At 29.7% G+C, this 72089-nt stretch overlaps 6 protein-coding genes across 9 annotated transcripts in view; 3 read left to right on the top strand and 3 right to left on the bottom strand.

Moving 5' to 3' along the window:
• The window catches only part of LOC137823084 (nucleobase-ascorbate transporter 6), a 7324-nt gene extending 401 nt beyond the window's left edge, over nucleotides 1–6923 (top strand). The window contains exons 1-15 of one of the 2 annotated variants that reach the window (XM_068628198.1): nucleotides 1–794; nucleotides 1089–1220; nucleotides 1902–1999; nucleotides 2139–2315; nucleotides 2586–2686; nucleotides 2978–3053; nucleotides 3140–3199; nucleotides 3611–3795; nucleotides 4562–4658; nucleotides 5336–5422; nucleotides 5502–5560; nucleotides 5655–5746; nucleotides 5851–5928; nucleotides 6043–6203; nucleotides 6469–6923. The exon at nucleotides 1–794 is cut by the window's left edge and continues 401 nt beyond it. In XM_068628198.1, the coding sequence (XP_068484299.1) occupies nucleotides 1115–1220; nucleotides 1902–1999; nucleotides 2139–2315; nucleotides 2586–2686; nucleotides 2978–3053; nucleotides 3140–3199; nucleotides 3611–3795; nucleotides 4562–4658; nucleotides 5336–5422; nucleotides 5502–5560; nucleotides 5655–5746; nucleotides 5851–5928; nucleotides 6043–6203; nucleotides 6469–6687 (1596 nt within the window). In that variant the 5' untranslated portion in view covers nucleotides 1–794; nucleotides 1089–1114 and the 3' untranslated portion in view covers nucleotides 6688–6923. Of the gene's footprint in view, nucleotides 939–1088; nucleotides 1221–1901; nucleotides 2000–2138; nucleotides 2316–2585; nucleotides 2687–2977; nucleotides 3054–3139; nucleotides 3200–3610; nucleotides 3796–4561; nucleotides 4659–5335; nucleotides 5423–5501; nucleotides 5561–5654; nucleotides 5747–5850; nucleotides 5929–6042; nucleotides 6204–6468 lie in introns of both variants that reach the window. The other variant, XM_068628199.1, reaches the window with a different exon arrangement.
• A 10773-nt stretch (nucleotides 6924–17696) lies between these two features.
• LOC137822690 (uncharacterized) lies at nucleotides 17697–19262 on the top strand. The gene is made up of 3 exons (XM_068627635.1): nucleotides 17697–18172; nucleotides 18273–18397; nucleotides 18887–19262. The coding sequence occupies exons 1-3, from the start codon at nucleotides 17875–17877 to the stop codon at nucleotides 19010–19012; spliced, it is 549 nt and encodes a 182-aa protein (XP_068483736.1). The 5' UTR covers nucleotides 17697–17874; the 3' UTR covers nucleotides 19013–19262.
• Nucleotides 19263–31738: 12476 nt separating this feature from the next.
• On the bottom strand, nucleotides 31739–35656 carry LOC137820939 (LIM domain-containing protein WLIM1-like). 2 transcript variants are annotated; one of them, XM_068625285.1, is made up of 5 exons: nucleotides 35119–35656; nucleotides 33838–33934; nucleotides 33678–33718; nucleotides 33456–33545; nucleotides 31739–32197 (listed from the first exon to the last, which is right to left on the bottom strand). In XM_068625285.1, the coding sequence occupies exons 1-5, from the start codon at nucleotides 35254–35256 to the stop codon at nucleotides 31988–31990; spliced, it is 576 nt and encodes a 191-aa protein (XP_068481386.1). In that variant the 5' UTR covers nucleotides 35257–35656; the 3' UTR covers nucleotides 31739–31987. The 2 variants fall into 2 exon arrangements, with proteins under 2 accessions (XP_068481386.1, XP_068481387.1); XM_068625286.1 differs by having other exon boundaries at nucleotides 31739–32156; nucleotides 35119–35573.
• A 5357-nt stretch (nucleotides 35657–41013) lies between these two features.
• Nucleotides 41014–43814, bottom strand: LOC137820941 (succinate dehydrogenase subunit 7B, mitochondrial-like). 2 transcript variants are annotated; one of them, XM_068625287.1, is made up of 4 exons: nucleotides 43664–43814; nucleotides 43486–43554; nucleotides 42904–43006; nucleotides 41014–41456 (listed from the first exon to the last, which is right to left on the bottom strand). In XM_068625287.1, exons 1-4 carry the CDS (start codon nucleotides 43718–43720, stop codon nucleotides 41398–41400), a joined length of 288 nt encoding a protein of 95 aa, XP_068481388.1. In that variant the 5' UTR covers nucleotides 43721–43814; the 3' UTR covers nucleotides 41014–41397. The 2 variants fall into 2 exon arrangements, with proteins under 2 accessions (XP_068481388.1, XP_068481389.1); XM_068625288.1 differs by having other exon boundaries at nucleotides 43486–43551; nucleotides 43664–43808.
• A 2873-nt stretch (nucleotides 43815–46687) lies between these two features.
• LOC137821959 (uncharacterized protein At5g50100, chloroplastic) lies at nucleotides 46688–50088 on the top strand. Its single transcript, XM_068626783.1, has 7 exons — nucleotides 46688–47051; nucleotides 47153–47260; nucleotides 47660–47716; nucleotides 48202–48267; nucleotides 48410–48470; nucleotides 49089–49132; nucleotides 49682–50088. The coding sequence occupies exons 1-7, from the start codon at nucleotides 46761–46763 to the stop codon at nucleotides 49718–49720; spliced, it is 666 nt and encodes a 221-aa protein (XP_068482884.1). The 5' UTR covers nucleotides 46688–46760; the 3' UTR covers nucleotides 49721–50088.
• A 1914-nt stretch (nucleotides 50089–52002) lies between these two features.
• LOC137822490 (snakin-2-like) lies at nucleotides 52003–53200 on the bottom strand. The gene is made up of 4 exons (XM_068627387.1): nucleotides 53044–53200; nucleotides 52821–52886; nucleotides 52556–52598; nucleotides 52003–52420 (listed from the first exon to the last, which is right to left on the bottom strand). The coding sequence occupies exons 1-4, from the start codon at nucleotides 53098–53100 to the stop codon at nucleotides 52236–52238; spliced, it is 351 nt and encodes a 116-aa protein (XP_068483488.1). The 5' UTR covers nucleotides 53101–53200; the 3' UTR covers nucleotides 52003–52235.
• Between the last annotated feature and the right edge of the window lie 18889 nt (nucleotides 53201–72089).

The raw sequence follows: 72089 nt of genomic DNA on the forward strand, positions 1-72089 counted from the left end.
ATTATATTAGAGAAGATCAAGAAAAAAAAACTATAGAAACTATCTGTGTTTTATTTCAAAAACTTGTAGTTTTACACAATTTTATCATGATATTTTCCAATATGGTAGGAGAGTTTATAGTTTATCTTGATAAATTACTTATTTTAATAGATTAATCTGCTTTTGACACACATATATGATAAATAAATAGTAGGGAAAGTCTCATCCCACTTAAATTTTAGAATGCTCTTAAATATGAATTAAATAACTTCAGCTCTCACTTCTTATAGTTGTGTGATGAACCTAACATATTTCTTTATATATATAAAAACCATACACAAGATTTTAGAATTTTTATGTATTAAAATATACGTTCATACTCGAGTTGCTACGTGTGCATGACACGAGAATGCTACCTAAACATTCTTCCATAGCAAATTGATAACAGGAAACAAAACAATAAATGTGAGCAATATTTGTTGGAAAGTAGTAAATTAGGGTGTGTAAGATAGCTACAATATAACTTAACACAAGCCTACTAGGGAGTGAGAGAAAGACAGAGAAACATTACTTTTTGGTAGTAGCAATTAGCTAAGAGAAGAAAGAGAATCTTCATTCATTTTTTTCTGCTCATTTTCTGTGTACCCTTTATCGTTTCTCTCCCAGCATTGGAGTCTGCTTTACTCCACACTCCACAACAAAGATCGTCTGCATTCCCTTTCTCTTCTCTTTTCATCCCTTTTTCTCCTTTTTTTTTGGTGGGGGCACCTCATTTTGTTTTTGACTTCATAATACTACTCCTTCACTTGAAAAAGGTGCTTTCTTTTTACTCTCTACTCTAACTTCCTTCTTAAATTGTGCAATTATTGTGGCCATTAGTTTCACTTCTTAACAAAAGAGAGCTCCCAGCTCAGCTCAACTCTACTTGTTGCATTTTACTTTTTCTAGGCTTAGTCATTGTAAGAAAGCTCCCTTTTTTCTTTTTGTTTCGTTTTTTCTTCTTCTGGGTTTTTTTCTTTGTGGCATTGAGGGATCTGGGCTGGTGTTAGATTTGGACTTGTTGTAGATTTATTAATTTGTTAATTGTTGTTGTTTGTTCGTTTGTTCAGAGTTAGGAAGAGAAGGAAAAAAGGTTATGGCAGGAGGAGGAGCTCCAGCTAAATCAGATGAGCCACAGCCTCACCCTCCAAAGGATCAGCTTCCCAATATTTCTTACTGCATTACTAGTCCCCCTCCATGGCGTGAGTGGTTCACCTAGTTTAGATTCCAAAGTGCAGAAAAATAATAATGATGATATTGAAAATAAGAAAATTGCTTCTTTTCAGTTCCCAGGTTTGGGATTTTGTTTTTTGAGAGAAAATTAGTCAATCTCAAGGCGGTTGAGAAAACACAGGAAAAATAACCGCCTTTTCTGCTGTGGGGGTTTGAGTCTGGTTTTGTACTTTTATATGCCTGTGGCAACTCAGGCTTCTTTTTACTCTTAATATGAATGGAAACAATTTGAAGTGCTGTTTCCAATTTAGTTGAAATCCTTTTAATTATATATATAGATAATAAACCAACGGCCTTTTTCTGTTATTTTCCAGATCCAGATTTGGTGCTCTGGAAACAATTTTATTGCTACTTCCAAATTTGCCCCACTGGTTTAATACTTTTTAAATGTTTTAGTACCTTTAAAAAAACTATGTTATTCATATTATTGGATTTTGGTGCATTCCACACAGCCAGTATTGAACAATGTGGTTAATGGATTTTAAGTATGTGAAATATTTGGCCGACTTTAATGGCATATTCTTTTTGATCATTTGTAGTTTGTGTATGATATTTTAAGAATCTTCCTGACTCCCCTTTTAGTTGAGGTTTACTTTGCTATTGTATTTCTTCTTTAATTTGACTAGAAATTTTGGGTCATTGTGATGCAGCTGAGGCTATACTTCTTGGTTTTCAACATTTTCTTGTGATGCTCGGCACAACTGTGCTGATTCCCACTGCTCTTGTTCCCCAGATGGGAGGTGGCAATGTAAGCAGCTCCAGATTAAATATATTTAAAGCAGTTGTGAATAACTTGTAGGGAATGTTATGAGTATCTAACCATGTGATTGTTAATGCTTTCTCCTCCTAGCCAAAATTATAAGAAAATAGCAATTCAATTTTTTCAGGATGAGAAGGCAAAAGTTATTGCAACTCTACTTTTTGTTGCTGGGATTAACACATTGTTGCAAACAATGTTTGGAACTAGACTCCCTGCAGTTATCGGAGGGTCTTACACCTTTGTTCCAACCACAATCTCTATTATCCTCGCTGGCCGATTCAGTGGTGAACCAGATCCTGCAGAGGTCTTGTTATCAGCACAAATCTAACTTTGTACTAAATGATGCATGACTGATATTCTTGCTATATATTTTACATTGCAATCAGTTATATTTAACCTAAATGGAGACTATCATATATGTAATCATATTGTATATCCACTTTTTATGCACTTAATTGTGTTGAAAATAGAAGAGTATGAATTTGATTCAAGAGCTACCATTAAGCATTATATTTTGTGCTTATTTGATTGGAATTTTTTCATAACCATTTTCCCTGTTTTTGTTATCTATCAGAAATTCAATAGGATAATGAGATCAATCCAGGGTGCTCTTATTGTTGCTTCAACTCTTCAAATAGTACTGGGCTTCAGTGGTCTTTGGCGGAATGTTGCAAGGTTGGCCAAAGTTCTTACTTAGTCAGTGCGTCATGTTTTTTCTGTCTTTGCTTGTCTTGACAATGTCTAAACTAAACTGTTAGCCGTATTTAAGAATGTGTTTGCTATGTAAGCTTTGCCACTTTTCCATCAAGTTAAATTGATCTTTGAAGTGGGTTATATAGCTCATGTGATTTGTTTAATTGGATTTGGATTAACTAGCACAAAAGCCAAAAGAAATGAAATAATTGGTTGATATCTTGTGATTGGCTATAATATTCTCATCTTATGCAAATTCAATTGTTTCTTCAGGTTCTTAAGTCCACTTTCGTCAGTTCCTTTGGTATCTCTTGTTGGCTTTGGGTTGTATGAGCTAGGTTTCCCTGGGGTAAGTCTTCTGCTACAAATTTACAATGATCAATGTATAACATTAATTTAATAAAGTTTCAATATTAATTCTTATTATGGCTGTAGGTTGCTAAATGTGTAGAGATCGGACTGCCTCAGCTTATATTGCTCGTATTTGTTTCACAGGTAGAGAAAGAGTTGCATATGCATATTGTCTTCTAAGTTTGTAAATCTCTAAATTAGGATCTTAGAAATGGAGGTCCTACATATACTAGAGATAGGGTCAAATTATAATGTATAAGTAGATGCAAACCTTATCTTACAAACTGGTTCTGTGTGGTTGAGTTAACTTTTTAAGATACCATTACAAATATCTAATCATACATTGAGTAGAGATATGACCAAATTAAATATATAATAATATAATTGAGCGCAAACCTAATCTTACAAGCCGGTTTTGTGAAGGTGACTTGGAGTTAAAGTTTGCTTTCTACAACTTAGTTATTATGTTGTCCTGGTTTCTTCACATTTCTATTTTCTTACATAATGGTTTCTATAAATTTGAGTTTGTAACTGGTTATTGCTTGTCACATGCAGTATGTGCCTCACGTGCTACATTCGGGGAAAAATATCTTCGATCGATTTGCTGTGATATTCACAGTTGTAATTGTGTGGATATATGCTCATCTACTTACTGTTGGAGGGGCCTATAACGATGCTCCACCTAAAACTCAGATTTCCTGCCGCACTGACCGTGCTGGACTTATAGATGCAGCTCCTTGGTTAGTTGTGTGATTTCATTGAATTTTAACTGTGAATGGCATTTTTTTTCTGTGAAATTTGTGTTGACCTATAATTTTACCATGTTCTAAAATTAATCGTATAATTGAAAAACTTCCAATTGGTTCCCTACCATGAATCTAAACTATCTGGCATTTTCCCAGTTGCAGTTGCTATTCCTGATGTGATAACTAATGTTGCATTTGTGAACTAGAGGGTGGCAACTTAATCCATTTCTTGTTTAAGAAACACAGTCATGTCAGTGTGTTGCGGGGATTGTTGTAGATGTAGTAGGGATGGATTGTTTTGGACACTATCGAGTCCACTGTGGCAAGATGGACTCAACATTATATTATTGGCCACTGGTTGTGATAGGGTCGCAATTAAAAACTTTATTTAGGGACTAAGTTAAAGCTTGGTAAATTATATCGAGTGTGTTCATTACAAGATGAGGCTAAATTATTTTCATTATTTAATATGTTTCTCCTATCTCATATTTTTACTATTTCGATTTCAGTTTACTATTTTGACTGACTTAGGGGATACCTTTTAGATGATAAACTGAACTGCATACATGTTGCATGCATCAGTCTTAATGTCTTATAATATTTATCACTATTACGGATCATGTATCATAAGCATTTTGATATTTCTGAAGTCATCCTTGAAACATTGTATTTTTTATTTGGTAAATTGGTGTGAATCTACTAGGCTTAACCTTGTGAGTTGAAACTTATTGAGAATTTGGCATGGATTTTGAGTTTGCAGGATAAGAATTCCGTATCCCTTTCAATGGGGAGCACCTTCCTTTGATGCAGGTGAAGCCTTTGCCATGATGATGGCAGCTTTTGTTTCTCTTGTAGAGGTAATTTCTTTCATTAGGTCTTTCTCATCAAAGCATACCTTTTTTTTATTAATTGATTTTCTTTCTTAGACAACAACATCTATTCGGTTATATTCCAGATTCATTAAGCCTTTGGATCTTGTGGCATTACTGTTGGACACATACAAAACAGCATATAATTCTTACATCTTACATCACTCTCTGCCACTTGACCTATAAGGAAATTATCCTTTTAAAATCACTGATAACTATTATATAGTAATATCATTTGTGAGTTTTAAAAACTTCTGGTAATGGAATTAGGGTTTTTATCATGAATAAGATTTTACTAGTTTTCCATTTGTCATAAATGGTTTATTTGTTTTGCTGAAGGGCAATGGAATCAGCTGAATGATGTCTAGTCTATATAAATGAGTTTCATGATAAATTGAACAATGTGAAACTGGTTTAGTGCTTTAATGGATATAGTTGGCAAGGGGAGGGGAAGCTTTGTCCAAACTACATTTTCAAGTGATATGTAGCCATTGATTATGCTAGAGTTCAACAAGAACATAATAGTGCCATACCTGCGTGATGACATTCTTTGATTATCTGGCTTGTATACTTACGTGTTGGCTTAGTATCAGTGTTATGCAGTTACCAAATTACATACATGGATTAAATTATTTGCTAATACTTGTTTCATTTATCACAAACAGTCCAGTGGAGCTTTCATTGCTGTTTATAGGTATGCTAGTGCAACACCATTACCACCATCTATTCTCAGCAGGGGTATTGGTTGGCAGGTACAAATATGGCTTTTACTTAAAACATTTAAATACAATCTGGTGTATAATTCCTCATGCATCTTATTTATGCTCTCAGGGAGTTGGCATTCTGTTATCAGGATTGTTTGGAACAGTCACTGGATCCTCTGTGTCCGTGTAAGATTGAAATTGTGCTGTTTGTATCCTCTTTACCTTACTAGGAAAGAAAACTTTCTTGTTGATCAAAAGAGTTTTGTTGGTTTCTCTACAGAGAAAATGCAGGTCTTCTGGCTTTGACACGGGTTGGAAGTAGAAGAGTAGTGCAAATATCTGCTGGATTTATGATTTTCTTTTCAATTCTCGGTGAGTTGATGAAACATGATTTTTGTGATTCAAATACCTACTTTACCTTATCTTACTACATTTTCTTCCCTTTCAACACTGACTCATTTTCTTCTACTTTGTAGGAAAATTTGGAGCAGTTTTTGCCTCCATCCCACCTTCCATTATTGCTGCCCTCTACTGCTTGTTCTTTGCTTATGTTGGTATGTTTGATTCCTCAAAACATACTCGTACATTTATTTATACTTTGATTTATCATGACCCTACAAGAAACATCACATGTAATGTCATGTTCCACTTTTGCTCATCATTTGTAGGTGCTGGTGGCCTCAGTTTTCTTCAGTTCTGCAACCTCAACAGTTTTAGAACAAAATTCATTTTAGGCTTCTCAATCTTCTTGGGCTTGTCTGTGCCACAATACTTCAATGAGTACACAGCCATTAATGGTTTTGGTCCAGTCAACACAGGCGCAAGATGGGTATGGATAAGATGTATATAATATAATAGAATAAACCAATTGGTCACCCAAGTTTATATATTTTAATAACATTTAGGGGGTAATTTGAAGAGCTTTTCAATATTGGGGGACAACACAACATGATTTTTAACACTTAAGGGGTTGTTTATATAATTATTTAGACTTTAGGAACCATTAAGAGAGAGAGAAAGAGAGTAATGTTTGAAAGATTTGTTATTAGTTTTTGTTGAGTTTGCTTACAATCACCTTTTTATGCACATGACAGTTCAATGATATTATCAACGTGCCATTCCAATCAAAACCATTTGTTGCGGGTGTTGTGGCATATTTTCTAGACAACACTTTATTTAAGAGAGAATCAAGCATTAGGAAGGACAGAGGGAAACATTGGTGGGACAAGTACAAGTCCTTCAAGGGTGACACAAGAAGTGAGGAGTTCTATTCACTGCCTTTCAATCTAAACAAGTACTTCCCTTCTGTTTAATTCTGCACAAGACAAGACCTCAAATATAAGGTGGCTTCATCTTCACCACGCTCCACTTCTAATATTCAATTAAATCTTGTTACACGCCATAGCTCTATGAATAGTCCACCCTCTTATATTATATTTATAGCATTTTGTAATACATTTATTTTATGGCTCTTGCTTTTGTAAATCTGATCAAGAAAGTTGGATTGACGTAGCAAATGGGCATGGCTAAATTATCTTGTCTTCTTCAACTCAGAATCACTTCTACCACCTCCATGCAATGCATTTTGTACTCTATTTTCTATTCAACTATATTGTGCTGTATTAATCTAGGTAGATAAAGAAGTGGTTGAAGAGTTAATGTGTGTTTCAAGATACATAAAAGCATGAATTTTTTGTTGTTGATAACATTGTCTTAACCACACGTTGTTGGACTATAAAAGGTAGTTGGCAAAATATGTTAGAAACTGAAATAATAGTTTTTGGCTATTATTATGCTTATTAGTTAACATCATATATAGCTTCACTCTTATCACATTGGTGTCACATCACAGGCTCTAAGCCACTCAGTGCTAAGGGTGAGTTAGGAAGACAATCTTATCAATAGGTATACACGTGTCAAGGCTTCAGAGTTTCACTTCCGTTCAAAACTATACTACTGGCACCTCTGTAATTTTTTCATGAACAGGTGGCATTTTGATATCTATAATTTTGTCTTGAGAACTCACATTGTTGTATTGTATTTAATATGATAGTTTATATTATTTGAAAATAGCCCTTACCACCACTCCATAGATTTCTGTAAGATATTGATTGGAAAATTCATAAAAGTTTTATTGCATTGTGATAGTACATGATAATAGGAAACAATCACCTTAATATCTAAATCATTTGACTGATAGTTCCAGTTTTTTAATGACAATGTTATTGATTTCATACTGAGTGGTTTTGTTAATGATTATGTTGGTCCTGGAATCTGGCTGGTCACCTTTAGTTAAGTTTTTCTATCTAATGGTTTTATATATCTATGAAGTTTAAATTCCAACAAATTGATAAATTTCAACAAATTGTTAAGTTGATAAATTGTTTAGTTTATTGAGTGATTTTGAATTTCAACAAAAAAGTTCACCCCAAATCCATCCAAATTATCACCTACATTTTCCCTTATCTAGCATATCAAATTAAAATTGAGAATATTTTTATCGTACGGTGATACTCAAGATTATAAGAGTTTTAGTTTTATAAAATAATTCTATTGAAACATGCTAATATAATAACAATACAGAGAAATATATTATAGTTATAAAAATATTATTTTTACTTGGAATTAATTTTTCAAATAAATACAGAGAACAATCTTATTACAGTGAGATCTAATAAAACTCTTACAGAAAATAATCATAAGATTTTAAGAATGATATGGTATAAACAAAAAGATAAATTAAGATTTGTTACAAAGATGAATTCGGTTTGTCCATGGTTGTCATGTATAAGTTGTAATATGAAATACATTCTGAATTCTATAATTTGAAGTTTTTCTGGATCACAAAGATATTTTTAGTATTTTAAGAAATATGAGAGTATAACAAGAAAGTATTGAAGTGCAGGAATAAACAACCTTGACTTGACTGAACTATGCTTTAAATTGAATAACTCCTTTTCACCACTGCATATTGTCGTGTTTCTTCACCTTGTTTTCTAGTGCTCAGATTTGTTTTTTACATTTTTGGCTATGAAACACAGTGTGAACATTAACGTGATCCATAGCAGGAAACCATTCCCTGCAACTTCCCTTTTTTTGGACTATTATTTTCAACACCAACTCCTTAAATTCATATACTACATGTTTTAGGCCATGCCTCAACATTACTTTTGAAGTTATCTTAATCGGTTGGGTACAGCAGCTATGAAGAATCTATTAATGGCAATTGCTTCCTGCACTCAATCATTTTGAATATGCACTTGATCAATTTTTGAAATTACAAAATTGCTCTTCATTCTGGAATTAAAAAATACAGTATAAAAAATTAAATTCGAAATAGATTTTTTATTCTGAAAATGAAATTTTGAAATAAAATTGAAAAACCGAAATCTTATTTTGAAAAAATAAGTACAGAATACAAAAAAAAAATACATTCTAAGAAAAGGAATTTTGAAATCTAGAAAGTATTTTAAAAATCCAAATCAAAAAATATATTCTGAAATAGCAAATCCAGAATACGTTTTGATATCATTTCTGTTTAGAAACTACAAAGAAAATTTTAATCATTTTGCGTCAGTGCAGGTTCAAATTTGTTGGGTTCAGTTGCCTTAGACAGTTTTTTTCTGCACCCCTACATTTTTCTTCCTGCACCCACACAATTTTTTAAATTCCGAAACTGACCTTCACCTGTTATTTGAATTCGGAATCTGGGAGTGTGCTATTGGTTCATCAATCCGAAAGTGAATCATGTTGCTTTTTGGATGAGGGGGTGTTCCAGAAGCAAAGTTTGCATAAATTGATGATTTATGGATTGCTGAATCCAGAAGTCTAATTTCTATTACGGATTGATGGATCTGGAATGATTTTTTTCAATTATGGATTTCTGAATCCGGAATGCATATTTTGAATTATGGATTGGCGGATCCGGAATGGTTTTTTCAATTATGAATGTTTTACATTTTTTTATTTTGGATTAACATTGTCATTCATGTACTACCGGAAGCACCAATATGGGAGATTACTGCACGCGCCAACCCGAAATTTTACCGGAAGCGCCAATCCAAAAATTTACCGGATTTCATAATCCAAAATGGAAAAAAATAAATGTACCGTTTTATATAGAGACAATTTTTTCTTTGCACAACCTTGCGGGGGTGCAGGAAGACAAATATAGGGATGCAGAAAGAAACTGCCTAATTGTTATCCAGATCAGCATGTAACATGGCCCATGCTTCAGCCCAAATTGGGATCTCACTTTTATTTTTCTTCTAAATAACTTTTCTGCCTTTACTAAGTTAGGGCACAGTTTATTAACTTTACAAAATAACTTTCCACTTGGAGTGTTTTATGAGTAATTGACACCCTTATCAATTTATACACATACTGTATACACACATATATTATTATTTCTCATTCTAAAATTTTGTTTATACTTATTATTATTATTATTATTATTATTATTATTATTATTTTCATATGATATTTTATAATTGAAAGGTGTTGTTTGAAAAAAAAAGTGGTTGTCAACAAATCATTTTCAATGTTTTTTTATATTTTTGTAGTTGTTAGGAAATTAAATTCCTTGTAACTTTTGGGTTGTTAGAGAAATTTTAGTAGGAAGTTAAGTACTATATGAAATTTTAAGGGTTGATCTTGAAATTTCAAGGATTAGGGTGAAACAACATATAAAACTTTCTTAAACACTAGTATTCTAAATTGTAAGCATATTATTTAAAAAAAAATAGATCTTTGATATTTGACATTTTACAGCATCTAAAAGCAATGGTGTTATGAAAGATTATAAAGTGATAGAATTTAGTTTTGTAGCAGTAAAAAATGTGGAAGAATGAGAAATGGTGGAAGGTAGGTAACCCAAAAGAAAGTGTGAATTGAAAAGAGAATGTTGGACCACAATAGCATGCTGTTTTTTTGCAATAGAAATACAGTTAAAAGCCCAACAATGTGACCGACCACTTATTATTATGTGTCGGTGACGACAGTGATGCCATCACACAACACAAAAACATAACTTTGAATGAATGATAAAAGGTAGAATCACCACTCACCACGCCACCACCATGCATGCATATGCATCTTTCTTTCATTCCCCACGCACGCCTCTCATTTCACTCCACAACTTCTTTGCTCTTTTATATTCCATCAAATTATTACATTCAACACAAAATCTAACTAATTTTATTCTATTTATTATTTATTTTTTAAAATACTATAATATCTCATTAATTATTCAGCTTATCTAGGTATTGAATTAATGAATCATTATTTCAACCTTCTAGAATATTATTTAAATTCTGACTTAATCCATTTATATTAGTTAGTAAGATGATTCACATCTTTAAAAATTATATGAATTTTTTAAATTAGAGAACTGAATATTTTAAATATGAAATAGTTTATTCAATAGGGACATATTTTGCCTCATAAATCTTACCATAGGTTTATACGATATTAGAATACTTGTTAATCTTCTAAAATCAGTTTGTAAGGTAACATTTATAATTATTTTTATACTTTATTTTAATTATATTTCTAAATGACGTGACATCTTCAATCCTATAAATAAATTAATAATTAAATTACATTAATTAATTTATATATTCGCTTATATAATATTAAATAGTTCATATTATTTTGGTGGTTGAAAGAATGTTCATAACTCAAGGAGTTGGTTTAAGATTTACTTTGACCAGTTTAATATCAAGTCGATGTTTATGATGTCTTAGTTACATTTTTGTTTGGATAACATGATCAAACTAATTAAAGGTTTAGTTCCTAGTTCAACTTATCAAACTAGCTGGTTTGATTTTAGTTTTATAATTATTGGAACGAGATTTACATCCTTTTCTCCATCAAACTTCATTCTTCATTATGAAATGAGATGACATATTTGTAAAGACGCTTATGTTCAACACTTCTATTCTACACATATTTAGATGTCCAAAATTCACTTTGAAAAATATAAAAGTGTTTGTCTCTTAGAAAATGTGATATATCTTCAAGGTTTCTTAATTGTTTAATTTTCAACATTCTAATTTTCAAGTTGCATATTATTATTTGTTATCCCATTGTCTTTTATCAAAACAAGCTAACATATTATTCCAAAGTCAAACTATCATAAAAACGATACCCATAAATGCTATAAACATCATCTTCATAAAAAATAAAAGCACAAAAGAGGAATTTTTTTTTTTTTTTTTGCAAAGAACTTAGTCCAAAATTCTAAAAAGTTGTTCTACATTGACAAAAAGCACCTTGAAGCAAAACAATTTAATTTATATAAAACAAATTTTGAACATCTCATAATAGATACAACTATCAATATTGTACATAAAGTGGGCCTCTTGAGGAAAGAAAAATAAATAAGTTTTGTGTAAAAAAGTAATACAAATAATCTAAAATCTAACAAACTCTTAATATTTTGAGTGTCCAAAGCTAAGAACATAAGTATTCAAGCTTGTCATCATCCTTTGCAAAACAAACTTAACTTGATAGTATACATTATTATTCTTTTACTCTGTGATTTGTAATATTTATCAATAAGCTTTCTATGTCTAAAGCTAGGAGGGACGTAGGGTTAAATAATACCTGGTTATTTCATTCTTAAATTGAGATTGAAAGAGTTTTGGCAAAAAGCAACATAGAGAATGCTTGTAAGTGAGGAGTGACATAGAGAATACTTGTTTGTAATCATCTATTTAATTAGTGTAATCCTTTAAAGTTGAAGGAGAATTTGGCATAACTCTAGTTGAGTAAACCGTATAAATAAGTTACTCATCTCATGCTTCCAACTTACAATTCCACAAAGCTTTGGACGTATTCAAGCTTACAAACTTATATTTATGTGAACAAGGGTCTTAACATATTATTAATTACACATTTAAACGATATTTCTTTTACACTACTAGAAAATCATTAAATAGAAACTAATGTTAGAGAAAAAAAATAATTAGTTAGTATATTGACTAAATTAGATATTATTTTAGAGACTAAAAAAATTATTGGTATCAAAAGTAGTTTCTATTATTGAAAAATAATTTCTAAATTGGTATCTAACTAACTATCAATGTTTTAGCTACCAACTTTAGAATATGAATAATTGGTAGCTTATTAAATACTAATTTAGAAACTATTTAACAATAATAGAAACTAATTTAGATACCAATAATTTTTTTAGTCTCTAAAATAGTATATAATTTAGTCAATTTAGCAACTAGTTATTTTTTGTGTCTAAAATTAGTTTCTATTTAATGATTTTCTTGTAATGTTAATTGTAGAATCATGTGCTAAAATATGCATCCACATAACCTTTCCATCTATCCTTACTATTAACAATAACCTAAAAATATTTCAATTTTTTAGGGAGAGAAAATATTATGGGAGATGTATTTAATATATTTGAAATTTAAGGGGTTGCAACACAACTACTCTTAACTAAAACTGGTTTTTTTAAACACAATCACTCATAGTTAAAGACAATTGTTTACAAAGAAGGTGATCTAAAATATTAGAATTTATTCATAAAAAAAGTGCTTATCTTAGGACATATACAAGATTAGGTTTGTTCTTCTAGATAACTAAAGAATACAAATAATATTTTTTTTATAAATCTTTTTATGTTAGGTATCGCTATACAACTTGACATCTCAGGTAGACTAACATTTAAGTAACAACAATAATTTGTTATCACATGAAAAAAATATTATTAAAAAAAGAAGAAGAAAGAAAATACAAAAAAGGGAGAATTAGACCACAACCAAATACAAATAATAGTTTACTAATGAACTAAGTTTTGCTCAATTGAAATTTCAAACTCTAGACACAAATTTATTTTTTAATTTATTATTTATTATAAGTTATATGAAAACTTAGAATTGATAAAGAAATATAATGTTAAAAGTGGAAAATTTGGAATTGAGGAAAATTGAAGAGGGAATTGATGTGATATTTTTAATTTTTATTTATTTATTATGAATTATATGAAATATCTAATTCTTAATTATGAATTTTTAATTTTTATGTATTATGCTTTATTAAATATATAAGATAGTTTGACAAAAGAATTTTTTATTTTATTTTAAAAATAATTTTTTATTTTATTTTTAGGTGGATGAAATCGAAATTAAATATTAAGTGAATCTTTGCGAGCTCATTTACAAGGTGGGGATGAACTTAGATTGATTTTGACAACTATATATAGTGATTATATATTTTGACAACTATATTTTATTAAACCTAATGTTTCTTATATATAGTGATTCTTACACTTTTTTGACTGAAATTTTTATACAAGTCTAATACTAGTAATACTTTCTATCTACTAGGATTGTTTAGAATTTTCGCAGGACATATTTTGGTAAAAAAACACATTTTTATACCTAGAACTTAATTATTTAAATAATTAAATATTTTAACTGAATCAAAATTAACTTTAAAATTGAAAATAATTTCAATTATGAATTAATTAGTTTATTTATGATAAATTAACATAATTAGTTCTTAAATTAATTTAAATAGTTTTAAAATATAATTTTTCTCTCATGTTGAATTTCATTAAACCTTATATTTAACTCATTAATTCGAAAAACCATAACAATACGAAGTCTTACATACATAGATAATTCATTTATAAGGAAATTTATTTATTTTATTGTAATTTAATCGTATAATTTTAAATTACTATGTTACCCCTTTCTAACATGATTATCAAATTGTTTTAGGTAGATCAATCTAAATTAAGCCCCTTTTATGACAACAATTTTCCTACATTAATAAGGACTAATTACTTTGTATTACTTAAATGTAAGTTCAATAACCTACTAATAAGGTGTATTAATTCCTTCCAAGCATTTTCTTAGTAAATAAGCAATTACATATTCAAATAAAATTAAAGAAAATATGATAAGCTTCTCATACCTTTAAAGCATGCACAAAGAAGAGGGTCTTGAGAGGTTTAAACTTTGAGTTCCTATAAGACCTTTCTTGGACCAAATCATCTTAAAAACTCTTGAACCCAATGGAAAGAAAATGAAAAAAAAATATATGAGAAAAAGGTAGAGACTGGGAGCACCAAGCAGGAGAAAGAATTTACCAAACTAAGCATTTTAATTTTTGAATATCTATGACCTTGTTGTGAGGGAAACCTTGAAGTTCCAAGCTTCTATGGTAAGAAAGAAAATGTGGAGAGAAGATGAAAGTGCTTAAAGTTTTCAAAGGAGATGATATTTAGAGATAAAGTAGGTGACGGGTGGGAAAATGAGTAGGCATTTTATGGTTTCAGATTAGTGTTTTAGGTCTTAGTCCTTTAACTAATTGTGTTTATTGTTTTTTATTATTCAAATAACATGTTATTAAAATGGAAAATCTTAGGTATTAGTCATTATATATAGGTGGGAATAAGTTTTTGGATTTTTTTTTTCTATTCTAGAAGAGTTTTTCCTTATTAACACATTTGAGATAAGACAAAATATTTTTTTACAGTGAACAATAATTCAAGTTCGATATTGAAATAAAAGTTTGTATGTCACGTCGCCCATAATTTATGGGTGTAGATTTGTATTTTATTTTTTAGCAAAATTTTGAAGGTAAACATTTTTATATCTGACCCACATTATCCCCAATCTATACATTAACTAATGGAGTCCTAACCCATATATCCAATAGAAAAAATACAAAAAAAATACAAGATATAATTATTTAGATCTTTGTATTTCAAGCCTTCTCTACAAATAAATAAATAAATAAAAATTAAGAAATAGTAAAAACTCATGTAAAAGAAATATAAAACCGATATTTTACTGTCAAATTTTGTAAGAGGGAATTGTCTCTGTTTTTAGAAATGGAACAAAATAAATGAAAAACGGTAAAAAATGACTTTTTCTTTTACTCTTTTTATTGTAGAAATCAAACATTTAATAAGTGAGAAATGAGAACAAACAAGGACTTTATATTTTACTATAAAAAAAGAAAATAAATTGAATAAATAAAATAATTAAATAATAACTAATTTTAAAATTTAAAATTAAAAAAAGTTATATTTATTAAGTGAAATATTATTTTATAATTTAAAAAATTATGTTATTAATTTTTATTATTAATAAAAAATTATAATAAAATTTATAAACTAATTTATAAATTGGTATTTAACATTATGGTAATTTAATTTTTATTATAATATACAAGAAATTTAAAAAAAAATTGGGGAACTATGTATCCCGCTCGTATAATCCTCCGACTGCATATATAACAAAATAATAAACAACTTCAGTTTGAAATGTAATTAGATCAAACATTACTGAATAAAGAAATCTAATTATTTATTGCTTGTATTATGATTTAAAAAATAATTTGAATTTTGTTGAATCTAGACTTGATTTGTGACTACGTGAAATGTATAAATTGTATGTGTTAATTTTGTTAAGTATATTTATTGCAGTGCGGGTGTAAGTTGAGTCGTATAACTCACGGATTTTGCAGAACATATGAAGTTTATTCAAATTAAAACTCGTTTAAAATGTGAACTATGGACAAGTGATTTTTTTAGTGTTTAAAATACCTAAATAACATACGTACTCTGCATACCCAACTCCAACAATAATGTTTACTTATATCGATATCTTTAAACTTCTATTTCTCCACTCACAAAAAAAAAAAAACTTTTGCTGTTTGATTTTTAACACAACTAAAAATCAGTTGAATTCACTGCTGAAAATTACACAAAAAAATATTTAATTGAATTTCAGTATTCTATTTATTATTTGACTTGTGATATTGGTCAATGAAGGTAAACATAAACTAATGAAAATTATAGTATCACAAACAACATATATGTTAGACTTTAAGGAATGTTATAAATACTCATGATATATATAAAAAAGGTTCTTCCTAGTTTAGGGTTATTCCCATGGCAAAAGGAATATAAGAAAAATCTTTAGCAATCTAAAAATCTAGCAACACGAGTGAATCATTTATTGGGCATTTATTGTAACAATATTTAACTTAAAATTGTAGTGCTCAAGACCAATTTTTTTCCTTCGAACACCTATCAAACATGAAGTCTCTAAATATTGCACTCATGAAATTCATTTGTTCTCTTTCTATTTTATTCTAAACACTTACAGTTAGGTACATACAATATGTTTGAAAACTCAACAAATTCTGGATTTTTGTGCTCATTTTTTAAAATGGGTTCCATGCATGTTATTGATTTGTCTTTTAATCACTAATATATGATAAAGTCATTTTTTGTTGTAAGGAGTCTTAACATTTAAAATGAAATTAATTCAAAAGAGTAATATTTCAAACAGCTAGAATTTGAATAGAAAGTGAAATAAAAATAAAAATAATTTCATTTAAAAGATAAATAATCATTATTCCTTAGTTACATTATCATAATTTTTTGATATGCCATACAGCAAGATATAATTATATTTTTTGACTGTAGTGTTATGTTATGGATTCCGATTGAAGCATGATGATGAAAGAACATGAAGAATAGTCTCTAAAGTCTGAACAGGAGTGATGAAGTTCTCATGCAATCCAAGATTTGACGATAATGATTGGCATAGGTGGTCGTGGTTGTCAAACATGGGATGCAACTGAGGGTTGATCATAGCTATTTGACCACTGATGCACCATTCTTGTTCCTAAGTAAACGAGACCAAAAGCAGTGAGTAATTGATAATGTCCATGTTTTATGCACCCTTGTGGATCCGTGGAAAGACTGAACCATGTATTAAAAATATAAACTGTCACTGAAAAAACCGACTCAAATCAAAACCAGCCTCATGTGTAATCCTTCCCCGTCTTTCAATCTACGTGCACCAACAGCAACAACAACCTGTGTTGGATGTGCCGATTAAGGAAATTATTATGTATTACGAAAGTACTAAACTAGATCTAGCAAAAATTATAACATGCTTACGACATAATCATGTACTAAATGAGATAATTAAGTCTTCTTGGAAAAAAGAAAAGGTATAACCGACAAGAGGCAGGGCTAGGGTAATTGGGTTTAGGTGGTCACATGCATGGCAATTACTTTGTGAATAGGAACATGTTATTTACCCAAACATGGTAGACCCAAGGGAATGTAACGTTTCATCACATAAGCTGCCACGGTCCCATTGTGTTTGCTCACGACCTCATGCATCCAATCATTGCTTGCCACGTGTATCCCATTCCATAGTTTACCACTTTTCTTCTCTCTCTTTCCTCCAAATTCTCCCTCCCTGTTTTCACTTACATTCCATTTGTTTTACTTGTAGGTTTTATACTTGAAAAAGTTATATGAACAGAAAAAGGTATAGTTTTTAATATGAAAGGCTTTTATTAGTAATGTATTGAATGAAGTATTTAAGCAGTCATAGTCATAGTCCATAGCATGAAAAAGTGTGCGAGTGAGTGGGTGCTATAAAGAGTAGTGAGTGTTGATCGTTCCCATCCACCTTCTCTCATTTTGTGTGCAAGGAAGAAACGAAGAGATGGGAAATTGCCAAGCCATCGATGCTGCAACACTGGTGATTCAGCACCCAAATGGGAAAGTGGACAAGTTTTATGCACCTGTGAGTGCCACACATGTAATGAAAACCAACCCTGGTCACTACGTTGCTCTTCTCATCTCCACCACATTGTGTCCAACCAAACACATTCAAAATTGCCCCAATAAGAAGAGTGACCACAAACCCAACAACAACCCAGTTCGCCTAACTCGAATCAAGCTTCTCAAGCCCACCGACAACCTTCTTCTTGGCCAAGTTTATAGGCTCATCACAACTCAAGGTTAGTTGCAACTAGTTCAACAAGTTCAAAAAGTTTTTACTTTTTCTTTGTGTATTCCAAGTTTGAGCCTTTAATTGAAAGTGGTTCTTGTTGGGTTCAGAAGTCATGAAGGGTCTCAGGGAAAAGCAAAAGGCAAAGATGAGGCAAAACGTGTCAGAGTCAGTTCACAAGCCAGATTTGGAGAAGGAGAAACTGACAAGGAGGTCTGATATCAAGGACAATAAGGTAAAACCCCAACCAAAATGCTTTTTCCTTTTTTTCCATTTAAATTTTGCTATTTTCTCTTCCAATTATAGTTCATCATCATTCAGCCAGAGATTTGATAATTGAGTGGTGCTTGATGTGTAGTCTCTCTCGTTATGCCAATCCATTTTTCATCACGAAACATCGTTTTTTTTCTAAACAGTAAATTTCATTATTGGAGTGTTTTCTAGGTGTTTGTAAATGTATTCAAAATTATTTTTCACTTGCCAATTTCCCCTTTGCACATGTATATCACAAAATTTACATGAACAAACAAGTGTTGGTTCATAATGCAAACAATTAGTCAATATAGTTTGTTCAGTAGGAAAAGTTAGAAAATTTACTTGAGTTCAAACCTCATCATCATAGTTATTGTATGCCAAATTACTGGATTTTTATAGAGGTTCATGGTATGCTTATTCGTAATTGGTGATGTCATTCATATAATTAACAGTTGTGTTGTTTTTTCAGGTAAAGAGCAAAGCTGAAAGAGGTGGAGCAAGGATAACAGCACCAACTAATAATGGTGCTGGTGCCACAGCTAAGACAAGATTTTGGCAACCCTCTTTACAAAGTATCTCAGAGTCTGCCAGCTGATCTGTGTTTTTTATGTTACCCACATGTGGTGTGAGGGACAGAGAAGCAACTGAGAAAAAAAAAACTCCATGATTGCTTAGTCATGTGGAAATTAATCATAGTTCAGGGGAGCCCAGAACCAGCCCAGATGATAAATTCTCCCCAGTTGAGGCATAAATGTGTATAGTAAAGTTGGACATATTTTATCTTAGTGTAATTAGCTTTTACTCTCCATTGAAATCAACCTTCCATGGGCATCACCACTTTTCTATGATTGTTTCTACTCTCTTGGTTTTCTAATGGACCTAACTCAATTTTTTTCCGTTTTCAAAATTGATTGGAGAGTTGTGTATCTTTTAAGAAAATGTTATTTTTTATAACAATACAGTAAAAAAACATCTTTTTACAACTGTTAAAATTACTTCATTTCTTTATATAAGATTCATTTTTAGTAAAAAAAATATTTATCTTTTTAGAGTTTTAATTTGGTATAGAGTTATCAAAATATCTGAATTCATCTTTTTAACTTTTAACTAATAGATATAACAAAACAAAACTTAATAATTTACGCAAGAATAGTTAAATAAGTAAATTTTACCAATAATACATGGTTTACCAATGTTCTAAAATTTTAGAAAACAAGTAAAGTCTAAACAATGATTTTTTTGTTAAAGATTGAACTCTGTTTGAACAATTTGATCTTGAATTCAATACATATAAATAAATATCATAGAGTTAATTAAATTCAGTTTAAAATTTATTTCCTAAGTTTACAATAAGAACTTATCTAATATGTATACCAAATTCAGATGAGAGATGCGTATTGATCATAAGCGACAATAAAATAAGCGACAATAATAATCCTCTATTATAATAGATAGGTCAACTCAAAATTACTGAAAAACTATATTTAAGAATATTTACTATGATTATTTTTTTCTTATAACTTTTAATGTTGGCATTGATATCGAATTAAATTATTAAAATTAATTAATGTGATTGCTGATATAAATTTATAATATTATTTGCATAACATTGTTCATTACAATTATTGGCATAAATTTGGCCATAGCGAAAAACATCGAATGGAGTCGTTTGCGATTAAAATATATCAGCATAAAGGTATAATTTAATCCAAGGACGGCATTTTATTATCTTTTTCTACAAATTATTTAAATATTATGTTTATAATATATAACGAGTCCATTCTTACTCACGAAGATGTAGTGAAATTATGAAAAATTATGTATGTTGCGAAGATCTTGTGCAGTTGTGAAGAATATATGTGGCGACGATTATTGGCTAATCTTAATCATTAATTTTACGATTCATTGAATAATCTTACATTTTTTTTTAAATTCACCGAGAAGAATAATATCGCCAAGAATATTTGAATATTTTAGTTTAAACACCAATATATTTGTTTTCTATATAACAGGTACGCAAGCTTGTTCAAAAAATTATCTTTTATTCGCAGTTTAATCTTTAAATTCTCTTTAAAATTTTATTATAGAACTCTTAACAAACTATACATTCATGTTTACAGACTAAATCAGGCCCATACAAAATTATAATGGTAAATAACTACAACAAAATCATGAAATAAAAATTAATTTTTAGAGATCAAAATAATTAATTATAATAGTAACTAAATTAAATTAAAGATCATTTTATAAACTAAAAAAAATTAGTTTCTATTATTGTTAAATAGTTTTTAAATTGGTATCTAATTAGCAACCCAAGTTTTAACTACCAATTATTTAGTTTCTAAATTTGGTAGAAAAACCTTGGTTGCTAATTAGATACAAATTTAGAAACTATTTAACAATAATATAAATTAATTTAGAAACCAATTTTTTTTTAATTTCTAAAATGTTCTCTAATTTAGTTACTATGACAACTAATTATTTTGGTATCTAAAAATTAGTTTTTATTTCATGATTTTCTTGTAGTGAGTATTTACTTTGTGTATTAGAAAAATATATATAAATATTAGGAAAATAAAAAAATTTGAGTGAAAACACTTGTTACGTAATAAATAAAAATTGTAAATCTAGATCATACAACTTAAATATGAATGATGAAAATTAAAAAAAATAAAAGCACACAAGTTGCGAACATGCCTCAAATAACGTCTATGTTAACATAAGTGTTAAAGTGGTTTCTAATCATTAATTAACTTTTAATTTTGATTTTTTATATGATAAAACATATAAGGAAAATATAGCCATGTTTGATAAAATAAAGAAAGATGCGAAAATACTATATTCTTTTAAGGATGATGAATTAGAAAAGTAAATATATATATATATATATATAAATATAAATATAAATATAAATATGTGATGGAATATTTTTCACTTTTTGTTGCATTGGGTTAAAAATAGTAATTAAAATGATATTAAAGAATATGGATCCTGACGTAACAAGTCAACCTTTTTAAGACACTTGCAATCAAAGTGGCTTGTGTACTACCGAACATATTATGGTGGGTGGATAATTATGTCTTCTATAATCAAATATTTAATTTTAAAATTTGCGTGTATAAAAAAATCTCTATTGGAATGGGTCAATTTTCTAAATACATTTTAATATTTCAAATAATTAGTGTCAAAGATTCAACTTACATTAATTAATATATTTAAAGAACGTAGTTAAACATTGACTGAACCAAACTTTATTCGATAAAAACTACATCATTTCTTCCTCTTTATTGTGCTTTTTTGTTTTTTTATTTCTTAGTTGTTGATAGATTTTGTTCCAAATCGTATAAACAAAGTTATTTTTGTTTTAGAAAGTAAACATTCAGGAAAGGTACACCAGAGCAAGTACTTTCCTAATCCACATGATGAAAGAGAGATTATTACGTATTACTTCATATCATTACTGTCAATAAAAACTAAAATTAACCCTTTAAAACTAGAAGGTAAATAAAAAAATATGATAATTATCTGTAAAAGTTTATTTTTTTAGTCAACAAATACAAGATTAAACTTCCACGTTATCTTTATAGATTTATTTTTAAAATATTTTCTTTAATGGTTGTATTAGTACAACTTTTCATATTTTCTTTTGGATTTTTTTTCATATCTTTTTTCAAATGTATATATGTATTGGCATCTCAAGTTAATATATATATATATATATATATATATAATTTTATAAACTAATTTTATGAAGTTAACCTTATTTATTACAGAATCCAAGTTCTTTAGATATATTTTAGTCAAATTTATTGGAACTATGATGATATTATATAGTTTTTTTATTAAATTATTCACAAATATTCAATGGGATGTTTCCAAGTTAATTTTATGAGTCAAGTTATTGAATTTTTAATTTAATAACTTTAAAAGTCTCATAAAATATTTGAAGAAGAAATTTCTTTAAATATTTTTTCTTTAACTTTTGATTAAATTAAAAAAATAATTAATTTTAATGACTATGTTAAGCAATTGAAAATGGTTGTGGCATGACTTATAAAATATTTAATATAAAATGGTTGTTACTATATGCTATTTTTTTTAAGAAAAATTATAAACTTATTTATTAAGTTTAATTATTATATATTATCTTCATTTTTAAGTTGACTAGTGTATTAGTTGATATGATCTTTTATTAAAAGAAAATATAATTTATTTAAAAGAGCCTGTTATAAGATTTATTAATCATTAAGAAAAAGATTCGATCAAATTATTTAAAATCTTAGACATAAATAATGGAATATATGCGTGTTATACTTGAAATAAGAAAAATTCAAACTTTAAGAATTAGATAATATCATAATAGAACAATTAATATGAACTTATAAAATATCTCTTACTATGAATAAACAAACTCTAAATGGGGTTGAATGGAGTCTAAACACTAATAGCAAACCATAAGAACAAACAAATACAAAGTCCGACAAATAATAGCTAAAGATAGAGAGATAAAAATGGACACCAAATTTATATTGGTTCACCACTCAATAAGAGTTACGTCTAGTTCTTTTGAGCAACCCACTCAAGAACCTTTCACTACTATAGTATTCTTATACCTCTTCAGGTTATACAAGTATTCTCACCATTTTCAAGTTCACCTAGTATTCTCAACCTCTACAGGTTCACCCAATATTCTCAACCTTTACAAGTTCACCAAGTATTTTAACCTCTCCAGGTACACTATTATAGTCTCTCTTTCAGATCAAGACCTCTCAATACAATGTGAAAATACTCTTGTTCATATAGAACAATGCAGGATAATAAGGTATAAGTCACAATAGTGAATGATTTACAATGATTAAGAACACTACCAAAATTCTCATAGGTTGCTCTTTTCTAGCAGATAAGAAATTCTATGCACAATTATAAACACAACTGAAAACTTTTCTATAGGATTCTTCAATCTTTATTTAGTCGTTAGACGTTTGATAAGGAAACTATTGCTCTGATTAATCTTTTGCATTAAGGCTTTTTAAAAACTTTCTTTATCTTCCTCTATTAAACGTTGACACTTTAATATTCATAACTTCGAGTATTATCTCAAGCTGTCATGTTGTTGTTCTTCTTCCTCAATGCGCTAGATGCTAAATATGAAAACCTTTGTTATAATGCACTTTGCGCGTCCTTGAATCATATGAAACATTTCAAAATGTTTCTTTAACTGTATGTATTTGATGTGGACGTTGAGGCTTGAATCAATTTAGCCCTTGGATATTTTCTTTCCAGTTCTATTCATCATCTTCTACATGCTAAACATTGAATATGAAAATATTGACTTTTGATAGAATTTGTGTATCTTTAATATGTAATTGTTTTTCAAATACTTTCTCCATATATATGAACTCTATTTGTTGGGGCTTGATTGTTTATGGACTTGGATCTTTCCAATTATAAATTGTTCATTTTCTCTTTCGTATTAGACACTTAAATAGGAAAGTTCAGATGTGCATCTTTAATTCAGTTTTTTTCTCCTAAAGGATCTTCAAAGTATTTCGTTTGTTCCTTTGTTTGAATCCTCTTGATATTGCTTCACTCTTGATTAGTGCAAATCTCACTTATTAGCTTCATCATTTTCCTATCAGACACTGAAAATGTAAACTTTGGCTTTTAGCTCTAACTCATGTCTTTAAGTTCTTTATTCAAAAATCGTAACAAGAAAAAGTGGAAATGTAAATGTTGCTATAAGAAATATGTTCTATAGTTCGATTGGAAGGCTCATATGAAAACTTGTGGTAGTAGAGAGTACTGATGCGATTATGGCACCTTGTTCTCTAGGAGGGATAGTTTTATCATGATCAAAGCATTTTGTGATGCATTAGCGCAAAAGAGTGTTAAGTCTTAGGCCCAAAATATTAGCATTAGCTAATGTGATTTTTTTGCCTCTTGAGCCTATACTTACTCCCTTTGCATATGTGGTCTCTCCAATCTTGTCCATTCAGATCTTGAAAATTTCAGAAAACCCAAGAAAGTTGTCATTGATGTCTCCAAATGTAACTAGGACATGCACACAAGATTTGTATACCTCACTACGACTTCAAGCCAGAACATACATGTGAGATTTTAACACCCCATTACAGCTCTGATCGGGATTTTAATCCTCATTATGACCAACACATGTATGCAAGGTTGGTACACCTCATTACGACTTCAAGTCGGGACATGCACCCGAGGTTTGTACACGCCATTATGGATCTGATCGAGATTTTAATCCTCATTACGGTTGGGACATGCACATGAGGTTGATACACCTGATTACAACTTCAAGTCGAGACATACCTGCAAGGTTTGGACATCCTATAATAGCTCTGATCGGGATTTTAATCCTCATTACGACTTGGACATGCACACGGGATTTGTATACCTGATTATGGCTTTGATCGAGATTTTATTCCTTATTACCACTAAGACATGCATGCAAGTTTTGTTTTCCTCATTACGGCTTCAAGTCCAGACATGCACACGTGGTTTATATACCTCATTTTTGAGAATTCCATCATGAAGTTTTCAACTAGCACATATCACACACTAATAAAAAGGTATCACTTAGTTACATTATTTCTAAAATTAACCATTTAAAAAAAAATTGTGATAAGTTATGTCTTGGTCAAATATAATTTTCTTCTAGCTAGATAAAAAACCAAATACCTACTCTATTTAATCAAGTTTCCCTCCAAAATAATATTATGGACCTCGACCTCAATACATTTTTAACTCAAATGTTTCAATTAACTATATTAATATGTTTTAATGTCACTTTCTTAAAATGGGTTTTATCTCATCGTTTTTTGTTTAAAATAAAGTAGGTAGTTATGAGTCAATCTATTTTTTAACTTAACGAATTTTTAAGACTCAACTCGTCTAAAATGTAACTATAATTAGGTTTTTCGTCTTAAAAGGCTTGAATCCGGGAAACTCTGTATCGATAGTTAGCATGATCTTCTATTAAAAGGGATTGTAATTATCTAAAAAAAATGATTATAGGGTATGCTAATTATGAACATAGAAATTCGATAAAACTACCTAGAATCTTAAATAAAAAAAAATAAAGAGATATCTATTTGTTATACTTAAAATCAGTTGAGGAAAGTTTCAAACTTTAAAGATAAAATATTATTAGTTAAGATTTAGAATGATAGAACAATTAATTAGAACTTATAAAATACACTCTCATTATAAATAAAAGGACAATTCAAGATGCTTTAGCTAAAAGCCCTAAAAATTATACCAATGTATTTTTTACTATAACAACTACAAATAAGAAAAGTTCTTCATTTTCAATAGTTTTAGACAATAATTAAATCAGTTCTACCCATTGATGTTACTTTAATGATTATATTTTATTAAAATAATTATTAATATCTAGAAATGACGAAGAGGTTGAATACTAACCATAACTAAGAACATTTGTTCCGTTAAAAACACAAAATATATAATAAAAAATGACAAAATTGAGAATCGGTCTAGATATTAAACTCTATACATAAATTTAAATGTTTTAAGAAAACTGATGGTATTATATAATGAGAAAAATTATAATTTAAATATTTTTTCAAATTACTATTTACGAATATTAAAATTAAAACTCTTGAAATGATTGAACTTAAGTTTAAAGTTGAGATATTTATTTGATAGAAGAAACAAGAGTTGTGGATAACATACACTCCACTCGTGCAGTTCGTAGCATAAAAGTTCGTTTCACTGCACGAGGAGACCCCAAAATGCATAGAATTCCCTCCAATTGCCCCCACCAACCATTCGCTTTTTCACTTTCTTTTCTTTTCTCTCTCCCTCACTGCTTTCTTCTTGTTTAAAAATTCAGCAACATCACGCAATTCGTCCTTTCTTCCATCTCTTTTGTTTCTCTATATCACTTCTTTTTTCCTTAAATATGATGAACAATCATGCAATAAATACATAATTCATCCAACAAATGTTTTTTTTTTCTCTTTTCCAATGATCAACATGAAGACTCAATGCAACTACCGTCTCAGCTTAGCATTTCATATGTATAGAGATTTCTTTTTCTTTAAGAAATAAACAAACAATTTGTTTTTAACATGATTAATATAAGGTTTAACTTTTGTTTTAGCAAGAAATATATTAGAATATAAGAGTATTAGAGAGAAAATATTATTGATATGTGGTGAAGTTACACAAGGAATTATATACAGAGCAAGGAAGACGAGAGAGAAAGCACACAAACTAACTAGAACCCTAACATAATACTGCCTATACATTGTTTAATAACATGCAAGCAGTGAGATTAGGGGAGGGAGGAAACACATAAAGGCCATCTTTAATGACTCCTCGAAGTAAAATCTGATGAGTTACCTCATGTTTAATGTTGCAGAAGTTAGGAAAAAATTCAAAGTAAACATTATTGTCTTTGGCAAATTGAGAAACACTAGTGAGATTTTTTTGTAATAGCTGGAACATGTAGTAGATTATGAAGTGTGAAAATAGTGTGTGAGTGAGGAACAGTGTAGGAAGCAGACCTAGTATGTAAAATATGCGTACCTTGACCATTACCTAGCTTGAGGTCGTCATTACTGTTATATGGTTGTTTGTGAGTGAAGATCTTGGAGTCTTTTGTAACATGATGTGTTGCACCAGTTTCAGAGTACCATAGAGGGTCTTCGATGGTGGAAGAAACACTAAGAATGGAGGGTGTCAAGTCATTATCAAAGATCAGAGCATGTTGTGATACATTAACATTGAAGAAGGTGGTGGGAGGAGGATCGTAACGATGCCAAATGCGTTTGGAAAAACTGTTTGACAGAATGCCAAGAAGAAGGTTGATAGGAGGAAGGATGAGAAAGAGGACGAGAACTAGGAAGGGTGTATGAACGTCCTCCTCGAGGAGTGTAAGTGGAGAATTTCCTACGATCTTGAGTCTTGACACATCATGGAGCAAAAACATTGTTAACCTGAAGGAGAGGATCTTGAGCCAGTTTGTGTTTGTCAAATCGTTCCTTTTGTAAGAAGAAGAGCTTCAAGATCATCCATAGTATATAGGTCACTGCGGGAGAGAATGGAGGTGATGAAACCATCAAAATCTAGAAATAACCCATCGAGAATAGCATCAACGTGATCAACAATGGAAATTGGAGAACCAACAAAAGTCAACTATTTTCTTAATGTCATTAATGTAAGTGGAAATTGAGCGATCATTCTTTGGGGTCTTTAGGAGAAGGCGAAACTTCTTTACCATTGTGCGAGTGTGAGAGGCAAAGTAGGTGAGGAACAAATTCTAGATTTGAGTAGACGAATCAAGACCCACCATATTGGTCAAGAGAGAAGAAGACATGGAAGCAAGGAGCCATGCCACAAGAAGTTGATCTTGTTTGTGATAAGAGAAATATGTATGATTTTCCAGATTTTAGTTGTTTTGGTTTTGCAGAAATTCATAAGGAACAACATTTCCATCCAAGAAATGCATTAACTTAAGACCTCGCAGGGTAGCCAGTACCTGTTGTTTCCATACAAGGAAATTGTCATCATTGAGTTTGAGGGAGATAAGGGTATTAAAATGGTGAACGTTGGTGGAGGTGGCCATGGACAACACAGTGGCAGAAAGGTCAAAGGTAGAAGAAGAAGAAGAGGAAGATGAAGAAGATGAAGGGGAGGTCATGAGTTGACAGAGAAAAAAAAATTGTGGCTCAAGATACCATATTAGAATATAAGAGAATGAGAGACAAAATATTATTGATCTGTGGTGAAGCTACACAAGGGATTATATACATAGCAAGGAAGATGAGAAAGAAAGCACATGAACTAACTAAATAGAAGCCTAACAAAATACTGCCTATACATTATCTAATAAAATAAGCTTAGCCTTAAAAAAAAATGAGATCCATAATCTTAGTCTTTCTCTTTTTTAGAACATCTCTCTATTTATATTATTATGGTAATTAACTTAAGTGACTAAGAATTTTTGTCTTTAAGTTATATTTATTTGGTGAAATTCTTCCAAATATAATGATTTTTTTTACGGTTAAATCTTATTGGATGTAAGTGGTATTCACGGTTAAATACAAGGTAGTTGGGACATTACAAATGTATATGTTAAGGTAAAAGCCCAACACCTTAGAATTTTGATTAAGTGTTGAAAACAACTAATTAAAAAACATTGTCATACTTTGTTTGTAAGACAAATAGTTTATTTAAATAACAAATAATGTAAGACGCAATTATTTCATCTAACAGACGATACAACATCGTGTAGTCTTTTCTTTACATCTGATAAGCATTGATGCTCAGAACACACACATATTAAGCTAACATCGTATTACTTGAACATGCACACACTTACTCTATGTTAAAGGAAATGTCCATTGCCTTGTTTTGACAAATGAGATCTATTCAAGTTTAATAACAAGTAAACACCAAGATATATTGGAGCACAAGATAAAGTTGTTTTCTTCAACAACTTCCTGTCATAAAGAACATTTCAACTCTGGCTCAACTATATGTCCTATATTGTGTGCAATTTTACCATGATTTGGTACAAAAGGCTATGCTACATAAGGAGATGAGTAATGTCAGCGATCGAGAATGTTGCATACAAAAGAAGAGTATTTAAAGCTACAGAGTGAATTTAATGTAATATCCATATTTAAGATCCCCATATGCAAAAAGGACTTACATGAAAAGCTCATCGTAACATGAATGCATTTTGGTATTCATCCTCTTTCCATTAGCCATTTGGTGTTGGAGTGTTTGCCGCAACTCCTTATTCTTTTTAAAGATTTGTTCTTGCTCTTGTTTAGTCGTCTCAACTTTCTATTGAGCCTCATTTGTCTTTTGTTTTACTACCTACATGACATGTTACAAAGTCACAGTGTCATCTTCTTAATCTTGTTGGAAATTCATTATTGATCCTCTCATTGATATGTTATGGGTCTTTGGAAATATGAATTTTGTGGAGTAGGAACGATTCTACCTACCATGGTGAACACCAAAATATTCTATAAAAAATACTTAAGTGAAAAAGTTACTTTTAAGGCAAAGCTTTAAAAATGAGATTCTTTGAAATTATGACTCCAATGGTATATTTATAAGTTCTAAAGCAATTTTTTTTTTTGAATTCTCTCCAAGTATAATGAGCCAGATAATCCATTACGTGATCATAGATCTTAACCTCTAAGTTAGATTTGTGGAGTGAAATCTCACTAAATATATCAATTGTATTCATATATTTCTAGCGTGAATGGTCCCTAGGATGACATGAAGGTCAAGGCTTTCTAACCACCCAATATTTGATCTTATACGTCTCTCAATTCAATAGTAAATAATTAGTCACTTTTTTATTTATACTAATTAATAACAAATTATTAATAACACGATTTATAAAACATTACATATGATTATCCCTCAAATTTCTTAATAATATTAATAAATTACTAATATAACTCATACATGGTCTATAAAAATTTAAGATTTTTAACTGGTCAAAATTTAAATTATGGTAATATAAAAATAAATTCAAAAAATTTGAAGAAGATAGTACACCCTTAATCTAATGAAAATCAAATTTTTATTTATTTGGATGCAAGATATAACTCTGACACGGTTCAGAAGCCTAGCTTTCGCGCTTCGAACGCATGACAGACATAGACACACGACACGATGTCAAATACACTTACTTGGGCCGGACACATGTCAACTTTTGGACACATTGGAGATGAAGAGAAAAGAAAGAAGAAAAAAAAAAGAAACAACCGGAAGCACCAGAGTGAAAAAAAGAAAAGATAACATAATACACATTGAATATTTTATTTGAAATATCGTGTTCAAAACTATGTTTTGAAATGGTCACAGTGACACTTTCATTACTTTTTTTTCAATTGAAAATACAATGCAAATGACTACGTGCATTTTTATATTATTATTTAATTTATAGAATTATTTTTTTTGTGTTGAATACAATGTATTTTTATTTAAAATTTAATATTATTATTTAATTTATAGATTTTTTTAATTGATCAGAGTGACACTATCAATATCTTTTTTATTAATTAAAAACACTATGTCTCAAAATACAAATAAGAAAAAACTAAATTATGAGATATTGTAAGAGATCTTTTATTGGATAACATTATAATTCTTGAGATTACTAGCTTATTTCTTAATGAACCATAATTAGAGGATGAACAAATGCAAATTTTTCAAACATTATAATTTACTTGAATTTTCAAATTATGAAATATATATATATATATATATATATATTAACATGTTTCCTGTCAATGTAATTTTTAATTTAGATATATCTCGGTGTCTATACTTCATATGTTATAATGTGTCATACATACCTAATATTTTTAATTCATGGTATAACAAGTGAGTTTGGGGTGATGTATGGTTTGTCTCTCATACTTTGTTTCACTCTCTTCATCTTTAATATATATATTGCAAGAAAGGGAAAGATAAAGGATGAAAAAAAAGCTCTCTCTTCTTTTTGCCTTCTGCTAAGAGAAATTTGGTTGAAAGCAAATTCAGCAAACATAGCTCAGACTAAAAAGTATGGAAGCAGTGAATAAGACTAATCATTACAAGAGAGCACGAAAATGTGGAAACCGATAGACTTAAAAAGTTGATCCAAAATCTTTCATTTTCTTTTTGGAAAATGATATAACCTTCTCCAGTATATCCTTAACTAAAATTTCAACTTTTGTATGAAATGACAAAAATACCCTTTTTTTATATCATAAATGAAGAATTATATAGTGGAGCAAGTTGTACATGTATCACTGCTTTTTTATTTTTGCCATCACTAAGCAAAAGCATGTAAGTAACAATGTCAACCAGCATGCCATGCATTATGAATTCTTTCTACTCGTTGCATCAACTAATCAAGTCAATTTAAAAGCACCTATAAATAATCCTATGAGAAAAGAGAATAAGCATTAAATCACTTTACATTGTTTCCCTTGTTTGACATGATTTTATCATTGAATGTGTGTACTTGTGTCCAAGGGACAAAATGGTGAAAGGTTGGTTTGCATAGTAAGCATGAAAATATAGATGGAATCACTGTACACAAAAAAAAAAAACTTAATTAGTGGTGAGGCTCTATCTTTTTTTTTCTACTGTAAGTTATACTTCAACTAGTCCTAGATAATTTCAGGAATAGTTGTTTCTAATGTATTCCTAGTTGTCAATTAAAGTAAAAGTTATGAATAAATTCATCATGTTGATACAACGGGTAGATTTTTTCATGTGAATAACCAAAATCAACAGGAAATTTACAGAGCAGAAAAGATTTTGCCACAGTAATGAAAAGTAGAAGCTTCATAAACCTTCAAAGCAAAATACAGATTTTCAGCCATATGATTATGCTGAAATATCTACATATTAATTCTCAATTATTAACCCCAAAATTTGTCTAGCAAAATTTTTCACATGCAAAATAAAAAGAGAGAAATATGGATTGAAACAATGGCATATGTTCCTGAAAAAGAGTCAACTGAACTTGTACAGCCACTGTCATTTGAAAGTTGCATGCATGCTATCACTCAGTTGTTGTGTTCTCAGTCACCCCTTCGTCATTTTCTTGCTTATCAAGTTGGCTGAAGTTACCTTTCTGCTTGAACAACTGAGTGTGATGGTGCCTACAATAAAGGCGGTGTTCATGGGCAACATAATTTGAGGGGCTAATTACACATCCTCCATGAGTGCACCTGAAACAAGCCTTATGGTAAGATGTTCCATCAACAGCTACCTGAGAACGAAAACTGGATATTAATATAAGACATAATATGATGTAAAACACTAAACTTGTTGCCAAAGTTAACAACTCATGATCTAAAATAGATCTTTCACTCTCTCTCTTCCTCATCTTTCTGTCGCAAAAGTTCACCCTCCTTATGATAACGATAAAAAGACATTAATTTAGACAAGTTTGTTGTTATGCCTCATTCCCCGCAAACAGAAGAATAAGGGCACATTGCTATTTTCCAGTAAGTACACAGATATTAAATGCATCTTACTCCTTCTTGGTTTTTCCCAAATTACAAGAAAAAGAGGGTGTCAGAGAAAGAAGTCTGGGTTATCTATTCATTTTCTTGAATGATCGGTTTACACAATTATAAAATGAGAATATGGTCTTCTAATAATATCTTGATTGTAGTGAAAGAGGTTACTTAAGCCAGTTAAACATTAAACTCAAAACCATCGATTTTGTTTTCAGGGAAAATTTGAATGACCGATAATCATTATCTTTAATTTTTGGTTTTGAATGTTATTTATAACATAATTCTGACTTTGAATGTCATTTATAACATAATTCTGACTTTGATTATAAGGAAACAAATGAATTTGAGGAGTTATTGTGAGACTATACAGTGATAAATGCAGTCAAATAAATATATTCTCTGTTGACAAAGCCAGTCTTCCCTAGTTTGCTCCAAGACAGTTTTTTAATTTAGTATATTAATTCCATTTTGTTGAACAGTTAGTGTTAATACATTATTAGTGTAAAGATTTTACACTGTCAAACAATTAGAAGTCACCTTAGATGCAAACATTTTGCTAAGGGCTAGTCTTTTGTACCAATTCAATATTTGACTTAAAAACATTGAATACAGTAGGTGGTCAAAGGCAAAGCTGAAGCATTGCTCAGATTTCCTATGGTTCTAAGAAACCATTTGCTACATTGGCTGTCTGGTGAGTATCAGAGGTTTGGCTCATTTTTTTTTCATTTCTGCATGAGCCGAATTTAAGTCTAAATAAGTTCTTGCACAGATTCTAGATCTAGATTTCAATAAGGAACACAAATCAGATGGTGTTGGAGAGGGGAACCAAACACTAATAATGTAAAGCAAAGAAATTAGGTGTCTCGTGTCTTCTTCACAAGTATAAAGGTACCTTTGATGAAAGCATACAGAGAACTTGAATTCAGAGATTTTGGGACTTTATAATAATTTGGATCGATCAGTTTTGCTTGATATGAAGAAAATTTGATAAATATAGTCATGTACCTTTTCAATTGGGTACACTGTTTTCTTGCAAGCAACACATTTTTCCTGAGTTCCAGCAAATAAATTTGAAACCTTGCTATTGGTGTGGACCTGAAAACCCCCCAGAGAATTTACATATAAGAATTAAACAGCAATGTGTAAAAAGAAACTTCATTTAAGATGACTGAATAAGAATTCTAAGATGAAAAGAAATATTTTTGAAGTTAAAAAGATGTGTGAAACCTGATCAGCAGATCTTTCAAGTCTAGCAGTTCTTGGAATACCTACAAGTAATAAATATAAACGTGAGAAAAAACAAGAAATAAAATTAGAAGCAGGATGATCTGAATGATAGAAATTTTGAGTATTATGTGTTGGAAACAGCAAAATAACAGCAACTCACCTTCAAAACTTTTGTCCAAGCTGCCAGTCTTCTTAAAGAGTTGATCAAAATGTGGCTTACAGTATAAAACACCCTCAAAGGAACAATAGTTACTTAACTGCAGGGATGCATGAAGCAAAGAGGATTAGATGTATCAACCAACTTGATCTTTAACAATTTCAATCTTTAGGCTTCAAAGAAAAACAACCATCTAAACTGACACTATGTCCTATTTCATGTGACCGGATTACAGATTCTATCATTCAGAATCAGAACATCTGAAATCATTGAGTCAAAGGGACACTATGGGAATGAGTTTTTTCTTTTCAAATTCATTGAATGAGTTCCAAGCTCAAATGTCACATTGAATAAGACAGCATTTACACTAATGTCACGGTGTGCTTGCAGGTTCAACCAAAAAGTTACAACACAATGGCATATTTTCATCCAAATAGACATTGTTTTCTATTTCATGACTAGCTAACAGAGTCTAATTAAAAAAATAAACTGATCAAATTTGAAGGAAACCCCTGGATAAGAAAGCATTCAGATTAATGACATGTTTTGCAGGTGCAAAGGTAAATTCATCATTTTCCTTTGTCAAAGAATAGCTGAACACGAAATTTCATTGGATCACGCCAAAAAGCGTACAGATGCATGATCGTATAAGAACAAGAATTTGGATGGCAAATGACATATAGAGAAAAGTGTAATGTATTTTGTTTAAGAAAAGAAGAATAGGGGCGAATAGCAGCTATATAACCTGAGCTTCAATCAATAAAAATATAAATTCCATTTCTTTAGATCAATCAAGAGCCTTCAACTACTTAGGATCATAAAATCCTCCAAATCCTTCTCAAAATCATGCATTTACTTCATCCTATTCAATCTTGATCTTCCCCCCTCCATCACCCATCCTCAATTTTATGACTAAACTACTTACTTTCTCTAACAATTAGATTGAAATTATGCACAAAACCCTGTGTTGTAACTGCTAGAAAGTAGAACAAATTTTCTACTAGGCAATCAAAATCAAGTTTCGGTATGAAGCACTCACCATTCACTGAAGCAATGACATGCAGATTAAATCATCATTAATCGAAGAAAAAAAACAAGTGAATAAAAAACCATAGATATAGCAAAACTAACAAAAAGATGAAGGTTTTCTAATAAAACATGTGGGGATGAAACACAATGCATCCTCCTCGCTCATGTATGAAGAGAAAACTCAAGTTTAGAGCATGGACTCGAGTTTGATCTTGGTAAGTTCTGAAGCAAGAGAAAAAATTGCGATCATCAAACCTTGAGGGTACCCTTGCAGTGGTAGCATCTGAAACAGGATTTGTGATAGATCTTGTTGTCAGCAGTGAGCTGATCCACCAAATACACTGTCTTCTCACATGCTTTGCACTTCTGGGTAGTCCCTGCAAATGATGCCATCTCAAGTTGAACAATTCAGAACCTCACTGAAGGAAGAGAATACCTTTTTTTCCTTGCTTTCCTCCTACACTCCCAATTTCTTCTTTTCCTTTTTCTTTTTCACACTCACAAAGTTGTATGTTGGTAAAATTAACGGCTCAGACTCAGACAAATTCAGAGGAGCAGTTGAAAATGCTGGTCCTGCATATGATGCACCTAATTTTCAAACTTACTAGAGACAAAAATAAAATAAAAAAGTAAAAAGTTTCAGTAGTAAATCATAATCATAGCACTTAAATGACAATAGTGCCATTGATGACGTTCACAGCAGGTATCTCAAATTCAGTACTGACACTTTTCTTTCTATTTTCTACCAAGATTCGAACATATCGCGATATTTAAGAAAGTTGTCGTGTTTCCACTGACCGCAATGGATGTCTGCAGCACTTATTTGGAATTTGCTTCTCTCAAAATAATCATAATAATTGGGTTATACTGCAAAATGTAAGATATTGTAATTTTAGCTTCTAACAGTAATAAAATTTATTTTTTATAAAAAATGTAATATTTCACTTAATTTAATTCAAAATTCAAAATATGTTATATTAAAACATTTTTAACAATTAAAAATATAAAAATAGTTAATTGAACAACTAATATCTTTCTTACTAGAGTTATTATATGATATCTTAATTTATCTTTTTATTATGCTTAGTATTCAAATATTATAAGATCTATACTTTAATTAATATTTTATTTTATTTTTATAATTTGGATTTTTTGTTTAAAGTCTAAGAATTTTAAATTTTATATCATATCAAAATATTCTTATAAAAAAGTTATATAAAACTTGAATTTAAACTTATCACGTGACTGTTGTAACTGTTGTTGTTGTAATGGAGGTATTATGTTTGAATTGATTGACATAGAGATCCAAAAAGTAATTTAATTGTCTCATTCTAGACATCTCAAACTCGACTACATAGTTTATACAATTTTTTTTACACTAACAACTATTACAACTATTAGTGGCACAAAAAATTGTCATCTACATAGATTTGTACAAGAATAATATCATTTTGAAATTTTCTTATGAAAAAAGTCTTATAAACTTTTTCCCTCTTGTAATTTTAAGATAAAATAAAGTTATTAAGCCTCTCATATCAATGTCTTAAGGTTTGCTTTAGTTCGTAAAGAGTTTTCTTCAGCTTATATACATGGTTTGAATATTAATGATCCTCAAATTCAGGAAGTTGAGATACATAAACTTCTTCATATTAATGAAGTATTTAGAAAGGAATTCTTGATATCCATATGAAAAAGCTTAAAGCCACGCATACAAGCATGTGTTAGAAGTATCGTTATTGCCTCTAACCTAGTTATAGGTGTATAAGTTTCATCAAAATCTATCCCTTCTTCTTGATTGTACCCTTTAGCTATAAGTCTGACTTTATTTCCAGTGATAATTTTATTTTCGAAAACTCATTTTGTACCTATTACATTCACGTGTTTAGTTCTAGGTACAAGTATCCAAGCATCTTTTCTAACAAATTAATTTAACTCCATATGCATAGTAGAAAATATAATGTTCATCCTTTAAAGCATCACATATATTCTTAAGTTTAGTCTTATGAAAAAAAAATTCATTGTATTGGAGAAATTATTTAAATAATGCATGGTAGATATTCTCTTTTCAATTTGTCCAATTACATTGTCAAATGAGAGATCTTTAGGAATTCTCCATTCTTTGGGAAAATCTTTATGAGATTCTTGTCCAGTAGCAGATTTGCCTGAATAAACTTGATTGCTTAATTTGTTCAAATTAAATTTGGTGAAGATATCCAACAGGTCTTCCTTACCTACATCATTCTTAAGTAACACTTGTAGTCCATGATTAGATTCATCAAATACCATATGAACAAATTCTTCTATAGTCATAAGCTTTTTATTATAAATTCTATATGAATGACTATTCAAAGAATAACCTAAGAAGATACATTAACTTGCTTTGGCATTAAACTTGCCAATATTTTCTTTACCATTATTTCATACAAAAACATTTGCATCCAAAAACTCTAAAATGGTCTATATTAGGTTTTCTATCCTTATATAATTCATAAGAAGTCTTCTTAAAAATTGGCCTAATTAGTACTCTCTTTGCACACAACAAACAATACTAACAACATCAACCAAAAATATTTAGGAAGAGAAGTTTCATTTAACATGGTTCTAACTAATTTCTCCAAAAACCTATATTTCCTTTCTACAACTCTATTCTATTGTGGTGGTCACCCATGCAACAACCTTTTTCATTTTGAAAAAGTTTGGCAAGCTTTTTAAAAAGCAATAAAATCATCATTCTTAGACACAATGAATAGGATTCATGTGAATCTAGAATAATCATATACAATGGCAAGTGTATTACAAAATCCCCTAAGGCTCATAGTTATTGAGGGACCAAACAAGTCCATGTGTAACAGTTCAAAAGGACTTATTTGTTGAAATATAATTATTCTATTTAAAAGAATTTTTTACTTCTCTTTTGACAATCTTTATAAACTTTATCCTTTTCAAACTTAAGCTTTGGAAGACCATTTATCAATTCCTTAGTAATCAATTTATTTAGATGATTCATATGAATGTGAGCAATCCTTTTATGCCACAACCATGAATCCTCATTTTTAGTTAACAAACATTTAATCCTAGATGATGCTTGATGAAAATCTAACTTATAAATATTGTCAACCCGCTTACCAACTAACATAACTTTGTCTATTTTTGACTCGCAATCTAGGCAATGATTAGTTTCAAATATTAATTTATGACCTTTGTCACACAACTAACTAATACTCAACATATTATGTTTCAAACCATCAACAAAGAGTTCATTTTGTATGGTAACGGAGGAACCATTTCCTATATCACCACAATCAAAGACTTTTCCTTTATTATTATCACCTTAAGTGACATAACCTTCCTTTTTAAGCTTTAGATTCATAAATATCTTAGTATCACTAATAATATGCCTTGAAAAGCCATTTTTTAAGTACCACAGTTCTTTATTGGCTTCAAGTGCAATTGCAAAATAATTTATACAAGATATCGATCCTTATTAATTTAGGCCCAACCGTGTTAATTTCCTCATTGGCTCGTTTTCGGAATCCATTTTACTTTTTCATTAGGAATATCATATTTTATGTTTTTGCAGTTTCTAACAATATGATATTTTCTCAAACAATAGGAACAAGTGATGAAAGGTGAAACACTTAGTTTTCTATAAGAAAATAAAATTTTGTATTCTTTCACTTTATTTTGAAAAACAGGTTTATAACCTATCCCAACTTTATCAAAAACACAATTTTGTAAACCTAATGATGCTTCAAGATTTCCTCCTCGCATATAAAACTTTGACTAAGTTTTAATAAGATTGTGAATTTTATCTTGCAAAGATTTACAATTTTCACAATCCTTTTGAATTGGCTGACCTGATTCAAAACAACCACAAGAAGAAGTTTAATAAATAATCTCAAAGGTTTCCAAATCAATTTTAACATTACTCAATTCTTCTTCTAATGTGGTGACTTTATTTTCTAGCTAGATATTCAATCTCTTGATTCTATTATTGGAAGTGGTCAATCTATTATCTTCTGCGTGCATCTCATTAAAGAGATTTACAAGCTGACTTTAGTTGTTTTCATTCTTAGAAATTATAGTACTTACATTGCTTGAAGAGGGCTCATAACCAGACATCAAACAAAGATTCGCCTCTTCATCCTTCTTTGAAGAAGCACTAGAAGAGGTCTTTTCATTGTCTTGTCATGCAAGGTTTTCCTAATCTTACTGCCTTTCTCAAATTTCCTGTCAAAGTTATTTTTTGACTATTTGGACATTCAATTTTGATGTATCCTTTTTTCCACATCCAAAACATGCAAAATTAGAGGAACTTGAATAAGGTTTTCTATTTACATACCTTCTATTGAAAGTTTCTATCCTTAGTTCCTTTCTTCATAAATTTTCCAAATTTTGTGACCAACGGACTTGAATTTTCAGAATCACTACATTCCTTTAATTCCTCTTCCTTCAGTTCTTTATTCTAAAAAACAACTTTTAGTGCAATGCTCTTGTTCTTCTTATCACTACTCTTTTATTCTCTAAGTTTGTTCTTCTCTAGCTCGTGCTCCCTCAATTCCAAACAGTAATGTAGTTGGCATGCTTGTTCTTAGCCATTTTTAGAAAAAAGGATCAAATCTTGAATATCTTTCAAGAACCAGCTCTTGATGTCAAGTTTTACATTCTAGCTTGAGCAAGGATTTTTTGCTTAAGCGAAAATCTTTCACTGAAGTGAAAATATTATAAGAAACTTTATAAAGTTAACTATCTTTTCAAGCTTTCTCTCAAAAATCAATACCCAAATCTATATTTTTACAAAACATACAAGATTAAAATGATACAACCTTGCTCAAAATTTGAGAGTTATTGTCTTTGAACTTTTATGTTTATATATCACTACATTTATAACTCTAAACCAAATTCGTTTAAATTTAAATTCAAAACTCAAACAAACAACAATCATCAATGTTTACCCTTCAATTGATTCATACTACAATTCAAACATATTCAAGAATTTCATCTCATAACAATCAACATGAAATTTACATAATCAACAAAATCTATCATCTCTATAATTTAACATTCAATCTCAATCAAAACACTTTAATTTACTCAACAACAAGCCTTACAAGAAAATTTAAAGTTTGTAACCACGTCACCTTCATATTCAGATTTAATTAGAAATATGCCTACTCACAAAGAGCTTTAACTCCTAAAGAAAGCAGTGATAATCTAGCTTGCACCATAGAGTCTTGATCGATGATCCAAACATATCACTAAGACTTTGAACTAAGAGAGACTCATCATGAAATCTCAAGTACCACATGCAAACACATCTACCCAGGAAAACAATACAACTTAAAAATGACTTAAAGGAAAAGAATGAGTAAAAATAAACTTACACTAATCAAAATTCTGATTGGACAATATTACTTCACTCACTTTCAAGAACCTAGTGATGACCTCCGATCGTCAGTCTAATGAAGAAGGTAGTCAAAATCTTAGAGAGAAAACATAGAAATAAAAAAAAAGAATAATTTTTAGAAAGACCGTGATTATAATAAAATGAAACTTGAATAATTGATTTTTTTTATTTATATACATTTTTTACTTTAATAATAAAATATTCATATATCATTTTAATTATACTACTTATATTCTAAAATTATTTTTTAGGTCGTTTGGAAATATCCATTTATTTTATAGTTTTATTCTCTAAGTTTTTTTATCAATTTGTTCCCAAAAATTTAAATTTTATTATTTTAATATATGTTGGTAGAGTCTTGTTGATGAAGCCACACAAAATATTATGAACAACTGGCTTAATGTTATTAATTTAAAAATATTGTTTTGTTTAAATCTAGACACCATACGATAATTATAATTTAGAATGATCTTAGCTGTGATGTAAAATTTTATTGCTTTAATTCTCATTGGCAAGGTGTTACTTTTTAATGAAAACTTTTGGATATGAAATATAATGTTACTTTGAGATATGACACGACATGTATTGATCAGTAATTTTTTATTTGTCAAATCATTATTTAATGACAAAACCCTGATAACAGGAATTATATCAGTAAATTTTTTATATTAAATAGATATAAATTTACAAAAAAATTAGAGTCCAAAATAATAAAATTAGAGTATATTAAAAGACCACTAACATATTTAAGACTAATATACATTATTTAATTGGCCAACACATTACAATTCTCATCAATATTGATTCACCAACATTTCAGGCAAAGCCTGATTATAGAATTGCCTTAAACATCTCATAGATCATCACAACCAACCCCTCAGACAACTGCTCGCCCTCAAACTTGGTTGAACGAGTACTATCTGTTTCTCACACAAAAGCCACGAAATTGTAATCATCAGACAGCATTCTGGAATGGTGAAAAAAACTACTAATTCACATGCAATTTGGTTCAAATGCTTTTCTACTTATTCTAAAATGGCCAATAATAGTCCAAATTGTTGCCACCAATGTACAACAAAACACAAAACTAACTCCCAATATTCGCTTTATCAAGAACTTTCAGAATGTTACTGGTTCTGTACTTCCTCTCGGTCAACAGCTCTAACATATATTTCGTAACAGCAACCTGAAACATCAGAAATAAGACAACAAGAACATTGAAAAGATGGAACAGGATGAGAAATTAGTATGATTGTTTCAGGAGGAGTAACATAGTACAAACTAGCGTATATTCAAATACACACAGATAGGTAACGCAGAATATTTAGTGTATGCAGAGTCGTCAATTAATAAGTGCTGTCATGATATTCACACAATGCCAAAACGCAGTAAAAGGGGTCCATGAAAAGAAATAACTGAGAAATCAAGATTTCAACAAGCTAAAATATTCTTACAAAAATCTGAAACATGTTAGCAAATACTATTATATTCTTTTCACTTCTGAAAGTATTATATAAACCTTCAAACAATTATGCTAGTAACCATATTTGTTCAATGCTAGAAAGGAAGCCTGTACACAGAATATTACTGAGGAAGTATGTCCTATTGTCTCTATCACAAACAAGCCCTGTAAAAATGACAATATCTAAAAACCAAAAGTTACACACTCAGGATTAAAGAGTACCATGTCCTCTTTTCCAATGTTTTCAGAAATTTTCTTCAAAATAAACTTTTTATAATCTATCATACTCAGTAATCCAAATTTACTTTTGAAGTAATCATGTTTCAGCATCAAACTGCAGAAGCGATAAGGCATAGTATAGTTCCAAATCAACGAGAGCTTTGCCTAAGCCAAAAAAAAAAATCCGGCTCAGACCATTTCCATCCAAGTTGTTCATAAGTTTGACCTAAGAGAAAACAGATTTGAACAATTTAATTTTCCTTTGAAGCTTACCAAAAAAAGACTCCCTTATGTGTTCATTTATCTGGTTAATTAATTTGGAAAACACCACCAAGACCGGTTCATCTCACATGTCCTCCTCTAACAACCCGGTAAGATTAAATCATAAAAATATTGACAGTATCTTATCAGTCAGACAAAACTTAGATCAAATTCTTAATTTAAGCAATTACATGGTTTTTTTCTCTCTAAAACTGTGCAACTTAGAATCAACGGAAGCTATTGATGTTGGAAAACAAAATTCACAAGTCATTACCTGCTTTGAGAACTTGATAGAAAGAATATAAAAACCATGATCTCTAAGTTTTGCTCCAAATTATGGTTTTTATAGTTTATTGAGACTACAAGGACAAATTTAACATTTAGAATGATGTGTGAATGACCGTAAGGCCAACAAATTTGAAATGAAACAATAACAACATTCACAGAAAAATCATAAGCCCGTTCAAATGATTTAGCAACTACCAGACTTAAGATTCCAGATTTCTTCACAAGTATGTAAACTGTCACAACAAAGTCCAGCTCAAACAAGCATAAAATATTTTAGCTCATTAACAAGCGATTTCAATCCTTAAGAGATAATAAAGTACTTATCCTCACAGTTTCATTTTTTGACATCTAAGTCTTTCAACTTCCATTCACAAATCAAAATCAGAGTTTAAAGACAGCATACCTGCGACAACAACAACTGTCAGAACATCTCCAATTCTTTTGAGCTGTTTTACACTCTTCTTATATGATTTGAATGGTTTCAGAGTTGAATCTTCCGCCAAGAGCTGCATCAAAATCCAAGCAGTAAAAATGAATAAACAAGCAAACAAAAGAAATCACAAAACTTATGTCTGCTAAGCAGTAAAAATGTGACTTTCTACAAGGAATTCGCAAAAGGTCAAAAAAAATAATATTAAAAAATATACAAATACTTGTTTTACTTCCTTCACAAGCAGCAAATGCTCTACCTATTCATTGCAATACCTAAGTCAAAAAACAGATTTGTGGAGACATAACCAAAATCAATTTCACAAATTTGCCTAACCCCAATGCCAATATTTGTTTAAAAAATGAATCTATATAAAAAAAAAAAAAACTTCCAGTTTTATTCACTAACTTCATGAAGGGGGTCTTTTTCAAACCCGACTTTTTTTGCCAATTTAAATTAAGTAATTATGAGTAGAAATAGGTGATATAGATGCACAAAATTACTTGATCGTGAAAAATAATAACAAATCTAATAATAAACAAAATTAAACCTTACAGCTTTTTCACGAGACCCAGGTTCAACGTGGAATCGACGGCGTGGAAAAGAAGCGGAATCTTGAGTCTTCTGATTTCTCAAAATGAATTTTCAGTATAAGAAAAAAGAAAACCGAAATGTTACATGAAATTGGTAATGATTATGATTCAATTTGTTATAGAAAAAAGCATAATGATACCTGGGAGTGAGATCGAAAATGGGAAGCAATTGTTGTTTTGTTCAACAAGAACGCCATTGTTTAAGCGTTTTGATATGAAACGACGTCGGAAAAGCTGAGATAGGTGAAGGAAGAAATTACCCAACCAATAAAACAACCCTTGAGATGGGAATTTTCCGTTAAAAAATGTCTTTTAAATTATTAAATTTTGTATCCGCAATTTTTTATTTTTGTTTTTAATCTATATCTTTATTTTGTTATTATTATGTATTCATAATTTTATTGTTATTATGGATCCAATTTTTTATAATATAAAATTTTTGTCCTATATATTATGTGTTCTAATATTATAATCATATTTAAATTTTTTTTAAGTTATTTTGAGATAAAATTGTAATTAATTGATAATGTTACAAATGTATCTTATGTTGAGTTGTTGAAAGTTGCATCTAAACTACATCCCTTGTGTCTAAATCTCCATCAACATTTATAACTTGTTTTTTGCCTTAATTGGTGTATACTTCGTTTAGTGTTTGTACTTTGTCTTAACACTTGTAAGATTTCTAATCTTGTAACATGTCATCTAATGGTGTTTTCATACTTGCCCTTACACTTCTAATACTCATTTGATGTTGATAGCACTTGTGTCTTGTGATCTTTCCATCTGACACTTTGATAGTTATGCCTTGTCTTCACCAAACTTCATAGTCATGTCTAATGATTTGAACTTCGTTTAGAACAAAGTGAGTTTACATCTAGCTTTCATGATATGTCTTTATGTGAGCTCGTCTAATCAATTACATCTTGCACTTGAAGTGTGTCTTGCATTTTGTGAACTTTTTGTTCTAGGTGCAATATATATTTTTTATCATCTTTAACTTTTGTCTACTACCTATTTCATGTTACACGTACCAAAACACGGATGTCATTAACATAACTAATACTTATGTTTTATTATTATTATTAGATTCGTATGTGCCTTAATAACAACCTCTTTAACATGTTATGATAATATCATTATTATGATGTGTTTATAGTGCAAAAGAGTCAAGAAGGATCGTGAACTATTACAAATAGAGAGAAGTGCGAGGAAAAAAAAAAACTAAAATGACCCTATAGAGTTGGGAAAAGGTTAATCTTTGTGAATTATGTCACAAGTGAAAGGTGTGAGATCTCACATTGATTTATAAAAGAAAACTCAATAAAGAAATTTATTTAGAAGTTAATCTTCATATATTTGATGACCACATATTGATTTATGAAAATAATCATTTAAAATAACAATTTTGGAATAAGGTGTTGAGTTGTGATAGGATGTAATAAGTTTCACAACTGTGAAAATGAAAATAATACATTATCATTTTAGTAAAAACTCACAGTTAAATTTTGAGAGTTCTAGTGATAAAGAGTTCAAGTGACAAGTTAAAGAATAAAGTAAAATAAATATTCAGTAAATTAATTAATGAGATATTTGAGAGAAACAATTTCCAATAAAAAAAGCATTTTTGTGTGATCGAGAAGTTGTTTTCTTGTGATTTAGAAAAGGTGAAGGACTTATTTGATGTAAATTTTATTTAACAAATAATGAATGATCAAAAGGCTACCCATGGTTAAGATTTGGTCAGTGCCACTAATGATGTTGGTCCCCAAAATATTCCATAAAGAGGAACATTTGTAGAGCAAACATGATTGAAGTTCACACAAACCCAAAATAAGCAAGTGGTATGCTTCATCTACTTTGAGCTACTTATCATCTCCAAAGAAAAGCATGTTTCAAGTTTCCATTGCAATGTGAACTCATCATCTTTCCCCTTCATTCCTCTTTAGCTGGAACATTTGTCCACTATGGAGATGTTAAAGATTGAATACAAGGCAAAGTTGTGAGAATCAAACTTATCACCAAAACAAAGTAAAGACAAGTATTTATTTTTATTTAACTAGAAGTTCAAATAGGAATAAATTGGTTTCAATAAATTTTTATTTTATTATTCTTATTATTATTATATTTTAATATAGTAATACAATAAAAAAATTAAAATAAATAAATAAAAATATTCATATAAATTTATAAAATTAAAATTCAAACTTTCGTTAAAGTGACATAGGCCATAGCATATAACTAAATCTTTATATGACCACAAGCAAGTGTAATATATTGATCCAAGTTCAACAATAAAAATTAAAATTTATTAACTACAAATCTCTTAAAAAACACTAACAAAAAGATAAATGTTTTTAGAGTGAATCGGTTTCTTAAGTTGCTGGTTTTATCCGGTTCAAATTAAATCCCACTTTTTTTAGAAAAAAAAAATAGATCATCAATTCCCATTAAACCAACGGCTCCAATTTAATTTTGACAATAATGATACTCAAAGTTGATTGACTAAATTTCAAAATTTATTAACATCCTTCAATAATAAACACAATAGAAGATGATGATAAAAAGATAAAGATCATGTGAGTATCTACCATAGGATTTTTCTTAGCATATGTTATTGGAGGAAGCTATAAAAAAGGAGGAAATAAATTTGCTACTATATGGTTGTAAGCTTAATGTATGTAATATTTTATATTGTTAGTTTGTCTAACCTTCTTCTATTTTAAAGTACTTATGGCATTATGATTATTTGTTTTTGATTTAGTAATGTTTATCTTAGTTAGTTTAACTGTTTAGTTAGATGTTTATCTTAGTTAATTTTACTTACCACTCACTCTAATTTATTGCTACATTTAATTATCAATTCATAATCTTAAAAATATTTTCTTTCTTTTTGCTTACCATTTGTCTAGCATATCGTGATTTTACAACTCTTAAAAAATGTTTGAAATAAAAATCTGAGTAATAAAAAAGATAATAATTTGACACCCATAAACATCATTTTTCAAAGATAAAAATAATTAAATGTTTTGTTTTAAATTAAAAATTAGTTTATATATAAGTAAAAAATAATAATATAAAAAAGGTTATATGATTAACACAGGTGACCCCGAAGTTGCCACGCAGTCCAAAGTATTTGCGGTTAAGAATGATATTCGGTAGTTGCTAACTTGCTATGGACCCTTCCTCTGCTTTCGTTCTTTCTTTCTTTCAACGACACAACCACAAAACAAAGCAACAATGGCTCTCCCTCTGAGAGTCGCAACTGCTGCTTCTGTTTCACGCATTACAATGCCCAAAAACCCAACGTTCATTTCACTTCTACACTCCAACTGCACTCTCAAATTCCACAACTCACCTTCTCTTCGTCCACGCCCCAACGCTCTTCCCACGCGCTCTCACCTCTTCATTCGAGCCATAAGCGAGGCAACTGTGGAACCTGAAATTTCTAAGAAACAAAAAAATGATTCACCAAAAGATTGGAAGATTAAAATGCTCTACGATGGAGATTGTCCCCTCTGCATGCGAGAGGTTCTCCTTTATTTGTTCCAACCATATCGTTTGATGCTCGTAATTCGTTTCTTTGAGTTTTGGCATTGACAGAGTACTGTTTTGCATGTTGTTATGATCAGGTGAATATGCTAAGAGAGAGGAATAAGAGTTACGGCACAATCAAGTTTGTTGATATAGGTTCTGATGATTACTCTCCCGACGAGAATCAAAACCTTGACTACGGAACTGTTAGTCTTTGCTCTACGTTTTCTACTCTTCTTTCTCATCTTAAATTTAGTTAACAAGTTTTTAACAAGAGTGGAAAGGTTTTTACTTTCACAATCAATCATAATTTGTATTTAGCTATTACAAAAGGTAACAAACTGTTCTATGATGGAGTGTAAACTTTACTTGCAGACTTGATATTTTTATTTGCTTTTGGGATTTGAAGTGCAATTACTGCGCCTTTGATTCATTCATTAAATTGTTAACAACGTTCGATAAAATTGGTTGTTTTATTTGAAGACTCTTATTATACTAAGACATTTTCTTTCTCATGTGCTAATTGATAGATGTTATGTAGTTCAGAGCATCTCTTGCAGGTGCTTCAAGATACAATATAATGACTCTTTGTTTCTGCTTGTTAGGCTATGGGAAGAATTCATGCTATTCTCTCAGATGGAACTGTGGTTACAGATGTTGAGGTATGGCTTCTTTCCTAATCTTCATTTCTAGCCTTGGAGAAGTCTTACCTTTTCTCTGTAATCCTACTTCATTATTAATATCATTGATCTGGATACAAGTGCTTTGGAATATTCACATGAGTCAAAGTTCAGAAATTTTATGGAATTGCAGAGGATTCAGAGATTAGAACATTACTGCTGACAGTTGAATGACTCTCATAGTTCATTGTCGATATGCATTATAGTGTAATATCAGTATGACTTAAATATCTATCCAGTTTCAAGATAAATACACCCTGCTGCTGAAATATGAAATTTTTGTACAATAAATGATTGATTAGTTAGCTTCATTCAATAACAAGAAGACATCCCAAATTGCAGAAGGATATATAATAGTGAAATATGAATCTGTTTTTGTTGAGTGAAATTTGTTACTTACTTTTCTGTGCAATAAAGATGTATATATTTATATATGCATGTGTTTAACTATGACGGGCATTCTGCAGGCTTTTAGGAGATTATATGAGCATGTTGGACTTGGTTGGGTTTATGCAATTACAAAATATGAACCAGTAAGTCTTCCTTTCATAGTTTTGAAGGACTAGTTCTCTTGTTCATCTACTATGGCCAAATCCTTTCTCTACTGCTTACTGAAGAATAACATAGCTTATTTCTTTATATATTATGTTATTAATGGAGGAAAAACATTTGCAGATTGCTAAAATTGCTGATTCTGTATATGGTGTCTGGGCTAAATACCGTCTTCAAGTTACAGGTAAAAAAAATGAGCATTAATAATTTTTCACCAAAATATTCCTTTCAGTTATATTTCCATTGTTATAAACTCAAATCAAACACACAAAATGAAAGGAAAAAGCTATTGTTTTACTATTCACAGAACTACTCAAACAACACACCTAAAACAGAATTGTAGTCAAACGGGATAAAATAAAACCAGAAATGCACATGACCTCAATCCCTCAGACTTAGAGCTGCACCTCTCAATTTGAGTACTATCAGACGACTTCCTCATTATGATTATTAGCCTATCACATTGTTATAAGTCTACTTGTAACACCTTACATGGGTTTTGACTTTAGTTGGGATGAGGATGTACTTGTGAGTCTTTATTTAGTTGGAATAATCTGGTCATGTTATAAGCCTCGGAAGCTTAGAATTATTGTGATAGGCTATTCTCCAATTTAACATTTGATGGCTGAACCAATCCATCAGTGCGTAAAGACTATCACTTTTAGTTGTATTATTCATTTCTAACTATTTATATGGTAATAGTTTCCACTCCCTGAAAGTAAGACATGCATGTCTCTATGGTTATTATGCTAACAAGTATGATTATGCTAACAAGTCTCTATTGTCCATTTTTTGTTTCCAGGACGACCTCCTATAGAAGAAATATTAGAAGCTCGAAAGAAGAAGGTAGAGATAGACTCAACGTAAAAGTATCATGTTAAATTCAGCATAGAACATCTCTGCAGAATAAAACATAAAAAATAGAGATGGAAAGGAAATTTTAATAGGAAAGAAATTTTTCGAAGTTAGAGAACAGTATGAATTTTGAAAGAATGGGATTCTTTGCCATCTTAAACATTTAATGATTCAGATTGAACTTATGATCCATTGCCTTTATTAGAGTCTGTATCCCTTTTATTTAATTATACCTGAAATTAGGCTGCAAAAATTAACGACAAATTATGCCTTTACCGGTTACAACGAACATAATAGCACTTAATGGATAACCTAGTTGAGAAAAATTATATATGATGCTAATCTATTGCTTCATAACACTACAACAAAACACTAAAATATGGTATACATGGATGAGAATGTAATATAGTTCTTGAATAATTTTGACTTTTAAGTATTTGTTCTGGACCCTTGTTTTTTGTGTCCTTATAGTATAACTTTGATATGCTTGATAATATGAAGTTTGTGACTAAGTGTTTATCTATCATTTTTTCTTCGTAGGGTGAAGTATGCAAAGACAGCAATGCTTGCAAGATGTAAATTTCCTTAATATCAGATTCCAGAATGCTCGCTATGTGACTTGTTTCCAAATTTGATCGTCATCCTCTGAAGCAGGGTTTTGTATGATCTCATTTACAAGAAGAAACCAACATATAGATTATGTAGCAACATTTTATGTCTGTCTGCATATGCATTTGATTACCGTTTTCAAATTTTGCTGCAATGCATCTGGCATAGAAATAGTGGTGTAAATAAAATATATTTGTGTTTACCTGTAGTCTCCATTAAGTCTGAGCAAACTCTTCAACATTGTACAAGTTACATGACACCAGCATCTTTGCTCTGGTGTACTTATCAGTTATCACAACAGACATTGCTGGGACATATTAAGAATTTTATTTTGCCTACACATACATGTATATAAGCATACAAATTCATATCGTGTGCATTCATTTAACTAATGAGGTTGGCAGATAGTGTTTTACTGTTGGAAATTCCCTTACCTCTGCCAGGGGAATCAATTATATTTACCAATACCCGTCATCAAAACCTCTATAACTCGCCTGAAATTTTCCTCTGGACTACCAGCTTTTGTAGTACCTTAAATCCACTTAAAGGCTTTTCTCTTAATACATTCACTTTTTTATCTTTGCCGTTCGGCACCAACTCACCACCAAACCTTCACCTGGATCACTTTGTAACCCTTCTAGGGTGTTCATGGTATTGGATTGGCCAGATAAACCCAGCAATAAAAATCAAACAAAAACTGTAAAATTGGGTCGAATTGGTTCTATTAAGTGATCGTTTACTTTAAATCTGAACCAAACTATTTATTTTACTCTTTTGACTTGCCGTGAAAATTTTTAGCAAGTTCATAAAATCATTCATCGTTTTCACGGGGAAACTATTCACAAAAATTTAACTTATTGAACTTGTCATGTTCTATCTGAAGCAACAGAAATATAACACTATGGAATATTGAATGGCTAAACTTAAAAAATGGGTCAGAAATTACACGGAAACTTAAAAAATGGATTAGACTACGACTATAACAAAGGAAATCAGGTTTAACAAATGGCTGTTAGGTTTACTTTTGACAAATCATTACAAATTAAAGACTTATTTGAACAGTGTTAGGTTACTTTTGGTAAATCATTAAATTAAACACAGATTTGAAAGATATTCTCCATAAGCACTGTTAAGGATGGCAGAAATAAAATATATTTCTTGATATGCTAAAATTAATTTTATGTCAAGAACAGAAATGTAGAGAAGTTATATGAAAGAATTTTTACAAAATGTTAATTTTAACTTATAAGAAAGTTGGCTTCATTTTTTTTAAAATTTTTCATCGAAGTATGTATGCTATGTAATATAGTACATATCTATACCTATAATAAGTGTAACAAAGCACAATTAATATCTCGTCGTATAATTTATTAGGGACCTTGTGACACGATATATGTTTTAAGATAAATGTATCTCAATATTTTTGTCAGTATATTTACTCTTTAAGATATTTGGATTTAACAACTCATTAACCTTGTTGAAACTCGATCGCACCGAACCGAAAGTGCTCAATAAATAATGATTTAATATTTTTTTCTCATAAGTTCATCTAGCTAGAAATAAAGACCAAAATAATTATAACTAATTTAGTCTTTGTTAGTTTTGCTTTCATATTCTTTTCTCACTATAGATAACAATGTTATGTTACTCAGTTCATCCAAATCATAGACCAAGTGAGTCTATTACCAGAAAAAGAATGTGTCTAATGCTTATTTGGCTTATGGACTTTGCCATAATTGGCCTAGTTCTGAAATTTCTCCTTTTGTTCATGTTGTGAAAAGATATAAGAGATTAGCCTTAAACATTTAAACAAGTTCTGCTAAAGGTTTTCTTCATTGGCTATCCCATTACTCGAAAGTATGTGTATATATATTTATATATTGTTGATCAGTGATCAAACATAATAGTGTATCAATGAAAACAAAATCAGAGAGCAGCAACAGCACAAAAATAAACGTCACAATCGCTGATGCGCTGGTGCCAAGTAGTCAAGGACCACAAAACAAGCTTTTGAAACTAGACTCACGAAAATGAACAAAATAGGAATCTATGGTATTTGCCAAAAGGAGTGGTCCATCACACTCTTTTGCACTGTTTGGTCCCATTTCTGTTATCACCCTAAGCAGATCTCAGGAATGATTATTAACAAAGGCTAAACTAATTATTTTGTTTATATTTGAAGTTTGTTTCAAAATATGTAAAACTCAATCAAATCAATGTCTCTTGGTACAGTTACTACAGTAGCTATGACATGAATGGTAACAACTCTCTTTATATTAACCAGAAGAAAGGTAGAAACTTTATATGACCCATCACAGTAATCATACATGCACAAACTAGAACACATCCTCTAAATAAAACACTTCTAGTAGTCTAATAATAGAGCCAAGGTAGTGCAGACACATTGATTGCCATAGTAAACAGAGATGCACCCACATAGTGCATAATGAATGAAGAAGAAGAATGGGCAATGAGATTTGGTTATCTAAGGGCACTTAGTCTTGTTGCCATGGGTGGTCATGCCAGTGTAGCAAGTTCCACAGAGTTCCCTATTTCCAGAGGTACCAGGTGGGACACACTTGCACCTCACACAGCACGTGCCACATGCCCTAGTGCACACGTTCGGCCTTGAATGAGCACTGCATCTTGATTTGCACAACCCACCACAATCTGAAAAGTAAGCCAACAGCATCAAACTTCATTTTTCTTTTCCCTCATTTCATTGTTGCTCTTGGCTTCACAGTTTAAAGGGTATCTAGAAAAACCAAACTACCACTATTTTTGTTATTGACTCAGCTTAATTACCTATGTCTTGCATTAGCCTTCTGTTCCCATCTCTCACGATAAGCTGCAGAAAATCAAACAAGAGCCACAATTTATAGTAATGAAATGAGACTTTCAGTTCATATAATCTTTTATCATTGAAAATAACAAAAATGATATTTTTGTATCCTTAAAAGTATACTGTGATACATCTTTTTTTCTCAAATATAAAAAACCATATTTATAAGGGAAAAGCACGTGATAAAAGCTGAAAAATACAGAATATAATTTATTATATAAAGCATACTGGCTCATTGCGAAACTGCAGTTCTTCTTCTGCTGTTTCCTCTTCAATCTTTGGATCAGATGAAACCTGCATGACAAACCACAGAAGATGAAAACTATGTATGTTTATAAAATAATCCTCAACTGACAGAAGCTGATAAACTAAACCATGCATAACAAAATTGTTGGAACTATATTCTTTTACTAATGAATTAGTGTGAGCTAACACTGATGTGTTGGGGTACCTTAACAAGGCACACCAACAGCAACATCCCCAAGACAAGAAATACGCGTGACGCCATAGCAACTCAGAATCTGAAGGGAATGGGGTTTGAAGTTTAAACTTCAAATCTCTATGAAGAGAGCTCAATGAACAATAATACACGTTATAGTTCACCCATTACTATAGCATTATATAGAGGAAGCAAAAACAGCAATGATCAGTGAAATTACCAAATGACCAAGATATCTAGCATTAATATCTCACGTTATTTTCCTCATAAATTGTATGACAGACAGGGGTATAAGATGTATAGAATGGGGATTCATTTTGGAAGAGTGATGTAAGGAAAAGTTATTATATTAAAATCATGATAATTATATTAAATTTTTAATTGATACCTTTACATTTTTTAATATTTATATTGAGTATTCTAAATGTCAAATTTTGTATTAAATAATGATGTTGTCTTGGAATTTTGAACGTTATCTTAAATTTTTAAATTGTGTTTCTTCCATTTTATTATATTGTTAAAATAAAGTTGTTTTTTTATTTGACAGAGGTATCAAAATATATTTTTCAGTTTTATTTTACGAAAGGCCATAGCCATGTATTGTGGGAGTGGGTACTAGGATTAGGTTTGCATACCTTTTACTTAATAAGATATATGTTAATTTACAATCATTTTAATATAAATTTATTAACTTTATGCGAATAAATCTAATTATCAATAATCTTTTATAAATTTTATAAAAATATTAATTTTTAGTTTACATTTTTCGAGAGACAGAAAAAAGAAAAAGAAGAATAAATACTAAATATACATATCATGCGGGTAAAAAAAAGAAAGGACGAAAATACTGTTTAGAAGTATTTAAAATACAATCAATCAATCATAATTACAAATTTTATGAACTCTTAGGGAACAGTATGATCTAATGTACATGATAAAATTCTAGATTGTGTAAAGCCCCCACAAAACAATTATTGTTTATTACTATTAGGCTAACACTAAGCTGTATCCAACATCTAAATATAACATTAAGACATATAATTAAGAAGTGGACTCTTGAAGATATACTTAAGCCTTAGGATTACAATTAGTCTTTTAGATATTTAGGTATTTTTTTATTCCGGTACTCATTTGAACAGACTTATTTAATTCAGAATTTTGTTTGGTGTCATGATCTTTATTGAGTTTTTTTTTTTTATGATAATAAAATTTTTTTGGAATATCCATGTCTGGCTCATAATTATTATTATTGTTATTTTCAACATTATCACAATGCACAAGAATGATCTTTAGTAAACAAAATTTGATCATAAATGTTAGGACTGTTAGTTTCATTGCTAGTATTTTGAACCATTTGATATTGAAAAACATTTTCATAAAAGACAACATCTCTAGACACAAAAAGTTCTCTAGATTGAATATTCAACCGAACACATCCTTTTGTCCCCCTTTTAAAACCAATAAAAACACTTTTTGATTGGATTAAATTTTTTTATGTTTATTGACAAAGTGTTAGCATAACACAAAGATCCAAACACCTTTAATTCATTAAAATTTGCTGTAGTTTCGTAAAACATTTCATAAGGAGGAGAATAATTTAAAACAGGTGTTGGAAGCATGTTTATAACATGTGCAACATGTATCACAGGGTATGACCAATAAATTTTGGGTAAATGAGATCGTATCATGAGAGCGCTCTTGTTACATTTAATATATGATCATGCTTCCTTTCAACTATGCTATTTTTTTGTGAAGTATTGACACATGATGTATGATGCACTATTCATTTATTAACAAATAAATTAGTCATGAAAAATTCAGTCTCATTATCACTTATTATTTTTATTGCTGTCTCAAATTGTGTTTGAACAAAAACAACAAAATTTTCCAAAATCTTGACAACTTCGTATTTTTGTTTTAAAAGAAAAATTTACATGTATCTCGAATAGTCATCAACTATGGTCAAGAAATATTTATGACCATGAATTGATGGTATTGAGTATGGTCCTCATACATCTACATGAATCAATTCAAAACATATTTAGATTTAGATGTACTTATAGGAAATGAAAGTCTTTTTTGTTTTGCAAAATGACAAACAACACAAACAATTGATTTGTTATATTTAACAAAAGAAAATTTAGTCATTATAACATCAATACATTTGTTAGAAACATGTTCTAATCGAAAATTGCAAAGGGTTTTTAGATCACTAGCATTAACATTAACAATATTGATGGTATATGTGCATATTTGATAGATTTGATTTGAAATTTTTGATAGGATGGGATCCCGAGCATATAAAGTTTATCTTGCATCTTAGCTGATCCAATTATTTTCAATGAGTTCTTGTCTTGAATATGACAACCATTAGAGTCAAAGGTAATAACACAAGATAAATTATCAATCAATTTTGCTACAGAAAAAGATTAAAATTGAAACAAGGAATATATAGAACATTGTTTATGACATGATTTTGATTGAGAAAAACAATTCTAGAATAATTGACAATAACTTGGTTTTCATTTGGTAATTTGACATAAATAGGATTAATTTGTGGAAATGAAGTAAAATGAGTTAAGGATGAACAAATGTGGTTAGTAGCACCACTATCAAGGATCCTAGAAATTTTCAAGCCTAACTCAACCTCATAAAATCAGCTTATAAGATGAGATTTGCATCCATTTATATACAACGAAATGTCTTTATCTCTAGTTGATATCGAATCTCTAACGCAACATTATACTCGGGACTCAAAGATCCTCAATACTTGCATTCACAAAAATTCTAAAATAACATGTATATTATTAGAAAAACATTTTGTTGACACTAATAGGAATTTGACCTAGACAATAACAACATTAATGTGACATCCTGTAAAGAGTTGATAGAGAATAATATAAAGTGTTTATATTTTATGTGTATTTAATTGTTATAACAATAAAATAAAGATATGATTATTCGGGTTGACATATATCTAGTTTCATCCTATCATTATAGTGATCACAATTAATGAACTGTCCAAAATCGACCACGAATACATCTCACGACATTAAACTAAACTCCACAAATAACCCATCACTACGTCTACAACGCCAACACACGCCAATTGCCTTCAACATTGTTGAAATGAAATCGAAAAATTGAAGGCTGAGAAGACTTGGACAATGAAACCAAAAACAACCCTAATGGAGCAAACCCAATTTCAAATTTTCCAATGCAAATATTTCTAATTTTTAAAAATCATTCAGACCTCATAATTCATTAAAAAATTATTTTTTTTTCTCACATTGATAGGTGTCAAGAGAGAATTTATCACGTGGGAGTGTCAAGATATCATGAATCAGTATCATTATTATTCAAAAATTTGCTTACTTTCATTCTCATGTGCAATAACATTTATTGTAATATCAAATTTAATCATCCTAATTAACCTATAAGTAAGCTAATAAAATTTAAATATAATATTATTTTATTGTAATCATCATGTATATAATATTATTTTATTGTATTATAAACTCAAATTCAACCATATAAATATAACACGTCTTCCCAAAAAAATTAAATCATAATAAACAAGTCTTACCATACCTTAACTGATATATATATATATTTATATATATATATATATATATATATATAAAAGTTTCGTCATATATTCTTCATCTACTATTTCCTCTTTTATATTTTATTTTATTTTATTTTTTATCTTTTTTATATTTTTTTCATTTGTCACAACCTCCTCATTTATTAAATCTATAGCAAAATTATATGAACTTTGAATAGTTCTCTGTTATTATTTGCATCTTTAATCACACAACTTAACTTAATGTCTTTTCATATGTTAAAATTTTTGTAAGTCAGTCATATAATAGGTCAATAAGTTAGCTAAGTTTGCTTATGTTTTATTCCTCCAACTTATATATATTTATTGTAATATAAATTAATAAGTTAGCTAAGTTTGATTATTTTTTATTCCTCTAACTTATATCATATATTTATTGTAATATAGTCAAAGTGTATTGACTTAGCTCCCTTATTTACAGCAATACACTTAAAATATGAACCTATATTTAAAAAGGATTTTTCTTCCAACTCAACTTCATATGATCAACCAAATTAACCTAAACTCTGAAGTCATTTTGTTACTTCAATTAAAATAAGATTAAAGTTGTAAAAGAATTTGAAGTAATGAATGAAAAATAAAAAGGGTATAGAGTGGTAGGATGGTGACATTGATATGAAGGAGATGGCATTGATTGCAGACAGCTGGAGAAAAGCTGGAGAAGTGCTTTTCACTCAACCCCAATTCATCATATCGCATTTCAAACAAAAAAATAGCTGACCCATTCTGACTCATCACCCATCCCTGTTCAAAACAAGAAACTCAAATACTTGTACACTTCCGTACACACTCTTCTCTCCTCTCATATCTTTCATACTCTTTTATTTCAGGATCATAATGAAAAATGGAGGTAAAGCAATAAAAAAAGAAAAATAATTTTATAAATTAAATAAAAAATAATAAACATAAGTAAAACGTGTGATCACTTTATTTATTATTGATAAATTTATTTATCACTTTTCATATTATTTATTATTATAATAGAAAAATGAAAAGACAAAAATATTTATAATGGATTAGGAGTAAGTCATACTCAATCGATTACAAATGCATTTAAAAACACTTAATATTTTATAATAATATTATATTTCATGTCAAAGAAAGAAAAGGAACAGAGACGAAGGTGAAGGTCCGGCGGAAAGAAAGAAAATATTTATAAGCTTACTTTTTTCGTGGAATAGCCCGCCATTGAAAATAATTACGGAGTGAAAAGAATTCAATTAAAATATAAAATAATTTTAATTATTATTATTATAATAAGACTCCTAATTAATATGCATGTAAATAAACTTTTAAAATGTGTTGTTTTAGTACCGTACGTTTCATTTAAAAATGTGTTATCTATAAATATGTTTCGTTTCACACCATACGTATGAAAAAAGAAATCAAATAGTTACGTAAAGAAACTTTCCAAATTTGGAAAACTGGAATTTGAAGGATTGGAATTATATAATTGCAATGTTTTATAGATAAAAAAATAAATGAATCTCATATAAGATTATAAGAATGTGATAAAAATAATATTAATAAAATAAATAAATTATTGTTTTATATTTATGTTATTTATTAATTTTAAACATTTTAATAATATCGGTGATAAGAAGAAAACAAATAAAACCTACATAAATACTCACTTTTATAAAATATTTTAAACAGAAGTCACACATGTTGACTAAACATCTTAAATTAAAATTAAATAATTAGGAATAAGCTCTATTTTATTATGTTATAAAATAGTTTATAGTTAATTAATGTTAGAAACATAACTTATAGAATAAAAATGTTCCATATGTGTAAAAGTTAGTGTTTTGAATAGATAAAGATATGACAGTGTGTGGTGAGTGGGGAAATGAAGGATATGAGTTGTGAATCAATAATTTCATTTAATTTGATTGAAAGGGAATGTACCTTCCGTACGTTGTGATGCAATCATTCGATACTATATTTGTGACTGAACAAAACGACAGTGCGTTATTATTGTTCGTTCATTCATTCTATTTCTATGCTACGCCTATGCCCATCCCTTCCACTAAATGATTCAAAAAAAAAACAAAACATTTCTCTCTCTTCCGACTCTGGTTTCAATACGGGTAGCAAACTCGTCAGGTTGAGCGGGTCAGTCACTCATCCGTCTTCAATTAGGTGAGAGGAATTAATTTTTGACATGATTTTAGAATATGTTTATAATAATAGGAGTTATTTGTAATATTAAAGAAATATATTTTTAAAATAAAATTGATGGTTGTTAATATTTTATATAAAAAATTATTTATATTATTTGATTTATTGAAGTAATATTTATATTTATTTTGTTTTTAGTTGTATTAAATTTTATTTGATTATAATATTAAAATTTAATTTAGTTTTGTTCCTACTAAAAATGAAGTAAGAGGGTTTTGAGGTAGAGAAGAGATGACTTTTCTCTAGACTAAACTTTGTAGTTTTGACTAATCACAAGGAGAGAAGAAAAATTCACTTGCAAAAGACTTTTTAACGCTTAAGTTAGTAGAAATATAAAATAAGGAGTGATCGTGTCCTTTCTCATAGAGACATCACATATTTATAGGTCTTTTTAGACTTAGATCATTAAGAGACATTAAATAGTTATTATGAGATATAAATAATAATGATCTATAACCAATATGGTTTAATTATGTGCCTTAAATATAATATTAAACAAACGGTTATTGGTCTCAATGTATCTGGTTGTAATTGGGGCTATATAAATAAGTTCTCCTAGCTTGGAATCCAAGAAGATTCTCAGGTTGATCAATTTGAAGGACGAATGAGTTCGGCTTGAACCCGTTTTGATTTAGTTTAGGTCAACCATTAATTTCAATTTTGAGTAATGTTTGTTAATTGGTTTAAAATTGATAAAGGTTTTTCGATTGTGTCTGAACTCGGATAAGTATTGTTGATCCGATGATCGTTTGGTCTCAGTAAGCTATCTGACTATTTGGTCTTAAGTAGCAAAATATCTCAATGAAGACATTACTCGAAATCATAATCAAAGGTGCCTAAACACACTTTGCAGGAAAAGAAAACCATAAATAGGCGCTTCAGACGACTTTAGAATCGTTCAATCAATAACACCAGGAAAATAGATCTTACACATTCGACATGCAACATCAATGTTTTGACCTCAAGTTCGTTTTGAGCATCGCTAGGATCAATCGTCACATCCGAGGTATTCTCCACTTGGAGCTTCGTCACGGTTTTGTCCTTGAAAGGCGCTTCGGTAGGTTAAGGGAGGAATGTGTATATAAACTATCATTGACCTCGACTCCTTAGTGATGTGCGACTATTGGGGGTACCAAAAAAACTTTTATTGGTTTTATTTATATTTTTTTGTCCAAAAAATGATATCAATAATTATAACCAAATAAATAGGTCTAAAATAAATAAAAATCGCAAAATAAGATAGAGATTTTTTTATAAAAAAAATATTGAAAAGGGACAGGTCAACCCGCCTACCGATCTTATAACGAGACGAATTACCAATTTCATTCCATATAACTTAAGGGTGGCAATGCAGGGTGAGTCGTGCGAGCTAGCCCGCTAAAAAAACGCGAGGTGGGCTCACTATTTTGGCCCGCCAATCCACTTCTAATAGATCAGTAGCAAGTCGAGTCAAAACGGGTCAAACTGACCCATTTTATCACTCATATGTTTCAATTATTGAACTTAGTAAAGTATTTTTTTTTAGAACTATTATCTAATTACAAACTTCATGTTCAAATATTAAAATGTTAGCCTTTGTTTAGTATAACCACTTTAGTTTTACCCTGTGTTTGGTTCAACTGATGGACTATTCACGACCGTTGAAAAGTGGGGTACACACGTGTGGATCCACTATGATGCTGCAAAATGAGAACGAGTGAATGCAAGGGAGGGTACTATTGACATGCTCGCTCAATTGCGAAGATAGGCTACAAAAGCCACATATGCATGTGCCAAAATACTAGTATACCATCCCTCTATCTGTGCATGGCAACAAACTTTTGCATTAATGAAGCTAAGAGATTTCATGCAAAGATTCCTGAGCACACATAATTATTCCTTGACTGTGTTAGCTGGGATTAATGGAATTTGAAAAATTGAAATAAATAGGTCTATTGTGCATATCCATTGTCACACTTACTTGTTTGGTTCCTTCTAAGGTTTGCTTATGAGTTTTTGTGTGTAATTTCTTGGCGTGAGTTGTTTGTGTGTGAGGATCTTCTTGAAAGAGGGTGTTAGTGATACAACCCAATTAGACAAGAAGATAACCAATGACACAATAGACACTTCACAATTAAGTCAGTCATCTCAACATCCAAGACAAGGCCCTACCAAACTTCAGAAGAACCTTAGCAGAAGAAGAACTGGACATAAGCCAGAGCATCAAATGTTCTTTCTTCTGGTATTTTTAAAAGACAAGTTTATGTAAATAAATTAGGCTCACTTTGGGGGTCAAAATAGAAGAATAAGCTAGAGTAAGGTTCACTTAACATAAATTGGGGTGTACTTAGCATAAATTGGGCATATGCCAAGCCCACCTTTCATGATAAGTGCTTATACGTTTAGGATTTCTTTGACCTACCTTCTAGAAGGTTTCTCACAAATGACACCCTACCCCTCTATCTTGTTCTCCAAGACACTCTTTCCTATAAATAGAGTGTCTTGTCTCACGTATTTGACACTTGAATTTTGAATAGAAGGGAAACTCTGCTTGAGTGATTAGTGAGCTTTGTCTTCTAAAGGTTCTTGGGTCTTATCTTGTGAGTGTAGTGCACTTCAAGTGGTGGCTCTTCACCACTCATCTTGGAGTCTCCCACCCCTCTAAGTGGCATGACCACCCTCCTCTTTCCATAAGCTTTCTTCATCTCATCTTTCTTTTATTCTTCCATTCCTTACGCCATCTTCATTGTTCTATTGCTTGTTTTCTCTTATTTTCCATTTGGTCTATATTGTTTCTTTATCTTTTGCTTCTTAAATTCCGCACCTCATCATCATCATCATCATCACCATATAATTGTGTTTTCTCTTTTGTTCTCTAGAAGAGAACATTCACACTTACTTAACGACTTGGTTAATTTCGTATCCAGTGACAATCTTTTTTTAGCTTATCACCATAATTGCTATCCAAAAATCCTAAACAAAGTGGAATCCTCTAAAGTGAGCAATCCTAAAATCAACTCGCATTAGTTAGGGTGTGTGATTTGGTGTTGTAGTGGTGTGGAACTTGTTTTGTGGTGGTGTGGAACTCGTGTTCTGGTGCTTTGAGGTAAGCTTTCATGGTGGACAATGGATGAAGGTATTATGAAATTGCAACCACATTTCGTTACCCAACATAAGTCCATAATCCAATATGGAAGACATAAACCAAACATAATCGATATCCTGTGTTATTGTAAAGGATAATCATTATCATGTGTCCATCGATTACATGTGTTTTTCTCGAAGGTAATCGATTATATGTGACCCTTAATCGATTATGTATTTAATATTGAAGGGCAATCAATTATATGGTTGTCATAATCGATTATGGACGTGGTTTTCAAGCATAATCGATTATGCTTAGTAGATAATTTATATTGGTCATTGTTTTGTGATTTGTTTGGTTCTAGTTTTTAGTTTATTTGGTTTGTTTGTTGTGTATAAGTTATAATAACATGTTTATAGTGTTCTTTGCATGATAGATATAAGTTTATATTGTTTTGTTTCCATCAAATTGTTTATTGTGGTTTTGTAAGTGGTTTGTATTTTTAGTATTGGTGGTAAGTTGATCCTCTTATGGTGGTGCTGGTGTGGAAAGAATCTGAGTGTGTTTCGTAATCCAAATTTGAGCTTCCTTCGAGTGAGTCTTAAACTTTGATGTATATGTGTTTGGTTTGTGTGGAAATGATTTTGGGGATTTAGTTTGTTGATGAATAAAATGGAAATGAATTTTGGTTTTATTTTGTCAAATGAAAAAAATTGATCAATTTAAGGATTAAAGATGTTAAAAATAATGTTCTGGAAAAATAATTTGGTTATTACAGTGATATACATATAAAAAAAATATGTGAAAATTTGTTTTATTGTACCTTAAAATATGTTTAGAATAATGTTTTTGTGTATAATTCATTTTTATTATAGAATTAGTTTTAATAAATAAATTATTTATTTAAATTTATATTTCAAAATTATTTCTAACCTATTGGAAACCCCAACCCCTAATCCTAATCCTAACACTACTACATAACACTAATCATTACCACAAACCTAATCTCTAACCCTAACTGTAACCATACATTCATAGGCTTAATCCTAACACTAACCATAAACATAACTTCCTACCTAAAATACACAAATGCATAATAAGAAGAAATTTCATTAAACATTTGTATAAGCAACACTATTAATTGCTGATAAAAAAAGGAAAAAAAGAAAAAAAAGCAACACTATTAATATCGATAATCAGTTTTGGGTTGGTAAATAATTGATTTTAATAACAAATTTGTCTTCATTGCAAACTGAAATTTCTTTGTTGGTTGCGGGATTAGCTGAACAATGGCTAAAATTGCATTGTTGAAAAAAAATATGATTACTGATTGCTTTGATATTATGGCCCATTGCTTTTATATTGTTCATTGCATTGTTATAAAAAATATAACTAATATTAATAACAAATATTCTAAATATTATAATTGATGTGTAAAATATATAGTTTAATTGTGAATTGTTTAGTGTAAAAATTTATTATTGAAACATTTTTTTTATGTATGAATAATGTTTTTCAAGAATAACAAATCAAGCCAATGCTGAACAAGAGTTGAAAAGGTGTTTGAAGTAGCATGTGTTGTGCTTGTAGCACATGGATTACATTTGCTTAATCTTATAACTATCATAAATAATAATATTATGGTGAGTTGATGAGGTATTTTGTTTATATTTATATTAATTAGTATCTCTATATAATTTGCATATTAATTAGTATCTCTATATAATTGGCACGAGACATAAGAGGTACGAGGCACGAGTATGGTGAAGCATAACATGCGGTATACTATGCAAGAATAAGTTGCAATTTTTTTTTCTTATGATAGGAAATAATGTAAAAAATTGAGTTGTATTTTTTTTTTTTTCATATATCTCAAGAAACTATTATTAGTCACCATTTTCATTAATATGTATTAATGTGATTGCATTAGAAGATAAATTTTTAGTTTGACCACCAAGTAAGGAAGTACATCCATAAATCATTTATGGTTCTTGCTATGGGGTTGAGACTTAGAGAAATATTGAAAAACTTCATCTTCATTCTTCTTGTCGGGCGGTCGGTCTATACTTCAGTTTCCTCTTCCAAACTTCTCGCTACTCCTTTCAATCTTAGTTGCTTGATCACTCGATCTTTTAGTGAATACCGAATGGAGGGGTATCTGCAGAAGGTACTCTGACGCTCAAGTCAACAAAGGGGGTTTGACACTCAGGTGTCAGAGTACAATAATAAATGACGTACTTGTTTCTTGGAATGTACGCTATTTATATTATTTTAATGGGCCTACCTTGTTTGGCCGAATTAGTGAGGTGGATCGTGCTTAGAGGTGTATTACCTAGTTCTTAATTATGGCTTAGCTTCACTGACCTTGATTAAGCGTATTGGACCAAAGGTGTCGGTTGGCCCACACAGTCGTGGAACCTTCGGTCGACCTATCCATGAAGACCGAGACATGGTATTGATCGTTCGGTTCTTACATAGTCTTACAAATAATAAATTATGTACATCTTTCAAGTTAAGTTGTAAGTTTTCATTAGTTTGAGTACCATTGATGGAATACATGTGAGTTAAGGTGTTTAGGTTAGATGTCCTACACTTTCATGGTAAAAAAAATTACCCTACATAAAATGCTTTTTGCAGCTTATGATTTTTTATATGAAATTCACATATATCCATCAATGTATGAGAGAATAACACATTAATCTCTAAAATATTAAAATTACATTTAGTAGGGAATATTATATCATAATGTTAGTGTAGTTTAATAGATAGAGTATGTTACTACTTCATTAATCTAAATTTTTAGTATATAAAATAATATTTAATTTAGTCAAAATATAGTAATTAGTATTTTTTAAAATTAGTTTTATTTAATAAAAAGATATTTTCTAAAAAGATGATTATCTTGAATAACTATTTTTTTTTAATTTAAATGATTTTTTTTATTGTGTGATTTTAGTTTTACTACTTCTACATTATCTTTTAGATCCTCACATTTTTAATTTATTACAATAAAATTGTTAAATAATTTAGTTCCTCAATGCATTAATGCTATAATAATATTTTATTAAATTTTATATTTTTCTTCTATCTTTCATTGAGTATTTATAAAAATTATTATAATAACAACAAATTTTATTCCCTTTTATATTACAAAATGAAAATTATGATTATATTTATTTTTTCTAAAATTTATTTATACTTAAAATTATTTTTTATTTTATTCTTTCTGTCAGACTAAACTAAAATCAATCTTAATTTTTTAATTAATTATTTTAAATTTTCCTTTATTACAAGTTTTATGTTTTATTTATAAAATATTTCCTTTTTTGTTAAAAAAAAATTGCAAAAGGAAAAACATGTCAGAATACAAAATTAATAATTTGACTTTCAAAAGTGGTATTCTAAACTTGTACACTAAACATGTTTAGTTTGAAAAATAAAGTGTGAGGCGTCTACTTTATAACTTTTTTTAATTGGTTTTGTCATGAGAAAAAAAAAACACTTCACTTGTCTTCTAATAATGGACATTCAAATTCTGATATTAACTTAGAAAAAACTAGAATTTAAGCTCATTTAAACACATTTTCTATATATGTGAGAATAGTTTATTCAACTCAATTTTACCATCTGGTATAATTTATTAATTTCCAATGGCTGGTATTCTCAATTTATCCAGCACAGTTTTCACATTTTTTATTGTAAAAATAATATAAATAAATAAAAATACTAGTATTTCCCAAAGGAACACATAGGATTCTATAATGAAATGAAAGTGATGGAAGCATTCTTCAGAAAAAGCATATCATTGCTTACAGTAGCATCATTCATATTCTTTTCAATAAACCATTTGAATCATTGAACTTGGGTATAACTGGGACACCATTATAAAATAAAGCCCAGAATAAAGATTATTTTATTCCATGAAAAGTTATCATATATAAATTTTATTATGAATAAATTTACAATATTTAAAATATATTACACATCTGGATCTATTTTAAATTTATAACAAATAATGTGTATTATTAGATCATATTATTTTTAATGGTTGATAATATTTAAAAATATTATAATACTATGATTGAACTTATACTTAAAAATACATGAAATATTGATGTCCATTCTAATTATGTTGTTTTAATTAAAAATAAAGCAATAATGCTTTGAATTAATTTTGTAATTTGTATTTTTGTCCCCTAAAACTCTATCTATCTATTATTATATTTTATTTTATTTTCATTTGGATCATTTGAATTTTGAAAGAAAAATGTTACAGAATTAAAGTGAAATTATAAAAATTTAGAAAACAAATAAACTCAATAACTTTCAAGGGAAAATAAAGTTAAAATTTGATTATTAAATTCAGATCTGTATGGTCCTTTCGCGGTAACCGGCCCAACAAATAAATGCATGGTTGGGACAGGGACAATAAGGTGAATAGGCAGAAGAGATATTCTTCCTGCACTCAAATAATTTCTTCCTGCATCGGGTGGTGAAATTTTCATTTTACCACTAATAAAAAATAAAAAAATCCACAACACCCCCCTTTTCATCTTCCCAGGCCAAGGAAACCTTTTCAAGTTTTCCCTAGTTCTGCTCCCAACCGCAATTCTAAAGTAGTATCTACCTTAGTCAACCTAATAACTAATTATTTTTTATTTTTAAATTAGTTGATATTTAAGGATCTTTTGTAAGATGTGTTTATTTCCACGAGAGAGGAGGAAGAAGGGAATGAGTAATTTGTGTGTTTGTTTCAAGGATTTTGAGAGTGGAGAAGTGAATTTAGGTGTGGATTATTATATTTTTACCAAAATATCCTTTTGCATTCATTTTATTACAATATATAAAATTAAATATTATATAAATTTATTTATTATTTATAATTTCAAAAATATTTAATTATACTATTAATAACAACATATAATTATAAATAAAAAAATAAAATTATAATATCAACAATATATAATTATATAAAGTAACAAATGAATATAATAATAAATATTATTTTTATAAATTTTAATGTATTTAATAAATTTATTTCAATTTAACACAAAAATATTTTCATTATATTTTTTATTAAAAAATATAAATAATTATGAATATTATATATTAAAAATATTTAATTAGTTCAAACTTAAAAAAAATCATAATTCATTATTCAAATATTTTTAAATAACAAGGATAAATTTGTAAACTTACAATAAACTATCCTTACAAATCAACTCTATCATCCCTTAATTCAAACAACCTCACATATCCTCACACATCCTCACAAATCCACTCCCTCCCCTCCTCACAAAATTTCCTCCTCAATCCAAAGAGAGTCGTAGTGATCTCTTTAAGTACACAAATCATTTAGAACAGTAACCTTAAAAATCTTCCCCAAATAGTTTTGCAACAGTACCCGATTCAAAATACATAAAATCCTTTCTGATTGTAATTATATTGTAATACAAAATTATAAAATTATATTCTGATGAGAATATAATGTAAATTTATATTCCAGATTCAAAAATCCAGAATATCTCCACTTGAAATTGAAAAAGAAGCAAGGATTCAGAAAGGTATTCAGAAAGTGAGTTTTTTGTTTATGGAGATAGGCGCTTGGAACGTGAATTCAATTTATTGAGTAAGGCATGTTATGTAGGAAAGCAATGATGTAACTGCTCTAGAGCTTAAAACCGCCCACCATAAGTGCAAACCTTGGCAACAAGGTGAAGTTAAAGATAAAAGGATTGATCAAACTTACAGTTTGGATGTTACAAAAAATTGATAAATTTTTTCTACATGTTATTAAAGGATAAGAAAAATCAAAATAAATGATGGTCATAAATTTCCTTCTTTAGAAGAAAGGAAAGATAAGAAATATTATAATTTTTATGCTCATTGAAAACTAATAATTGTATTTATTGCAAGAAACATACAAAGGAGGTCATTGAGTAAATACAAGTGAAATTTGAAGAAGAAACTATGAAGGTTGATGATGACTTTTTTTCAAAACACAAGTGAACTTCATCAAGCCTGTTATGGTGACCTATATTATTACTAAAGGTGTTGGCTCATTTCAATATGAAGCTAAACTTATTAGAGGAAAATCTTTAGCAGGAAATTGAAGAGTATGAGCAAGCTGAAAGAGATTTATCAAAAGGAAGGTGAAACATTAGTCATTTTTCTTAATTGAAAGAAATGATGTGATGAAGATGTCTAAGGTACAATGTAATCGTTGATCGCATGATAACTAATGCTTTTGAGTTGCAAAAAGCCATAAACACAACGAATCATCAACAAGACTACAAATTCAAGGGTAAACAAACAACACATGTCGATTGGTCAAAAACTAAGACAAGTGAAGACCTTTCTTATTTATGCTAAGATAATGGACAAAGAAATGTACTTATTGACTGATTCTTAAAACTAAGACCAAAGAAAAAAGTTTTTTGATGAAATTCCTAGACGTCAAACTATAACTCCTTATAATTTGAAATGTCAAAAGACTCATTCTAACATAATACCTTGGGATAAAAATATGAAATATGTCAAAAACCTAAGGGAAAATATTTCGAAAAATGAAAAGGTTTGAATAGGAAAATAAAAGAGTGATGGGATGACTAATATATGCTGATTTTGCTAAATCATCTACTAACCAGTAAAGGGAGTTATCACTTGAATGTTTTGAGAAAGCATTGGAGAATGAAAACCGGGTGATTTTGATACTTTTCTTCGAGTCTATTACAAATTACAATACTCAATTTCATCTAGATAAATAAAATTTATTTCTAATACAAATTAAATATACGTGTTTAATTAATTTGGAAAATAAAAAATAAAAAAAATAAAATTTATAAAATAGAAAATAAAAAAAGAGAAAATTAAAATAATACAATATATATATATATATATATATATATATATATTACAAAACTGAAAAAAGAAAGACACTTTTTTTCTTGTAAATGATTTATTTTTATTTATAATAAAAATTAAAAAAGCGAAAACACAAAAAGACAGTGCGCTTAACCTAAAAAAACAAAAACAGGAAAAAAAATAATAAATAAAATAAAAACAGGGGCACGTGAAGGGAGAGGCCAAAACATCAAGAAAAATCTAAAAACATACTTTAAATTTGATACATCCACAATTTCTATTTTTTTTATACAATCATATTATAACTCTCAGTATTATTATTTTTTATATTTTTTATATCATTTAATTCTAAATTTATCTTTTATTATATATTTTAATTTTAAATTCATCAATTTTTTTATAAAGATGTTATGAAATCACTATTTCATATTCTTATAACAGCCCTAAAGAATAATAATATATGAATTATTAAAGTTATTTAATTAAAATATAAATTAAATTATTGAATATAAAATGTAGTAGTCAAAATGGTGAAGATGACAGGGGAAGATGTTAGTGGTGGATGCGTAGACTTCTGAGCCGAGATCACCGTTGCACTCCACCGGTGGAATCCTCAGCTGTGGCCTCACTCACATGATCGCCACCTTGCTTTTTCCGTGGTTGGGTGGCTACCTTGCTTGGTTACAGTGCTCAGGGTGCTTGCAAATTCGGATTCTGTGGGTTCTTTAAGAAGTATTACTCTGATATTGGACTAGAGTATGCGAGCAAGTACAAGACCTTGATCTGCCTCGCTGTCTGTTGAAGTTATTGCTGGTTTTGCTAAGGATTTGCTGATGGGCTCCCAAAGTTTGTGAAATCCGAAGGAATTGGGCTCTAAAAGGGACTAATATGTGAAATTTAAAAAGTAGTTACTTCTAAAATTTGAAATTTGAAAGGTAGTTACTTTTGAAATTTGAAATTTGAAAAGGTATTTTGAAAAAGTTTTTGTTTTTATATTTAAGCACATTGATAGGATGTGCTGATGGTTATTTTAAGAGAAAGAAATCGGTCCTCCTTCTACTAAGTACGTAAGACATTTTCCTCTGCATCTTGTAAAAGTGAGAAAAGGGGTGAGAAAACCAGTTTTGTGATAATCTTTTATCAACATATTGAAGAACAAATCTTCATGGATCAAGGTACGCATATTATGTTAATAATATTGTGAAAATCATATAGTTCTAAGATCAAACAAATCAAAGAATTTCTTACCTGTGGTATCAAAGCAAGGTTTAAGAACGTATGATTTTCCATTATTTTTGTCAATTATTTCCACTAATTGATAACCCTAATTTTGTTGATGAGAAAATTGATAATTTTATCAATTATATATTTCCGCTGCTTAACGCCTTTAAGGGTTCGTCAAATTAATAATTTATTGCATTTGAAAAGTAGATTATTCTTCTTTATGATGATTCAAGATTTATTTGATTGCATAGATATAAAAGTAATAAATTATTCTTCAATAGTATAGTATGAACAAGTTATACATAATAGCACTAAAGACTAAAGTACAATCATAGAAGTGGAAGCATAACAAATTATAATTTGTTATTGCAAACAGTGACATGAAATTAAAGCCATACTACGTAAATTTTGTTAATAATTAGTATTGTTTTCTCAAAATCATGGTAGTAGGATGAAAGTAACACAAACAAACTCCACAATGAAGAACATTGTCCTTCATTAAATTATGTGTACATTACAAATAATTTGTTAGTCACCAAAGTGGCCAAATTAGAATGTTTTGATAAATGTAAAATTAAATAAAATTCAATTACCCATGATTATGTGATGCTATTAATGCGATGACATGATGATTCATACATGTTTATATTTTATAATGGGTATATTGAAGTTCATTGATTATAAAATGTTTAAGGATCACCCAAAGGTTGATTAATTGTATTATAAAATCATGAACATGATAGTAGTTAATTAATATATTTGATCAGGTATGTTCAGTATATCCAAAAATTGCAAACATGTCTAATTGAAGTATATTTAATTATCATTTACGTAAGAAAATATATGTGTATATATTTTATTAGCATCAATTATGTTTATTGAAATGCATTGTTGGATCACCCAAAGGAGAACTTCAATGTACATTTATTGTCTATATGAATGTTATCTGAATCTGTATTATATGTTTGATGCAGCATTTGATTTCGTCTCTTTTCATTCGCAAGCCTTGTCTATTGTGAAGTTCAATGGGCTTAATTTTCCTGAATGGTCTGAACAAGTTCAGTTTCACTTAGGTGTTCTGGATCTTGATTTGGCACTCTTAACTGATAAGCCCGCTGCTATTACTGAAACTAGCAATGTTGAACAAAGATCTTTCCTTAAGACTTGGGAAAGATCAAATAGACTAAGTTTAACATTGATGCGAATGACAATGACTGAGAGCATTAGGTCAACAACTCCTAAAACTGATGATGCTAAGAAATTTTTGGAATCTGTGGAAAGTATGTCTCAATCTGATACGGCTGATAAGTCAATTGCTGGGACATTAATGGGTACGTTAACTACCATGAAGTTTGATGGTGGTCGTACAATGTATGAGCACCTCACTGAAATGAAAAACATAGCAACAAGATTGAAATCCATGGGATTGGAAGTGAATGAAAATTTCCTTGTACAATTCATCATGAATTCCTTGCCTCCTCAGTATGGTCCATTCCAAATAAATTACAACACTATTAAAGATAAATGGAATGTGACAAAATTGCAAAGTTTACTTATTCAAGAGGAAGCAAGACTCAAGAAGCAAGGGAATCACTTTGTCAATCTTGTGGGTAAGTCAGGAGTTAAGAAGAAACTAGAAATGAAGAATTAAAGGGGCAATAAAGGACCATTAAAGGTTAATGAGTCATCTGCCAAAATCCACAAAGAACAAAAGAAGGACGTGTGTCATTTTTGTAAGAAAATTGGACACTATAAGAAAGATTGCCTGAAACGTAAGATATGGTTCGAAAAGAAAGGTAAGCCTAGTGCTTTCGTATGTTTCGAAACAAATTTGGCAGAAGTTCCTTATAATACTTGGTGGATTGATTCTGATTGTACCACTCATGTTTCTAATACGATGTAGGGATTTCTTATGACCCAGACCACAAGTCCAAATGAAAGATTTGTGTTTATGGGAAATCGAGTCAAAGCTTCAGTTGAAGCCATCAGAACTTATCGTTTAATTTTAGATACTGGACATCATTTAGATCTTTTCCAAACTCTTTATGTTCCTTCTATTTCTAGAAATTTAATTTCTTTGTCTAAACTTGATACAGTTGG

Source organism: Phaseolus vulgaris, chromosome 9, assembly GCF_000499845.2.
Source record: "Phaseolus vulgaris cultivar G19833 chromosome 9, P. vulgaris v2.0, whole genome shotgun sequence".
Lineage (NCBI taxonomy): Eukaryota > Viridiplantae > Streptophyta > Magnoliopsida > Fabales > Fabaceae > Phaseolus > Phaseolus vulgaris.

What these genes read in the sequence shown, in the direction of transcription:
- LOC137822490 (XM_068627387.1), bottom strand. Translation starts at nt 53,100, where the DNA reads ATGGCGTCACGCGTATTTCTTGTCTTGGGGATGTTGCTGTTGGTGTGC. An exon ending in TGTTGGTGTGCCTTGTTAAG is followed by an intron (nt 52,887 to 53,043) that starts GTACCCCAACAC and finishes TTTGTCATGCAG; the next exon opens with GTTTCATCTGATCCAAAGAT. An exon ending in AAGGCTAATGCAAGACATAG is followed by an intron (nt 52,421 to 52,555) that starts GTAATTAAGCTG and finishes CTTACTTTTCAG; the next exon opens with ATTGTGGTGGGTTGTGCAAA.
- LOC137821959 (XM_068626783.1), top strand. Translation starts at nt 46,761, where the DNA reads ATGGCTCTCCCTCTGAGAGTCGCAACTGCTGCTTCTGTTTCACGCATT. An exon ending in AAAACCTTGACTACGGAACT is followed by an intron (nt 47,261 to 47,659) that starts GTTAGTCTTTGC and finishes TCTGCTTGTTAG; the next exon opens with GCTATGGGAAGAATTCATGC. An exon ending in ATACCGTCTTCAAGTTACAG is followed by an intron (nt 48,471 to 49,088) that starts GTAAAAAAAATG and finishes TTTTGTTTCCAG; the next exon opens with GACGACCTCCTATAGAAGAA.
- LOC137820939 (XM_068625285.1), bottom strand. Translation starts at nt 35,256, where the DNA reads ATGGCATCATTTGCAGGGACTACCCAGAAGTGCAAAGCATGTGAGAAG. An exon ending in ACTGCAAGGGTACCCTCAAG is followed by an intron (nt 33,935 to 35,118) that starts GTTTGATGATCG and finishes GCATCCCTGCAG; the next exon opens with TTAAGTAACTATTGTTCCTT. An exon ending in TTGAAAGATCTGCTGATCAG is followed by an intron (nt 33,546 to 33,677) that starts GTTTCACACATC and finishes GGGGGTTTTCAG; the next exon opens with GTCCACACCAATAGCAAGGT.
- LOC137822690 (XM_068627635.1), top strand. Translation starts at nt 17,875, where the DNA reads ATGGGAAATTGCCAAGCCATCGATGCTGCAACACTGGTGATTCAGCAC. An exon ending in TAGGCTCATCACAACTCAAG is followed by an intron (nt 18,173 to 18,272) that starts GTTAGTTGCAAC and finishes TGTTGGGTTCAG; the next exon opens with AAGTCATGAAGGGTCTCAGG. An exon ending in CTGATATCAAGGACAATAAG is followed by an intron (nt 18,398 to 18,886) that starts GTAAAACCCCAA and finishes TTGTTTTTTCAG; the next exon opens with GTAAAGAGCAAAGCTGAAAG.
- LOC137820941 (XM_068625287.1), bottom strand. Translation starts at nt 43,720, where the DNA reads ATGGCGTTCTTGTTGAACAAAACAACAATTGCTTCCCATTTTCGATCT. An exon ending in CTGGGTCTCGTGAAAAAGCT is followed by an intron (nt 43,007 to 43,485) that starts GTAAGGTTTAAT and finishes ATTTTGATGCAG; the next exon opens with CTCTTGGCGGAAGATTCAAC. An exon ending in GACAGTTGTTGTTGTCGCAG is followed by an intron (nt 41,457 to 42,903) that starts GTATGCTGTCTT and finishes CTGATGTTTCAG; the next exon opens with GTTGCTGTTACGAAATATAT.